Source organism: Amblyomma mixtum, chromosome 10 (assembly GCF_055824585.1).
Source record: "Amblyomma mixtum isolate Tamu chromosome 10, ASM5582458v1, whole genome shotgun sequence".
Lineage (NCBI taxonomy): Eukaryota > Metazoa > Arthropoda > Arachnida > Ixodida > Ixodidae > Amblyomma > Amblyomma mixtum.
Window position 1 is genome coordinate 59,580,275 of NC_143021.1, and position 71,871 is coordinate 59,652,145.

A 71,871-nucleotide genomic window follows, 5' to 3' on the forward strand; every position below is an offset into this window, starting at 1 on the left:
AAAGAACTAGATACAGAAGATTCGGGAATAAAAGTTAATTGAGAGTAGTTTATTAATCTGCAGATTTCTAACATGCATTACTGGCTAAATAAGTATTTCACTGCGCATTTACATGCTCTAAGTAAATAATTCGATTCTGAAGATTCGGGAATGAAAGTTAATTATGAGTAGTTTATTATTCTTCAAATTTATGGACACATTACTTAATAAATAAACCTATGGACAAACCGCAAATCTTGATCGACGACTTAGACGAGATGAGGAAACGGTGGGCCTAAGAATCGCAATTAATATCCCCGTAGCCGTGACAGGAGTCCGGCAGAGACAAACATGGCGCTAACGCTGCCAAAAGCTCTTTTATTGGGCTCACACGCGGCCGCAAAGAACTGAATGACTCGGTGGCGCAAATTGTCATCAGTGTGGCAGTCGAACAAAATACCTGCCGCTTTTGGCCGCGCTCAATTCAAAGCACAGAACCCATCGAGATAAGGCGCCAAAGTAACTACAACAATCTGGAGCTAAGAGGAAGCAATTGTGCATGGCTGCGATCATTCGAGATAAGTCTGGTCGCATCCCGCGTCACAAGCAAATGCTAAATCGGTGTGCCTGCGGCTTTGAGCGTGAGCGAACAAACAGTACACACATTAGTGTCATTACTCCCTCTCAAAGAAGCATCCACTCAGTGCTTTACATAAAAAAAGAAAGAAATGCAAAAAAAATCCTGGCGGTATAAAAATAAACACAGAGTCCATTAGCGTCCATAATAAGGGTTCCGGGGTGTAACATGCACAACTTTTCGGCGTGAACGGCGCCACTAGATGTTACTCCATTGGGGACGACCACGTAGTCAAGGTTTGAGGAGAAATATTGCTCGGGCCGAAGTAGCGGCGCCGAACAGCTTTTCCCTGAGTCCGCGGCGGCGAGTGAACGTCCATATCAACACACGCTCACCGGGCTTCTATTCCGTGTGACGTCGACGTAGATTGTAGCGATGTGCGATGGTGCGCTCCTCGTCCCTGATCCGTAACCGGGCAAGTCGTCGGGCTTCTTCCCGCTGAAGGTAGGCTGCAACATCGATCTTGTCTTCATCAATGACGTTTGGGAGCATGGCGTCGAGTGCGGTGGTTGCCTCCCTGCCGTGGACGAGCCAATACGGTGTCATTTGGGTGGTATGATGTACAGCGGTAAAGACGACGTAAGGCCGGATGGCATCCCAGGTCTTATGTTCGGCGCCCACATACATGGTGAGCACGTCAGTGATAGTTCTGTTCAGACGCTGCGTCAGTCCGTTGGCCTGTGGTTGGTGTATGGCTGTATGGCTGTAGTTCAGAAAGGTTTGAATAAGCCCCCGCCCCCCCCCCCCCCCTCCCCAGTAAATGCTTGCGCTATCTGTGATGAAAACATCTGAGGCGCCGTGGCGCAAAAGTATCTGCGCGGCGAAAAAGCTGTGACCCAATGCCGAGGAAGACGTGCAACGCAGAAGCCAGCAATGAGACTTACAAGTGACTAGTTAAGACCCGGAACTTACCGCTCTAATTGACACAGGAACCGATTATTCGTTGATGAATGGAACATTCGCCGCACAGCTGAGAAAAGTAGCAAATGCATGGGATGGCCCACAAATCCGCACTGCAGGAGGCGCCCTTATTGCGTCATCGGCACGATGCACAGCGCAAATGACAAACAGGCACACCTATACTGCGACATTCGCAGTGGAAGAGTAATGTTGTCGCGATGTGACATAGGGCATGGATTTCTTTACTGAGTTTCAGGCGATCATCGACCTCCAATCCAAGTTCATCAAGTTTTCGACGCACGAAGCCACCTCTGCGATGACAACGCTGGATGTCACCTATTTTTTATGCGTGATTAGATCGTCTCGAGTGCATCAAAAAAAAAATTGCGTGTACACTTAGGCTCCGCCTTGAAACTGATAACGCCAGAGCGTTAACGGGTAGCGGCAGTGGCTCCTCTCTTCCACGCATACACGGACATTGTTTCCATATTAAAGGATAGACCATGCGACATACAAATAACGCCCCGCTTTAACCAAGCTGCCGGAAAGTGCCTGCGGGCAATGATCAGTGCTCACTGGCCCAGTGTCTGGTGCCGCCAGTAGTTTTCGTGTTATGGGTCACAAACTAAAGGAATTACGTGATCCTGCTGACCTTGTGTTTTTATGCGCCGATAAGCCAAGCATCTATGAGGTTATTCTTTTAACAGATGACTTTGGTTCAGCGTTAGCAGCCCGGTGAATCGTTCCAAGAGCCGCCGCGGTGGCTCAGTGGCTATGGTGCTCGGCTGCTGGCCCGAAAGACGCGGGTTCGATCCCGGTCGCGGCGGCTGAATTTCTTTGGAGGAGAAATTCGAGGCTCGTGTACTGTGCGATGTCAGTGCACGTTAAAGAACCCCAGGTGGTCAAAATTTCCGGAGCCCTCCACTACGGCGTCTCTCATAGCCTTAGTCGCTTTGGGACGTTAAACCCCATAAACCAAACCAACCAACCAAACCGAATCGTTCCAAGAGTTGCTGTCACTGGTTTAGTATGTGAGGTCGCCACCCGCTGAGTATACTTGCATGCTATAGACACGTACCCCACCCACGTACCCAGGTGTCCCTTTCAGTGCCAATATCAACTTAGCACATTACTGAAAACTCCGCACACCAACTCTTCAACGCTATGCTCAGACTTTTGCCCTTACACTCTCTCTATTTCGGCTGGGCGACCGTCTGTATGTGCTCCTGGGCACTAAAATTTATTATGTACTGCATAAAATTCATTGCACGGAAGTCTCTATATCTAGCGTTTCCAAAGAGTTTTCACTACTTTTGCGCGGGATTTGCCTTAGGAATATCTCAGGCGTGGTAACCTTTTGTGTCCTGTTAGGGCTAGTGGCCTAGGTTTAATATACATGTATGTCCGACAGATATGTTCCTGTTTGATATTTTTCCGTGATACCACCCTTCAAGTAGTAGGTGCATTCTTTCAAGCCAATTTATTTAGTTGCCACAGTGGAAGCTGTGTGGCTATTGTGCTTGGCTGCTGCCCCGAAAGACGCGAGGTCGATTCCGGCAGCGGCGGTCGCATTTCGATGCAGGCGCAGCGTTAGAGGCCGTATACTATGCGATGTCAGCGCACATTGAAGAGACCCAGATGTAAAAGTAAAAGTCAAAGTCAAATTTATTTTCAACATCAAACATCCGCTAGACAGGTGTGATGTTGAGGGGGGAAGCAAAAAGCCTGAAAAAATGGCGGAACTGATCCGGATCTTTCTACTGCGGAGACTTTTTGGGACGTCAAACCCTCTCAACCAAATCATCAATTTTGTTCATGTTTTACTGAACCGAATTCTGTCGTGTAATTTTTTTGATCGTCTGTGTTTTATGGGGCATAATGCATATCACGTGTTCGGTTGTTCGTTTCCTACTTGACTCTTTTGCCCCTGAGTTCCTCTTTTCAGTGTCGAGGAAAGAGTTGCATAAGGATTTAATTTATATTGCTACGAAGAAGACGAAGCTGGCAGTGGCGCGGGACGGAGCGCTCGCGCTAGGCCAGCGGCCATTAAATCATATCTTATCCTTCGTTCATCACGCCTCATTCTTCGGCTGACCACCACGTAACATTTGGTGTGAGGTGCTGGGGTCCCTTTATCGCCATCCTGGTCACGGGGCTTCGGCGTCCTACGCCTGGCGTGGACGTCTGCCGTGAGTACCTGGTCCGCCCCGCACGGCCGTGACCCAGCCCGTCCGACCTGAACCGACCTCACCGCTCACCCCAGCCCCGTCCCCCGCCCAGACCACGAGACACGACGAACTCACGACGTTGCCGTGACCATAACGGCCCCACCGACCCAAGACCCTGCCCACACATGAGGACACCGCACCCCTGCCCCTGCCGTTCGGTGCGTCCAAGGACCTCTGTCGTAAGCTCCTGGCACCTTACGGCCCGGATGCTTCGTGGACCGGGACTCATCCGCCTATCATCTCATCCACCGTGGCGGTGAGCACTTCATCACCTTGCCACATCTTTTCTGCCCTGGAAGCCATCGCTGAATCACGCATCTCTTCGTCCACGTCTTCCTCAGTTTACGATCGGGACGATCGGTCGGTGGCCCCGGGTAATGTTACGAAGAAGACGAAGCTGGCAGTGGCGCGGCACGGAGCGCTCGCGCAAGGCCAGCGGCCATTAAATCATCTTTTATCCATCGTTCATCACGCCTCATTCTTTGGCTGGCCACCACGTAACAATATGCTCTTCCTTCTGCCCATGTATAGCTCTGTGTATCTTCGTTTATCGGGACATGACGTACCCAACATATCGGTAAAACGCTCCTCTAGCCGTGTGCAAGGACATGTCTCTATAAGCTGCACACCGAGACATAGCTTTAAAACATTGTCACAGAAAAAGGGCATTACTGCTTGTACGCTAAACTGCCGCCTTTGTGATGCTCCAGAAACAATCGATCATTTGTTGAGCATTGCTTCATCAGTTGCAACGATGCAATCTTCTGGGATACCATGCAACCTACATTGAAAACGGCAATTTGACCCGGCATTATCTGCGCTAACTCAATGTACTACTACTTGTGCATGAAAGTTTAGACATGTTATTTGTACAGAGACATCAACCATGCAGCGTGTGAAGAACACGATCGCTGTAGACCCGATCTCGCCAATGCTACTCACCACCCGTTCCCAGGAGATGATCCAAGGCCTGTAATGGGAACACTTGAAGATAACAGTTAATGGAGAATACCTAATTTATTTGCGTTTCGCTGATTACATTGCCTTTCTAAGTCACTCAGGAGATGAGCTGCAAAGCGTGATCAGTGAGTTAGAGAGGCAGAGCAGAACGGTAGGTCTAAAAATTAACATACACAAAACCGAAGCAGTGTTCAACACTCTCCCAAGGGAGCAGCTTTTCATAATTCATAGCGAGGTACTGGAAGTAGTAAGGGAGCACGTTTACTTTGGCAAGTAGTGACTGCTGATCCGGATCATGAGAGGGAAATAACTAGAAGAATAAGAATGGACTGGAGGGCATATGGCAGGTTCACTCGGATCATGAATGGCAGTTTACCAATATCCCTCAAAAAAGTATACAACCGCTGTATCTTACCGGTACTCACCTATGGGGCAGAAACGTCGAGGCTAACAAAGAGGGTTCAGCTTAAGTTAAGGACAGCGCAGCAAGCTATGGACAGAAAAATGGCAGGTGTAACGTTGAGCTCGGAAGCGGCCAGAGTGAAGGACAGAAAAATGGCAGGTGTAACAGGCAGGTGTAATGGCAGGTGTAATGGCAGGTGTAAAATGGCAGGTGGCTTTTACAAGTGCGCGTTAATGACATCCTAGTTCATATCAAGAGGAAGAAATGAGCTTGGGCAGGGAATGTAACGAGGAGGCAGGATAACCACTGGTGCTTAAGGGTAACGGAGTGGTTTCCATGAAAAGGCAAACGTAGGAACGGGCGGACGAGATTATGAAGTTTGCGGGAATACGATGTCCGCAGCTGGCAAAGGTTAATGGGAGACATATGGAAGAGGCGTTTGCCCTGCAGTGGGCTTAGTCAGGCTCATGATGATGAATGCTAATGTAAAGGAAGTGTAAGCGCAGACAAAGTTCGAGCCACAGTGGCACTCCCTCTTAGTCATGTGCTATGCATTGCCTTTTTCTAGTACTTGGTTGCTTAGGTGTGTCCTATTATATGTATGAGTCTTGTTCTGTGCATATCTTTTTTTTTCTGGTGCTTGGTCGCATAGGAATGTCGTTATGCATCGTGTTGATTTGACAGTCTTTTCTTAATCGTTCATGCTCAGCTGATTTACATAATATAGAACATTGTCCCATCGCAATAACTACCATGATTAAATCGAAAAATACACAGCCTGCGTGGCTAAGGATAGCGTGTCCGACTCGGAACATATGAGTCGAAGGTTCGACTGCTGAAAAATAAGCCGAACTTATTATTACTGCGTAATTGATTTACTTTATAACTTACATGTCCAAATGACATTTAAGACATTTTGCGGACTTCTAATCATAATTTTGTCGAAGTTTCAGTCACTTTTCAAATCCGGAGCTTCACGTATCATGTAGCCACCTTTTCAGGTAATTATGATTTTTCGCTCCCAACGGCATCGCTACCCGGTTTACTCGAAAACAAGTCTCTTAAATTACTGGCCTTAAAAAGCGCGGTCACTCAGGTACCCGTCCCTCGTAATTCAGAATGTACTCTCGATGTCCGTGTGGCTGACCTCGGTAATGCAGCTTTGCTTTTAAACTGCACGCGCCCAAGCGCACCATGCCTCAGAAGATTTGCATGCACTCACCTTTTCTAGCCGTGCGCGTGAAACGATAACTTTCGAAGATAATATAATGCTTTTGACAGCCCTGGCATCATTTAGATGAATGCATCAGTGAGTGACATGAGCCAAATTTGTTGACATGCATGAGTGTGGCCCAACGCCGTTTCAATGAGGAATATAATCTCTAGCACATGGGCAGCCTTCATTTAGGTTATAAGGAAATAAAAATTCTCTGCACTAATGAAGAGCAAATGAAGACGCGGAAAACTGAGTAAGCGACAAGACAACAGCGTGAAAGAAAGCGAACTTTGATGAGACCGATCGTAGCTGCATTCGCGCACGGAGCGTACCTGGTGGCGTGTTCGCCAAATGCAGCCGGTACAGCCTGCGATGACAGCGCCGCCCACCGGCAGGTAGCAGCCACATTAAGGCTGGTTATAAATATTCATTCAGAACGACGGCTTGACATCGCTGCTATGGCGCAGTGGATTAGAGGCTCGTGTTGCGTATGGAAGGTCGGCCGTTCGACTCCGCACTCTGTACTGTAGTTTTATTGTTTCTTTAATTTCATTTTTTTCCAAATTTTCCCCTTTTAGGTCGCAAATCGTGATGCTTAGTGGCATATAACGCCGTTTAAGAGGATTTATTATCCCTTTTAGGTAAGCCGTTGTGACAATCTTCAGTCACCGTGATCAATTCACCGTGGTTTCAAGCTTTGTGGCTGTACAGGCTGCAGTTGGCGAATACGCTACCTGGTGAGTCTGACTGAGGTGCGCCGGTGTTGTCTTGTGTGCTAAACTGAGACATTTAATGACCGCCTTTTCCTCCTCTGGCATCGCGCAAACTTCCCCAGCATCTTCCTCATGCGGACTTTTTCCCGAACGGAACCATACGGTCCTACGCCCTGATGACGTACCTCATCGAAGACCTGTGGGAGACTGCGCGGAAGTTCAAAGTCTGGTAAGTTCAATTATCACCACTTTTTTAAAAAACTTGCACTCGCTTAGGTTAAGAGCTGCTTCCGTAGTACGAAAAGAGCTGCCTACGTAGAGGTTCCAGAGAAACCTGAAGAATGTATCAAGAAGGCTTTTTTTTTTCACAAAAGTGAGGAAAAATAACGTACCGAGGTAAGAGAACAAAAACTTACGAGGCCTCTCAGTGATTATTGTGTGATGACAGTGTCGTAAAAAGCGCTGTTCTTGTTTTTAATTGCTTGTCTTATATTATCTGCTTCTTATTTTTTGTTACATAGTTTTTGGCTTGTATTTCTTTGCTTATTAATGCTTCTTTGCTGCACTTTTGCTGAGCCACCTTGCTATGCTCTTTGTTCTGTCATTAATAGTCATTTTTATTACTGCTGAGTCATGTTTAGTCAACTTCATTTTTGCTAAGTCCTCATTCATTTGTATTCCTTACGGCCTCTCCCCTACACGTGGTAAGGGAGATTTTCCTGTCTACACTATGCCATTTGCCAACCATGGCAGATGCCAATTTGTTCTTGCGTGTACAAATCGCGGCAGATGGCAGGCGGTAAGCACACACAACACCACTAAACCGGCCGACGGAAAAAAGATTGTGCACGGTGGGGCTTCAAATGCTAAACAAAACCTAACGAAGCCCGTCGAGAGTTATGTGTATTGATGGGATTAGGAATTTTGGAGGAGTAATCGGTTCGTGGCTGGCGCGACCTTGCAGACGATTGAAAGACGCCGTTGTGCTTTGTAAGTATTTATCACGTCTGGTGATAAAGATGGCAACCACGCCCGTTGGTTGGTCGGACGATCATAGGAATATCACAGTCTGGCCTCCCAAAGAAGAAAAAATATAGGAGTGGATATTGGCTTCCCAAGAAATGAAAAATATGTATAGCGTGGTGACCTGATGCTGCTCGAATCTCCCAAGGGGCAGAGTTGCACCGTGCTTTCCTACATTTTATTCCAGTTCTAGGCAGATGGGATAGATATAGCTTAATTGCTTCAGCTTGCTTTCATCCAGCGGTATTTCCTGTCGCAGCAGTTTGAGCTTAAATACGAAAGCTCTCCCACGTGAAACGAACGAAACTCCATACCATGAATCCAATAGCTGCACCGTGGTGTCGGCTCACAAGTACCGTTTCCTTCTGTGGTCTTTTCGCCTGCGCAGCTTCCTTGAATGGTCTGAAGCAGTCGAATCGGCACACATGTTCTATAGTAGAGCAGAACGCTGGGCCAGCTGGTGTAGCGACATATAACACAAGACGGAAGGGAGAACCTCGTGCACACACACGAGCGCAAAACTTGCAACTGTATTTTTCGGAAACGATATATCGCTTTAATAAGCAGAAAGTGCGCAAGCGTATGATAGCCAGTGCAACATGTGTGGGAGCACATTGGTACAGCAAAAATAGCATCAGTGATAGGCACAAGACAATTCGAACTCAGCGGAAATCCCCAGAAAACAGGAACATGAAAGAGGGTTATCGGTGGCGAAGAAAATCAAGTTCTTTTTTGAGAAGGGCTATCGATGCCTTACTCACGCAGCCTGCCGTACTAGATATCTCGAGGGCCTCCACAATATACCGGGCCACCCTATCGGAAGGTCTCCCGATAACCACCCTAGACGGAGGAGAGGGCGGCACTGCTGTTTCTTCTTCTTATTTCTGTCTATGTTGTTTGCATTTAAGGCAATGCAACGACAGGTTCGAGCCTCCATTTGAGCCCAAGGAATTGGCATGCTCTCTGAGCTTGTCATTGAGACAGCGCCCTGCCTGGCCTATGTACACAGACCCACAGCTGAGTGGAACCTTACACACCATTCCAACAGTGCAGGGCACAAACTGTGTTTTGTGTTTCGTGACACATTTGTTCTTCATTGCTCTCTTCCCCTGGCAGAATTCCGCAGCGTCACGCATAATCGCCCGACCGGTTTGCTTTTCCGAATAGGTGCTGCACACAGCATGAGCATCTTCAGCTAGGCACCGCACCCGTTCTTCTTCATCTGGAGCGTTCTCGGCTATTCTGTGCACCGAAGCAAGGGCGTCTTGTTTCTCAAGTCGGGACTCAACCGCAAACTTCGGCCCACGCTCCAAAACCTTAGCCATTCCAGGAGGAACAGAGGCACATCCAAGAAGCACGATAGGCGTCATACCTTTCTTGTTGTTTGCAGTCTTGGGAAGGCTTTGAAGAAGGCTGCACCACAGAAACTCCGTGCAGGCATGCACAGATCTTTGATACCCCTACAAAAGCTTCAAGACCGAAGAGCCAAACCCTAGGCCGTTGCAGCATAAAAGTCGAAGCCAGTCGTTGAGCAGACGAACTTGGCGCCAGCATTCGGATTTAAGGATCTTGGCAATTCTTTTCCAGTGCACAACGGATGGTCCAATCGCACCAAAGAGGATTGCAATTTCCGGAGGGCACAAGCCCTTCCGCAGTGAAAAGGCATAGAACCCTGCTCTGCAAATAGCGATGATTGCCCTCCGGAAATTGCAGCAAAAATGCCTTTTCAAGACCTCCCATATGTGCACAAGCTATCGCACAATGTCAAAAGGGTGGCCAACAAGTTAGGAGTTGATGCTGTTTTTACAGCTCCCTTGAAATTGTTCCGCCTGTGCGCCATGACCAGTAGGTGTCAGGGGAAGAGAGCAATGAAGAACAAATGTGTCACGAAACACCAAACAGAGTTTGTTCCCTGCACTGTTGGAGTGGTGTATAAGGTTCCACACAGCTGTGAGTCTGCGTACATAGGCCAGACAGGGTGCTGTCTCAATGATAGGCTCAGAGAGCATGCCAATTCCTTGGGCTCAAATGGAGGCTCTAGTTTGTCATTGCATTGCCTTAAATGCAAACACTACATAGACAGGAATAAGAAGAAGAAACAGCAGTGCCGCCCTTTGCTCCGTTCTAAGGTGGTTATAGGGAGAGCTTCCGATAGGGTGGCCCGGGTAATTGTGTAGGACCGCGAGATATCTACTACGGCCGGCTGCGTGAGTAAAGCATCGATAGCCCTCTCCAAAAAAGAACTTGATTTTCTTCCCGACCAATAGCCCGCTTTCATGTTGCTGCTTTCTGGACATTTCCACTGAGTTTGAATTTTCTTGTGCCTATTATTGATGCTATTTTTGCTGTACCAATGTGCTCCCACACGTGTTGCACTGGCTATCATGCGCTTGCGCACTTTCTGCTTATTAAGGCAATGCATCGTTTCCCAAAAATACAGTTGCAAATTTTGCGCTCGTGTGTGTGTGTGTGTGTGTACGTGTTTCTCCCTTCCGTCTTGGGTTATTCTGAGCAAAGTTTTCTTGAGAATGTTCCATGTTCTATGCTTCATCGTTTATGTCTACAATAAAGCTTCCCCTGAAAGGCAGCAAACGAGGGTGCCAAGCGCTGGCTTCACACGGCGTCCCTCAACCTAGTCGGTCGCTGATACATCATGGCAAAAAACAGAAAGTGCCTTGTTGTAGTCTAGACAAAACTCCCCGTCGTGAAGTGTGTAAGAGACAGGAACCAGTGCATAGAACAAGGGATGGTTCCTTGAGCTAGGAGCTGTTCTCCAAAGTTTCAATCGTTGCTGCAAAGAGCAAGATAAAAAAAAACACTTTCGGAGTGGCACTGATAGCTTTTTTTTTTTCTCAGCGTAGCCGAGCGGGGCGTTCTGAAAATTGAAAGGTTCTACATTTACAGATAAAGTAAAAGGTTATGCGACTGTCATGGCAACATTTAATAGACAATAACAGATTATTAAAAACATTTGTTTGCAAACAATAAAATTACACCAGTCTGCTTCAGTTTATCTAGTGGAGCATTATACCACCTATTATACCACCTACCACCATTACACCACTCTACTGCTTTATCTTCAGGAGCGCCTCAAGGCTCCAACTTAGGACCGCTGTTGTTTTTAGCGTTTGTTAATGATTTGCGTCACATGTCAAGAACTCGAGAATTTTGCTCTTCGCAGATGATTACAAATTATTCTGTTATATTGGAGATATTCAGGACTGCCGCCAATTTCAAGCTGATATTAACAACGTCGAGAATCGGTGTTTGATGAATCGCTTAAAACTGAATATTAAGAAGACTTCCGCCCTGTCTCTAACTAGAAAACGCGACAGAGTTATGTTTGATTATAAACTTTAGGCGGGTCAAATTTCTCGTGTGGATCATGTACGAGACCTCGGTGTTGTTGTTGATTCAAGGAATGATTTTAGGTTGCATGTAAATTCAATTGTGTTACGCGCATTGAGGCATATTGTTCTTATCTCTAGACTAACAAAAAATTTCGACGGCACGAATGTCTACGCATTCCATACTGTGCCCTTGTGAGACCTTGTCTTGAGTTCGCGTCAGTAGCCTGGAATAGCGTATCTGTCGACTGTTGCACGAAAATTTAAAATGTCCAGCTTAAGTTAATACACATCTTTTATGATAGATATATTGGTCGCCGTTGTTTCTACGACTATGCTTCTCTCTTGGCAGAGCTCTTGGCGACAGGCGACCCTTCGCGATAGACGACTCATACGTGACATGCAGTTTCTGCAAAAAGTCGTGCGCGGTTTCATTAACTGTGGGACCTTACTGATGTCGCTGAATTTTCGTGCGCCGCATGCGAAAGCCGCAAAATGTTTTGACACATTTTATCCCGATTTGCACGCCATCTGTCCGATGACTCGTTTACAAATCATGTATAACAAAACGTTTATTGACACGGACATATTCGCCTAATTGTTGTTTTCATGCCTGGTTTTAAATGTTTTTAATTGGTCATTCAGATGTATCTGACCTAGTGTGCGCTCGTTTAGGCCACTTGGCTGTTGAGGCACACTCAAATAAACATATATATCTATCTTTAGCAAACTGGATATTTGACTAAATGTAGAATTCATTACGGTATGAACCAGGGCAGAAAGAAATAGAACACAAGAACACGAAGGACGCCTGGACAGAGCACTATCATTCTCTTTTAAAAACGGAAAGTTTATAGTCTAGCACTCTGTCCTCTCGCGCTTTTCGTTCTGTGTGTATGTGCGCTGATTCCTGCTGGCATGGAAATACACTAGCACAAAAAGAAGTGTCGATAATTCATTGTCGCAGAAAAAACAGCTTGAAAAGCAATGCACAAACATGCAACTGATTTACAATTCAATCGGTCCTCGATAGCTTAAACTTGAAGGATGAGGAAGGAAAATTGAATGCATCCGCACTCGCTCATTAATCAGTCTATCTATCCATGCGTCCGTTCACACACGCTGCCGTCACCCCCATTCCATAGCACCAGTCAATCTATCCGTCGAGCCCTGCGGTCACGTATCTCGATCAAAGAGCACCCCGCAATTGCACTCTACTGCTTTATCATAGGAAGCAGAAAGAGAAACCGGAGGAAATGACCGCAGACACCACTTCTAATTGCAGTCCAAGAGTTTCTTTGTTAACAAGAAAGCAAACGCAAATGCAATATAGGCAACCTAGAAGCCAGATATAATAATTTGAATGAAACGACAACCCAAGTTTAGCAACGCTGTTTAGGAACGCGAATCTAAAGAGGGCGTTGTTCCTACTCCAAAGGTGTTAACATGAATTAGACGAAAACCGCAATTTAGCTACGCGGTTTAGGAACGCGAGTCTAGAGAGGGCATTGTTCCTATGATGAAGGTATTAACATGAATGAGACGAAAACCGAAATTTAGCAACGCGGTTTAGGAACGCGAACCTAGAGAGGGCATTGTTCCTACGGCAAAGGTATTAACATGAATGAAACGAAAACCTGATTTTAGGCTCGCGGTTTAGGAACGCGAATCTGGAGATGGCATTGTTCCTACGGCAATGGTATGTCGCTCTCACCTCAGTTGTGCTTTTCATAAGAACGCACAGGATTTTGTCACAGCCACGGCTTATCAGGGAGGCCGTTACTGCAAACGGTAGGTGGTGGTGGTATTGGTTTATTTAAAAATAAAAAAGTGGAGTAAAAGAGTGTTGTCGGCCGCAACAATTGCTATCTTAAGCACCCGAGCTGAAGCCGGCGGAAATGAAAGGGAAAGGGGAGGATAGTGAGGAGAAGTATAGAGGGGAGCGACAGCAAGAAAGGACAGGGAAGAGCTTTGTGCACTATTTACAAAATATAAAAATAATCAAGTTCGCGCCGCTCGCGCGCTAATGTCCAACTGTTTTATCAATCTGTTGATTTTGCTTTGTGTGACACTGTGTGACAAGTTCGCTGAACTTTCTGATGCGCCAATCAGTCTCCAGTAGAGGGTGTAATGCGCGAGGTAGCTATTTTGAGATGTGCACCTGTCCCCGGTCGAAGGGTTACCAAATTCGTGGAACCGCGGAAGCCCCACGGAGGCTCGGTGGCTGCTCTATTGTCGCCGGTGGCATCGCCACCAGATCGCTCGTTCCGTCTCCGTCTTGCCTTCCCACCACAGATATATTTCCAGCACGCCGCATTGTGGAGTGTTCAGTGTTTGAATGCCTGCAGTTGTGTTTGTGGCCAGTGGATGTTTTTTTTAACCATCTCGCTTCCCTGCGTGTCACTCATTCGCTCTGCTCATGTACATAGCTTACTGTGAGGACGCAGGTGTACGGTGGCCTATCGGTACGCGATGAGGCGCCCAAGGATCGTTTGAGCTTTGGGTACTCAGAAGAGGCCCCTAGTTAGGCTGTAATTGCCACTTGGCGCTGGACCCCTCAGCGACAGCCTTCTTTTTTTTTGTAAGGAACCTTGAGTGCGCGAAAAAAGAAACGTATAGGAAGGCAGAGTTTCGGAATGCAGTGAGTTCAGTGCTGTTTGTATGCGTGCTCGGAACCTCTCCTTTCCCAAGTATATATCCTTCCCCCAGTCTTTGATTAGCTGACAGAAGCTTTATTTTCCTCTCCCTACGCATCGATTGGTGTGAAGTGTCACCTGTTTTATTATTGGTTGCTGTCAGCGCCTAATGCCGAGACAGAGGGCTTAAAACTAAACGCTCTCGGTTAGGCGGGGGCTGATTTCGTGCTGCCATCGGTTCAGTCATGTTGTAAATAGTTTTAAAGCGAAAGCTTTACTACTTGCACTTTCAGCCTTTGCCGTGGCGCGCGGTGCCACCATTGACATTTAGTTGACCTCTGTGTGACGTCATGTGTGACATCACGCCGAAGAGAAGGGCGACCGACTCGCGCCGTCGCAAGCCGCAGCGGTGCCACCACCGGCGCCTAACTCCTGCGCTCTCCGCTAGGAGCGCGATTGTGGCGTTACGCTGAAGAGATTAGGCTTGAGTCACGTCGCTAGAAAGCAGTAGCTGTGCCAACCACCAGCGGCTTAACAGTGCTTCGCGATCTCGCGCCGTCCGTGTGCGACGGCGGTGCACATGAACGGCGGCCTGACTGGACTGGATTGTACTTGACTGGATTGGATTTGATTGGATTGGATTGGATTAGATTAGAATAGATTAGATTAGACTAGATTACATTAGATTACATTGGATTGGATCGGATTGGATTGCACTGGATTGGATTGGATTGTATAACAGATGCATCGTCACAAGTCTAACCACAAGCACCACCACCAGCTACACTACCAGCTGAACCATGGCGTAGGTACGGATATTGCTTTCGCAATTACCGGGCTTAACCAAGCTAAGCCACAGCGAATTTTTTTCTTTGCCTGTTTCTTTTCGTTTATATACGTGCAAATAAAGAGTTAACCTTCTGTTTCTGCCGTCGAGTAATGTGAATGTTTGCGAGTCTTAACCATCAATCCATTAAGAAGCCCAATTTCATCATCAACAAGTGTTTCCTCACGTCCCCACGTGAAGAGGATCGAAACTGACACTTTTCCGGTTCCATTTTTTAGCCACTGTTACTCCGGTCTGTTAGGATATCGACATAAAAATCGACGAATGACGTCCTGCCTTTCGAGCTGCTCTCTATACGTATTCTTTTCGGGAGCATATGTATTTTCATAGTAATACTGAAAGAGGGCTTCATGGCTAGCTGGCTTTCAACCTTGAGAGCGAAGGCAGTTACAGGAAGTAATAAGGGGGCAAAATAATCAATCAAGGTCGAGGTGCACTCAACTCGTTGTGTGCTATTCTCCTTGCATTTCCCATAGTAATTTGAACGTGTGGAGTATATAAAACGGATCTTCGTCGTAATGTAAAGTACGGAAGGGGCTTCGAGTCATAAAGGTGTTTCAGCAGTATTGTCCTGTCATGAGCAGGGTAGATCAGAAAACAGCGAAGACGTGTTAACCAGAAACTTCACAAACTGGAACCAAATTGGTATTTTCTTTATTAGTTAGGATCATCGTTGTAACTAAATACTTCAGGTTCCCACTGATAATAGCGAGTGGCAATAGCTTTGAGATTTTTGAATATTTTTTTCTCGCCCGCACGGCAGCGCCAAGAATTGTGGTTCTCTACAGGCGCAGAAACGAAAGCGGGAATCAGCAGCGCATGCAGCCCACTTATGCAAGCAGGCGTCATTCGGCGGAGCATGTGTCACGCGCTCTCTGCTGCCCGCCGGCCTCCTCTGGACCTTGACTGTAGGCGTGTCTAAAGAGGCAACTCGATGAACATATACGCGGGAAGCACCTGTGCGCCTAGCGCCGCGCCGCGACGGGCGTCGCAAAGTGGCATTCATCTCCATGTTCCTGATGCTGGCTGGCTGCCCCTTTCGAGATGGCTGAAAGAATGTCAAGCCGTGGACAAGAGATGGTTGGCGAGCTGAAAGGATTCCAAGCAAGCTTGGGAGAACCTGAAAGGGCTTCAAGGCATGAAGAAAAAATTAATCGAGAGCCCCTCAATCCTCCGATTGTTCTAAACCGGACCACGCTTCCGACGCGCGCGCTAGAGCCCGTGCGCAGGAGCCGGTATCTGACATACACAGATATGTGCGCCATCTCGCGCCTGCTCGCGCATGCGCAGACCGCTCCAGCGTATGCCCGCGCGCGTAGGTGCTCCGCCTGGCGGCGAATTCTGTTCACAGAGATGCAGCACTCAAAAGCATCCCAAAAGTGCTCTCTCAAAAGTAGCTGCGTTCTAGTGGACTAAGAGGAACAGGAGCAATGTGATCCAATGGCAAAACAGGAGCAGTTTGGACACGCCGAGAGTAATCGAGAGGAGTTGGAGGTGATCCAGTGCGAAAGGCGGAGTGAGAAGGAAGTCATTTGAAGCAAACGCGTCATATCACCTTTATTTCGAGGTTTTTTCGTCATTTTGACTTGACTTGAATGCGAGAGCAATGGCGGCTCAGGACTGAAATTTGCGACAATAAGCACGAACGTATCTCCGTTGAAAGGAGACAAGACAAGAAAGACACAGCATCTGATGTTAAGTCTCTTCCGTTGAGTGAGCGCGAAATGGCGGAGGCGAAGCTTGGTAGAATCACAAGATGTAGTCCTAGGAATACCTTCCCATCCTTAGGCTGCTAGTCATTTGATAATGTCAAACATGAGGCTATCCTGGAGGGCCTTATCAGCCTAAACGTCGCAAATAAGGCTTTCGGGTACATCAGGGACTTCCTCTCTAACCGGATCATCATCATCCTGACTACACCCACAGCAGGGCAAAGGCCTTTCCCATGTCTCTCCAATTAACCCTGTCCTTTGTCAGTTGCCGCCACTGTATCCCCGCAAACTTCTTAATCTCATCCACCCACCTAACTTTCTGCCGTCCCCTGCTACGTTTGCTTTGTCTTGGAATCCACTCCGTTACACTTAAGGACCAGCGGTTATCCTGCCTTCGCATTACATGCCCTGCCCAAGCCCATTTCTTCCTCTTGATTTCAACTAAGATGTCATTAACCCGCGTTTGTTCCCTCACCCACTCCGCCCTCTTCCGATCTCTTAACGTTACACCTATCATTTTCCTTTCCATAGCTCGCTGCGTTGCATGAACGTTCTATGAACCTTATATGAACAAACCAAATAATCTTCTAACCGGATAGCTCGAATAAAATTTCAATCTGCGCAATCCCTGACCATAGAACTAGAAAGCAAGGGTACCCCGCAAGGGTTGGTGCTATCACCACTCTTGTTTAACGTAGCCCTGCTGGCGCTCCCGGCAAAATTGGAGAAAGTTGAGGGACTTAACTTCAGCCTATATGCTGACGATATCACGATGTGGATCGTTTGCGGCAGTGACTCAGAAATCGAAGCTAAACTACAAAAGGCAGTTGACATTATAGTCAAATGTGCGGCACAGGGGGTTCTCGCCTGCTCCCCAAATCAGTCTGAAATTTTCGTGCACAATCCGAAAAGGCCGAGATGCAAGACGCAAGCAGATATTCGAGTATCAGTAGAAGGGAAAGAGATCCCGAAAATACAGCAGGCAATGGTCCTCGGCCTGACGCTACAGACTCACGGCTTCAATGAGGAAACTATCAAACAGCTAGACGCCAAGCGCTGCAGACGTTGAATACCATCAAATCAATGAAAAACAAAGGATGAGGGCTGAGAGAAAAGAACCTGATGAGGCTAGTGCAGTCCTTTGCATCCGGTAGGATCGTATACGCGACGCTATATTTGGACCTAAAGATGGCTGAAAGAGCCAATGTAGATGCGCTGATACGTGGATGCGTAAAGCGAGCGCTAGGACTACCTGGGTGCACGTCCACCGAGAGACTCTTGTCGCTTGGTGTGCACAACAATTTTCAGAAATGGCAGAGGCGGTGCGTGTAGCTCCGATGCACAGGCTCGGCGGCACTAAAACTGGCCGGGCGCTTCTCGACAGGGTTGAGGTAGCGCCCAGTGGGGGATCTACCCCAAAGGTTGATTTGGACAGAAACGTCAGGGAGAAGTAGGTAATACCGCCGTTACCGAGGAACATAGTGCAGTTAAAGGAATAAACTTGCTCAAAGGTATTGAAGAAGAAAAGGCAAGAGACGTGAGGACTGGACAGAGCGACTCTTGGGTTTTCTTCTTCAATCACTTTGCGCAAGTTTATTCCTTTACTTGCTGTTATGAACCAACTCGCCCTGACTAAAGTACATATTATAATGCAGTTAGGGGAGAAAAAAGAGCGGAGGCCATGGGCCGACGCTACAACAACATGCAGCACAAACAGTTGGCGTACACAGACGCGGCGTGCGGGCGACACCGTAAGGCGGTCGCCATGGTAGTGGGCGGGCAAGGGGAAGCGGTTACGGTCGCAACGATCAGAACAAGAGAGGCCGAAGATGCGGAAGAAGTTGCAATAGCGCTGGCTTGTGCGAAAAAGAAACCAACATTCATAGTCAGCGATAGCAAAACTGTCATCCTAAATTTTGGTAAGGGCATGATTTAACCCTCTTCGGCAAGAGTTTGATCACAACGGAGCATTGCGTGAGCAATCAGGTTAATCTGAACGCCGGCACATGCCTCAGTCCCTGGCAACGAGGCGATACAAGCGCTAGCCCGAGGTCGGGACCCCTCGAAGAAGGGAGCGGAGAGGGCATGGTAAAATTTGGAAAGAATGCAGAACACTACACACTAGAGCGCACGTTGGCGCCACCGCGAGACGCGGCGTTAGATAATAAACAGGCGATAGCCTGGAGGCACTCCAAACCTATACATACCCGAATAACCCCGCCGCGGTACGGCATCTGGCTGCTGACCGGGTTCGCGCGGGTTCGATCCCGGCCGCAGCGGCTGAGCTTCGATGGAGGCAAAATTCTAGAGGCCCGTGTGCTGTGCGATGTCAGTGCACGTTAAAGAACCCCAGGGGGTCTAAATTTCCGGAGCCCTTCACTACGGCGTCCCTCATAGCCTGAGTTGCTTTGAGACATCAAAAACCCCAGTAAACCAAACTAACATACCCGAATCCATTTCCTGTAAATGCAATAAGCCCTGAATTAAGGTCGGCTCAATGTCAACGCTGCGGTGAGAGTGTGTCCTAAACCACATTGTTTGAAAATGATTTTTCGCTGGGAAGGGCACTGAATATCGATAGCGAAGCAGCCTGGGAAGTCCTGCTGCACAGCTCGGACCCCGAGACCCAGCGGAAATCGTCCGACTGCCTGAGGAGGCCGCCGAGGAACAACACATCCCGGCCAGCATCCAAGGCGGTGTCTCCCACTGACATCCTCGGCCTGCGGCCGAGGTTGTTGGGGCGCGCACCTTCTCGGTTGGACATGAAATGTTTGTTCTCTCTGTGGTCGAATCGCGGAGACAACAGCATTGGGAGTTGCAGTGACAGCGTTCCAACCATGTCGCGAACACGTATGGAAGGCGTGCAGCGTTGTACTCGTGTCGCATTATACTTCGGCACGTACTGGACAAGACGGCAAGAGTCGGTCAGCGAAGTCGGGAGGAAGGGGTGCGCAGGGAAACGTTGACCTTAATAATGCGAAAGTTACGTTGTTTAACGTCTAAAAAGTTACTATTGCACCAATATGCGCGGTTTTGGCTGTTCGTGGCAGGGAACGTCAAACGCGTCTGCTCTGACCGCCGTACCGGAGGCACACTGGAAGCGCGTTCAGCGCACAGGATGTTCGGAAGGTAAACGATCCGTTTAAGTGATACTTCTTCACCCTCGCGCCTACTCTGGGAGAGCACGGAACGCTTCAATGACAGAGCAAGCAGTTGCACTCTCTAGCGGTACTACTGCTCTGCTCCTCACTGCTCGTTGCCTCTTCTCTTGTTCTGCCTATGAAATGCACCACGGAAATTTTTAAAGTGCGTATCTTGGTGCGCTTCTCAGCCCTGAAGCTGCCCTTTTTTTGCACGTTGAGGGCCAGAATTCATCGCGTTGCAGTGCCGACGAGAATCGTCTTTTAGAACATTTAGAACCTGGTGCTGTCTATTGCTAGTCTATTGCCATTGCTAGTGACGAACATTAAATCTCTAATTATAGTAAGGCACTTGAGAGTGATAATGAAATATTAACGTGTAAGCTGTATTTTACAAGCTTGCCATTTAAAGTGCTTAACTTTTCCACATACCCACCATGTGTAACACTACCATGGGGACGGAAACGTCTATCACAAAGGGAACATTTTGGTGTTGTTGGCTACATTCGGTGGAACATGTCATATATAATCGCTTCGACTGAGCAAACAAAGGAGTGCTTGCGGTGCAACCTTTGTCACGCAGCCCCAAAACAACCATTGCGCCAGTGAACGTGTGGGGGCGCCTGTTGCCCAACGGTACCTGGACCGGCCTCCTCGGAGAGATTCAAAGAGACGTGAGTTTAACTACCTTTCTGCAGGGCACGGAATTCTAATTCAAGCGAGACCACATAAGCTGGCTATATAGCGGAGCATTAGCTTGTTAACAGGGCTTGAAATAAACTGAAAGGTTTATCGAGTTTCCAAGCGCTGTTTCATCGGAAGTGTACGGGAATATTTTTTTGAAACGAGCAGTGGCGGATTCTAAGGTATTCGATCTCTAGAAGAGTAATCTTAGTGGTCAAGTATTAGTCATTGTTGATTAGCAGTACTATATATGGTTCACGCCGGACTTTATTCCTAAGGAAGCGCGTTCGTTGGAGCCTCATGCTCGAATTCTCTGCCAATGGGACGCGGAAGACGAGGCTCAAGATGCCTTGTATCGATAAGTACGGCGTTCTAATCACCAACTGGTGAAATGTACATGAAAGCTAGCTTTTGTAACGAATAAAAGGTAAATGCGTATAATATACGTGTATCTTCTCACCACCACCACTCTTATTCCCAAGCAAAGTGCGGTACGTTAAGACAGGTTTTGCACTGCGTATCTCTCAGGCTAACTAGACCAGCGCTCACTTCAAACAGTGATCACGAAGTTGTTCACAGTGTTGACGTCACGAGTTTATACCGAGTGGTGCGAAGGTTCCAAGAACCATTTTTTTGTTAATAAATGCGTCTTTCCCTGTCGGACAACCGTAAGATAGCGAAATAGGGCCTCAGAACTGATTTTTGCCGAGAAAAAAAAAACGTTGCATGAAGTTCTCCTGACTGCACTTTTAAACATTTGCTTAAATTATTGAGACGAAATTGGTAAACCTCGCCTAAGCCGATCTAAAGTGCTACACCACGGAGCAGTGCGTTATTTGGGAGTGTGCTCGTGCGCGCAGGTGGCGCCCGTGAAACGGCAGTATTTCGAGAACGCCCAATGAGATGAGACACACAAATATTCGTGGTCGATGTCCACAACGTCGATTCCGTGCAAGTGCATTAAAGCCTTGCGGGTGTCCGCTCCTTGTGACGCAATGTGCCGGTTGCAGGAGTCCGACGTGGCGTTCTCTCTGTACGTGCCGACGGCCGAAAGGATGCAGGTGGCCGAGGATACCGGTCCCTTGGGTTACGAACACGCGGTCATCGTGGGTGGATTCAGCAGGGTCTCGGCGCTGCAGAGCAGCATTGCTGGCTCACTCACAGTGTTCCGAGCAGAGGCAAGTGGAGCGCGGCGCGTCCGACCGAGTTGTGAAATTATGCGTCAGTGTTCCCTCGAGTTGCAAAGTAGCCCAGGGAAAAGGGCAAGGCGGGAAGCGATGGCGCAACAGGTAATGACTGTGTGACCGTCCAGGGTGAACTGGGGCAGGATTCACAGTTGCGACGCTGCTAGGAACCTGCCTTGTGGGTAGCGGGGGGCAAAAAAGTCGCTTAACACTCCTCGCAGAAAGAGAAACAAAGCAAAGCATAAGTCAAAGCTGGAGAGAACTGCACGCAAAGAGCGTCTGCATGTAGAGGTCAGGATAGCCAGGGGAAAGTTTCTGCAGCGGAAATCCGTAAAGCAAGCTACATGAACTATCACCCGCTCTGGAGAAACTCGAGAGAGCGTGGTTGATAGGAGAGTAAAATGCCTAGCCGAGAGAAGAATGTATGATAGAAGGTTCTTGGAGGAGCGAGATGGCGACATAAATGGTATTGAACTGTAGAAGAAAAGCGCAACGCACAGGACAAAGAGCGGCAGAAATCATATCAGACAGTGTCACGGATCCACTGAGAACACTCGGGCCGAAAAAATGGACTAGGCGACAGGTGTACCAGCATAGACGCACATTTATTACACCCTACATGTATTACACGGGACACATTTATTATACGGGACATAAACACTAGCACACAAAACTAACGAACAAAATTAACACACAACACAGACTACCAATACATACGACCCGGCAACACCCAATCTACTAGCGTTCCGCTTTCGTGCTCACAGTTCGGCGCTGATGAAGCGTTGTATGGGTCCAGTAAGTGGCATCCAGGTAGCCGACGTCGAGGAGGTGGTCGAAGTGCTCAGGCTGGCGCCGCTGGCGGCGTCGTTGTAGGCGTCGTACGAGCTCCCGGTCCAAGTGCCTGTAGATGCGATGCTGGAGATGTTGGCGTTCTGGGCACCACATGGATGGGTGGCAACAGCACTGGAGGCACCCCTGGCCGTAGCAGGTGGTTGCGTTAGCCGTTGACTCCCCGGAACTGGCTCAGGAACGGCAAGAAGTCTACGGTGCAACGACGTAAAACTCGAGCCACGTTTATCTCTTTTAAAGACTATTTTTATATTCAAAGACAAGGCATTTGCATTGGATCCTGTGTCGCCCCGATCCTCTGCGAAATATTTTTAGCTGCTATTGACCGTTCCTTGAATGTAGAGCTTACTAACCACGGTATTCTTAAGTGTTTTAGATATGTTGACGATTTTTTAATTGTTTTTTCGAAACAAAAAACGCTGACCTACACTGATTCAGTTAGCAGTGTTTTAACTCTTTTTGGACAATATGGCAAAGGCTTGGTTTTCACGCACGAACTCCCAACCAACGGTTCATTGCAGCTTTTAGACATTAAAATGCAGGTTGGCTCGCATCATGTCTGTTGGAAATATGCTCCTCCAGCACAGAAAGCACTACTTCCATTTGATTCTGCACATTCAAAGATTGTGAAAAGAGCAATTGCAAACTCGTGCCTAGAATCAGCCTTAACCAAATCATGCGAGCATGAAATGCATTCCAGCTTCCATAATCAGATCACCAGGCTGGTTTCAGCCGGATTCCCCTGCTCGCTCATCACAGCGGTAGCCGAGAACCTTCTCCAGAAGACAAAGAAAGGCAAGCGTAGCTGTGACCTTGAGCGCTTGAGGAGTGCAGAGCCGACGGTGCTTCCTTGCATGCACAAAGTCGCCCACAATTTAAAAAAAAGTGGCAAACAGGCATGGTGTTCCGGTGGTTTTTTCGGCTCCAAAAAAGCTTGCTGGGTTATGCCCCATGATCACCGAGGAAGGAGCACCACGGAGCGCATGTACAACAAAACATGCGGAACAATACGTCAAATGTGCCACGGGCATGGTGTATCAAATCCCGCTCAAGTGTGGACGCGTGTATGTCGGCCAAACTGGACGCTGCATCAATGAGAGCGCAAGGGAGCATGCTCTTTCTGTAAGAAAAAGAGACGGGGCGAACTTGCGTGCCCATTGCATTTCATGCTGTGGTTGTGAGCCGATGCCCAAATACATCAAGATTCTGGGCAAGAGCAAAAGCAAAATAGCCCGCGAACTTTTACAAGCTTTTCACATTAGAGAAAAAGGCGGAAATTGTATTAGCGATACCTCGGTCACCTTATATGATATGGAAAGGAATTTTATCCGTAGCTTTCGCTGACCTATGCAGGCTTGACTTGCTATCCCCTTCCCCCATTCCTTTTTTTCCCTCTCCCTATTCGGTTTTGCACGTGTGTATGCTGCATATATATTCTGTTGCGAAAGCAATAAATCTAGTTGATAGTTTGCGCTCTTTCTGTCTTCTGCCTCTTCCTGTGTTTGTTTGTTTTTGTGCGCAACGCCATCCCAAGAAACCTCTACGTTTGTGCGCTGACAACACAGGCTGACACGGGAGTTTAAAGCTACTTTTGCGACTCGACAACTTAGATGAGGGGAATTTTGTGGAAAATAAATTTTGTGCTACATTTGAACAGCTTCATCGAGATTTTGTACTGGTTAGCTTTTTTTATAATCTACTTGCTTGCATTCCATATAGTTATCGCGACGTACGTGTAATGACATTAAATCTGGATATGTTGCAGGACCTCTGAAAAAAATGGCATTAGCTAACAAATGGCATTAAGCCTACATTGAAATTGCCCTTGCGCATGTGGCATAGGTATAACTCTGTCACTTGATACTAAAGCATAAGTAACAGAACGAGAGAACAGAGAGGTGTTTTTACTGAAGCACGCCTTTAGCATAAATTAACTGAGAGCTCGGTTAGTGACAAGAAACTCGGCACAACAGCGCAAAAACACAGTTCAAAAGAGCGTTTTACGTGTTTCCATTTCCTAAACCTCATTCATTACACTGGCGCTGTTTCCGAAAGTACGGAAGTTGCAGCTAAAATTCCGACGCTGCATATGATTACCAAATGTGTGTTCGCGGGAAAAGGTGCTCGTTGAGTTTTTTTCTCCGCTCTCGGCATGACAGCCGAATGTGCTAAGTTGCTGTGATATTTTAATGTATGCAGATGACACTGCGATCATAGTTACAGCTGACAACCATGAGTACTCAGAAGCAAAAACAAACGCTGAATTGAAAAAAAATTCTGTTGTGTCCCCGTATTGCTTTTGTGTGTGTGCGCCCCCTCCTAACGACCACTCGCATTCCCCTCCTAACGACCACTCAATCCTCCTCCTAACGACCACGACAGTTGCCCCTCGTCGCACGCTGTCACCAGATGCCCCCCCACGGTGCGCCCCCGCACCCCCTCCTCCTGTTCTGGGAAGCCACTCCCTCCCGTGGACGCTTCTCAGCTCCCTCCTTTCTTCGGGCGGCCAGTTCGGCTCCTGCCTCGGTCGACGCTGGTCGCACCCTCATCGGCTTTAAATAAACGAAGTCTAAAAGTACCGTGTGCGTCTTTCGCTGCATTCAACACAGCGACCGGACACGACAGTGGCGACGAGAAAGTGGATTCGACCCGCGCTACGCAACGCTATTGACAAGCCATGGCTACGCGAGGGTTTCCCAATCAGATACCAGAATTCAACGGCTCATCGTGGTCATCGTGGGTTGGACGCCTTCAGTTCTACTTTGAAGCTAACAACATCACAGACCCAGCCTTGAAGAGGGCCAACCTGCTGACGCTGTGCGGGGAGCAGACCTACGATACTGTCTGCGCCCTTATTCAGCCAAGCACACCAGCGGCAGTGTCTTACGACGACATCGTAAAAGCGCTGCAAAAGCACTACGACCCAAGGCCATCCGAGGTCTACAGCCGGGCTCGCTTCCAACGACGAGATCAACTGGGAGGAGAAACTGTGAGCGCCTACGTAGCCGCGCTCAAGAAGCTCGCTGCCGACTGCAATTTTGGAACGCTGTCGACAACAGCTACCGGGCAGGAGGGAGACGCAGCTTCTTCTGCTAACACCACCATGCTTCCCTTGGACGTGATGTTACGCGACAGATTTGTGTGCGGACTGAGTGACGAGTCACTGCAGCAGCGCCTGTTCGCTGAGAAGGACCTCACATTCAGCAAAGCTTACGACATCGCCGTTCGAGCGGAGAGCGCCGGTCACCAGCAGAGAGGGATTCGCCGGAACACCGAGCCGGTACACCAGACAAGCAACCAGGTGCGCAAGCCTTCTGTTGTTGTAAAATCGGTCAAAAAGGCACAACGCTGCTGGCGGTGTGACGACCAACACAACCCCCAGGGATGTCGATTCCAGTCAGCCACGTGTAATTTTTGCCACAAGCGAGGGCATATCGAAAGAGCATGCATTACGAAACGGAGACTTGCCAAGATAAAGTCACCTTCCCAGCCTAATCACAGCGTCAACGCCTCAGAGAATACGCCGCTATCTGATCTCCATGGAACAACATCAGCAACACCATCTGTGTTGTACGACCTGAACACCATGAATCTCGGCACGCGACCGAAGATTTTTACAGAAGTAAGCGTACATCACCAGCTGATTAAGTTCGAGGTGGACTCCGGCGCAGCCTGTACTCTGATCAGTGAGGACACGTTCCGAACTTCATGGCCATCTGACGCACCCGCCCTGCAACGAGACGACACGCACCTGCGAACGTGGTCAGGACAGAATCTGCCACTATTGGGCTCTGCCAACGTGCAGGTTAACTACAACGGCCAGACCCATACGCTACCTCTGCTTGTTGTGAAGGGCACAGAATCAAGCCTTCTAGGGAGAAACTGGTTTTCTCCACTAGGCGTGATGATATGCGGCATACACCAGACGCCGAGCCAGAACATGGTTGAGCAACTGCCAGAGAAATACGAAAGAGTATTCTCGGAAGAGATTCCAGGAAACGAAGGGCCCCCGGTCACACTGGAGTTGTTGGACAACGCGCAACCCAAATTTCTGAAGGCCAGGCCGGTGCCGTTTGCTCTCCGAGATTCAGTTGAAAAAGAGTTGGACAAACTGGAGCAGCAAGGTGTCATCGAGCCGACGCAGCATTCCATCAAACTCTCAGCGTACGACTACGCTCTGGTCTACCGCAATGGGAGTAAACATCAAAACGCCGATGCGCTAAGCCGTCTGCCACTAGACGCAACTGTTGACGAACCATTTCCACCAGGAGACGTTCTGATGTTCGAAGCACTGCCAGAACCTCCGCTTACAGCAGGCACAGTTGCAGCATCTACGCAGAAGTGCGCAGCTCTCCGGCTAGTTTACACAGCTGTTCAACAAGGCAACGTGCATAAACTCAAAGGGGACAACTTCGACGCTTACCGCAGGCGAGCTACAGAGTTGAGCACCCATCGCGGCTGCATCATATTTGGGTCCCGAGTTGTGATGCCGAGAGAACTACGCGCACAAGCTATGTCTCTCATCCACGCCGGACATCGGGGCATCGTTGCAATGAAAAAGTGTGCCAGAAGCTACATGTGGTGGCCTGGCATTGACAACGACATCGAAACAGTGGTGCGAGAATGCAAGCCTTGCCAGAGCAGCCGGAGCGCCCCGCCGAAAGCTCCTGTCCCAGAATGGGAAAAGCCAGACACACCATGGCACACACTGCACATTGATTTTGCAGGACCAATTGAGGGCTGCACTTTCCTTGTGGTCGTAGATGCCTACACAAAGTGGCTTGAGATAAGGCAAATGGGACAGACGACTTCGGCAGCAGTCATTGACAACCTCCGATCACTATTTGCAACGTTCGGCCTGCCGCGCAAGGTAGTGTCGGACAACGGAACACCGTTTGTGTCTGCGGAGATCCTCAAGTTTTATCGCGACAACGGGATCTCATCAGTTACATCCGCCCCCTACCACCCAGCGACAAACGGACAAGCCGAGCGCTACGTAGCCGAGCTAAAACGCGCCCTTGAAAGAGATCAGACAGGCTCGCTGCAGCGCCGCCTTGCGCGCTTTCTCTTCAAGCAGCACACGACGGTTCAGAGCACAACAGGCGAGACCCCCTCGAAAATGATGTTCGAGCGTGAAATGCGAACCCAGCTCACAGCCATCCTCCCCGAGCCAAAGGCAGAGACGTTCCGGGAAGAAAAAGCAATTCCGCGCTGCGGCACGCTTAATGAGGGGCAGCGCGTCCTCGCCCGACAGTTTCTGAAAAAGCCACGCTGGGAGGAAGCTACAATTGTCAGACGCATAGGCCTGCGCTCTTGGCTCGTCAACATACATGGCACAGTAGCACGCCGACATCTCAACCAGCTGCGTAGATTTACGACGCCGTCTGAGAGCTGTCCGCCAGCGGAGAGAACACGTGCACCATTTTCCCACATAGCCTGGCACCTCTTCCCGGAAGAAGAGACTTCGCCCAGGACAGACCTAGGAGACACAGCGAACAACAGCCAGCCTACAAGTGTTTCTCCCCCGAGCGCACAAAGCCAGCGCGCCTCCACGCGTGAGCGCCGACCCCCTGCACGATACCAGGCAACTTTCTAAGGGGGAAGGAAGTGTTGTGTCCCCGTATTGCTTTTGTGTGTGTGCGCCCCCTCCTAACGACCACTCGCATTCCCCTCCTAACGACCACTCAATCCTCCTCCTAACGACCACGACAGTTGCCCCTCGTCGCACGCTGTCACCAGATGCCCCCCCACGGTGCGCCCCCGCACCCTCCTCCTGTTCTGGGAAGCCACTCCCTCCCGTGGACGCTTCTCAGCTCCCTCCTTTCTTCGGGCGGCCAGTTCGGCTCCTGCCTCGGTCGACGCTGGTCGCACCCTCATCGGCTTTAAATAAACGAAGTCTAAAAGTACCGTGTGCGTCTTTCGCTGCATTCAACACAGCGACCGGACACGACAAATTCAATCTGGTTTCTTACTAAGAAGCTAACGATTAATTGAATCAAAATCAAATATATAGTGTTAGCTCCCGAGCAAAAGTCATTGACAGCAACCAAATTAACATTTTCATAACCGACCACTCACTTGAATGAACACACTCATTTAAGTATCTTGGTGTCATTCTAGACGAGTATCTTCACTGGAGAAATCAGATTACCGCCGTCTGTTCAAAGTTGTATTATGGCTCTGATGCGTTATTACAGGTCCGCGATTGTTTTAACACACATGCACTGCGTACCCTTTATTTCCCCTTTATTAAGAGGCATTTAAAATATTGTGTGGAGTCATGGTGTTTGATGTCAACACTTACGTTGATCCTATTCGGCGATTACAAAAACGTGCTATCCGAATTATAAACGTGCTATCCGAATTATAACAAAAACTAAGCATACCGAACCAAGTAAACCACTTTTTCAGTTATTAAAAAAAAATCCCTGCCTCTCCCGTAACCGAGAGTAGAGTAAGCATGAAATGTTTACGGGCTAGTTGTAGATGGTACTAATGAAAATCTTGAAATGGGTCTAGTGTTCAACACACCACACCACACATACTGTGCACTGGTCCATGTGGACGCAATCGTTTCCTGTGAGTGTCAGGGGAATCTCTTCCGCTCTGCCTCGTCAGCTGTATCCGGTTTCTGTTTGCCTTTCATCTTTGTAATCGTTGTTTTCATTCCTCGGTTATTTGTACCACTTTGCCTATGTGACACTGGTGACGTCACCACTGGATTACGTCGCACATAATTGATGACGAAGTAATGACAAAGTAGCAATTAGTGACTAATTACCGATTAATGGCTAAATACTAATTACCTGCTAATTAATGACGCTTAAGCTTCGCCTTTAGGAGAGGAACGCGACTGTGTGTTGTAGCGCTACCAGGCAGTCCACGGAACGCCACCACCCGTTCGGCGCGATGCCTTGCCCTTTGAACGCGACGCTTTTTGATAAACGAAATTACACAGTAATTCTCTGTCATCTCGGTGGACACCCGAACCGCACCGTACAGGAAGGGAGGAACGCCAACACCCGTTCGGCGCGATGCCTTGCCCTTTGAACGCGACGCTTTTTGATAAACGAAATTACGCAGTAATTCTCTGTCATCTCGGTGGACACCCGAACCGCACCGTACAGGAAGGGAGAAACGCCACCACCCGTTCGGCGCGATGCCTTGCCCTTTGAACGCGACGCTTTTTGATAAACGAAATTACGCAGTAATTCTCTGTCATCTCGGTGGACACCCGAACTGCACCGTACAGGAAGGGAGGAACGCCACCACCCGTTCGGCGCGATGGCTTGCCCTTTGAACGCGACGCTTTTTGATAAACGAAATTACGCAGTAATTCTCTGTCATCTCGGTGGACACCCGAACCGCACCGTACAGGAAGGGAGGAACGCCAACACCCGTTCGGCGCGATGCCTTGCCCTTTGAACGCAACGCTTTTTTGAGGGAAGGAAATAAGCAGTAATTCTCTGTCATCTCGCTGGACACCCGAACCGCACCGTACAGGAAGGGAGGAACGCCACCACCCGTTCGGCGCGAAGCTACCGGCGCTTGTATGCCGGTCCTGTAGGAGGGCTTAGAGAGTCTCACTAAATCTCGTTAAATCTCGTACGGTGCCCGGATGCTCTCGTTTCAGCTCCCGGATGTGTGGAATTCAGTGCCCGGATGAGTGGAATTCAATGCCCGGATGTTGGCTCTCGGTCTCGGCGTGACGTCACCACGCTGCCGACAACGGGAGCTAAAAGCATTTCATGCTTAATATCCTTCCTTTTAACCTTTTGCAGACTTTAAAGATAGCGCTGTGTGTAAACAACATAGTAAAGCATAATCATCCTTTTAAAGCCTTCCTGTTTCGCTCGTCTTCTCGATTCACAAGAAAGCTCACACATAGTCACTTTAATCTGCCACCGCCTAATAACATCTACAGTGAAAGATTGGTGCAGTTTTCAGGAACCAAGATTTAGAATGCTTTACCCTCAGAAATAAAACAGTCCTATGTGTGCCTTATTTGACCTATGTGACAGTCGTTTTCGGTTTGTGTTTGTTGTACCGTGTTGTTCATGACAAATTCTGAGTCATTCTGCTGTAAAACGGAGATTATTTTATTTTCTCCTCATTACATAATCTATTTTGGTCTCGCGCCTTGATTTGTGCTTTTCATTTTACACAAATGCAGTGTCATTGCCATCATGTATTTTGTTTCTGAACCCCACAGTAACCCCCGGCTATGGGTTCAGTCAGTGTTTTGATAATTTGTAACGCAAGAGTAGGAATAAAATGTAATGAATTAATTAATTAATAAAAGAGTGTTAGCCACAGCTGCTACTGAAGGCACGCATGAAATTAGGTGGCTTGACGCTGTCGGAGGACGAGAGAAGCAGGGGTTTCAGCTAATCCGGTAAAGGGAACCATTGTCCACGTCCTACGGGGACGCAGGCGCGTCGCTCCCTACATTTTTGTTCCAAGTCTGAGGATCGGCTCCTAGAGGCGATGTGTTTCTTTGGCTCTGCTATTTGGCGCCTGAAGGCGCGGTCAACGAGTCATGTACTTCGCTAGCTGCAGACATGAAAAATGACTATTCGTCACGACGAGTGAATCTCAACGGACATGCACAGGAAGTGGACACACAGATGTGCTTTGTACGAGGGGCTGTGTCCATCCGTCTACTGTCCATGGGAGACAGTCCCCGAGTATTCGGGAGTAACGCCACCTTACTTTATCAACCTTGTAGATAGCCATTAGTTGGAACTGTGTTTACTAGGTTAGGTCTGTGAGTCAGTGAACATGCTGCGCCCGTGGGAAACTCAGGGTATTCGGCAAGCTCGCAGGAGGAAAGCAAATCCGCTAAGATTCAGAAAGTGGAGAGTGTACATACTTGTATGGTATTGCTTGAGAAGACTTCTCTTGTTTTACCAATCTTTGATTGACTCTTTTTTCCATTCCACAATATGAAATGAAATCTTTATTTGCCATCAAATACAGATGGGGGGATTGTAGAAAAAAAGCTGTCCTTGGACAGCTTGACGGGTCCACAATCCCTTATTTTGGCAGAGTGGCGGCATCACGTGACATATTCTTGATATGCAAACATATACATACATTTTTAATATGATACAGACTTAGTACTCGTAAACGAAAACAACAGAAAACAACAAAAAGAATAGAAAACAACAGCGGAACTCACTTCTACAAATCCAAACGAAAACAACAGCAAGGCTAGACAACATTACACAGAAACCAAATACATCTGCCGGAGGTACTTGTAAGTTGCCGTGAAAAGGTCAAAATGGACAGAATTATAATAATTCAAGAGCGTTGGTATTGTGTACTTAAGGCACTGTTTCCCGTAACTTGAACGTGACATTGGTACTGACCAATCCTCGAAGTGTCTTGTAATGTAACTTGGAGTTCTGTCCTGTAATTGGGATAGGTTACGTATATTGTTGATATTCCTGTGGATTTCTTGTTTATACACATGGCTTAAGCGATATCTATATAGATTGTGAGCTATGTGATTGGGTGGCTGCTTTTTAAATTACCTAGGTGGTTACTGTTGCCACCGAGGGTGGGAACAGGGTCTAAGACAATCTGTATGAAGGAGCCGAGGGCTAGTTTCGAGAGGTCACTCTACAATAACTCTTTCTCCTACCTTGTACCATTTTTTTTTCATAATTGTAGACCAACAGTTGCTATTTCCGCAAAGTGTCTCCAGCAATGTGACTGAGCAATTCAGGACCTGCAAGACGGCAAGCATCCTACAAAATTCACGATCAACATCGTGAGGGAAATAAAGTTGCCATGTGTATTCATGCGCTATGCTTTCACGTACTCGTTTCAATCAGATCAGTTGCAGAATATGGAGGGGCGAATGCTTTATTTTATTGTTCTCTAGACGTAAATTCTTAATTTTAGCTTTCGCGTCAGGCATATAATGACGTTTTGAAACAGTTTAGGAAATTTTTCAACGTTCTTTCCTTGCCGTTCCTCTTGGGTGCAGGTTTGGACGGCAATCATTGTGTCTCTCATGGTGCTGTCGGTGGTTATGTCTCTTGCCTCGGACTCGCAACAGACGCTGGTGTCCAGATTCTACAATAGCCTGACAGCGCTCTTGGCCTACATGTTCCTCGAAGGCAAGTTCGCTCGTGCGCTTTAAGTTGTAGTACTGACTGGCCAAAAAGCGCGGTTGCTGCTTCCTTCGTGTTGTCCGCGGCCTTTTTCAGTTAATGCCCAAACCTCTTCATACAAGCACGCTTTTCATACTTGTAAAATTATTTGTCTTCGTTCGAAGGGAACACTAAACAAATATCAGTTGATTTCGGCAATTAGGCAAAATGCGGATATGTCCGTTAGCATGATGACAATTCTCGCTTGGAGCTACGATTACCACCCAACGATTTCCGTTTAGCTACTGCGAAAGCGTAATTTCAGTCATGTTCTCCTCCTTAACGCTGCTGTACATTCCACTCTGCGCGGTGCGCTTAGGAGCATTGTCGCCTGCTCAGCGCCCCAGGTTATCACCTGGTTAACACAGCTTGACAAGCAAGTCCCCTGATGGGCAGGTGATCAGTGGCGCAGTAGTAAAAGGGAGGTGCCATGGCAGGTTTTGAAATCGGTGCTACTTAGGTTGCTCAGGTGGGTTGCTTGGTCTTCCCGAGCAGCCGCTCATGATTAAATAGGTTACCGCCTTACATAGTGTGCAGTTTACCCACCACCCGGTGGCCAGGTTAGCAGCCTACCACAAAACGGGATTCAGCAAGAGAGGCAGAGAAACACACAACGTCTAAATGTAAGGAATGGCCACTATAAGTGCTGATGCACTAAAAACAAAACGACGTGTACAGTACCTTCCCCCCGACCAAAAAACAGCTGGGTATGTGACGGGAGGACCGCTTCAAGCACGAAGTAGAAAACAATACTTTGCTTAAATTCGCCACAACGCAGTAGGCAAGACTAGAATAGCACCTACCTTCCAGTGAGAGAGTAAATCCTCTGCAATGGCCACACGCGCTACTCTCCTGGCGTTGAGGTGTGTATCGAGGACCAGTGCGGCCATTCTTATTTCTGCTTTAACGCGGTGTTCGAATGCACTCAGTGTGGAGAATTCTACACCACATGTGTCTACGGTAGCGACGGAGAAGCACGCTTCTTTGGTCCGCAGATCAAGCAGAGCCAGCGAAACCTGCGTTGCTGCGAATTTAACGCCGTTGATCCAAGGACAGAGCAATGACCCAGCGCAGGCCATCCTTGAGCGGCGTCACATCACTAATGGAGCAGCGTGCTGAAGAATGAAAAACGAAAAAAGCGAGACTACATTTTCGCTGCGCATTTCGCCATAAAAATCAGTGCCAGCGAAATTATTAATAGTTAGTAAGTATCTTAGGCAGCCGCATTAGGCTGCACGGTTTCTTAAAAAAAAACTGGTTGCAGAGATTGACTGAGTGCACGAAAATTTCATACGCAATAGTACACTAGTGGTACATGATAAATGTGTAACCTGATTAAATAAGCTACCTCCTCATACGGTGGGCAGGTTGCTAGGTGCGTGTGTGTGTGTCTTTGTGTGTCTTTGTGTATTCTAGCAAAAAGACAGATCTTGGCATGGTCAGTAGTAGTATAAACGTAGCCCAAGATTTCAAACGATTATTGAAGTTTCGGCCGTGGAACGGCCTTCGTCAGATGGTCTGAATCGAAAGGGAGGGCACAGTATGTGTAGATAAGAGCTAGACAGTGTACAGGGTAATAAATAAAAAAATTCAATTATAGCGTGAGGCACATCACTTCAAGAAAATAAATGAATCACAATAGCATACCCAACAGGTTCTCGGCGAAATTTAGTCTATCTTCTGTCCTAACTACATAACGTTGAGTAGCTAGATAAACAAGCATGCGCATGATTATTCACTTTGCTTACAATCAGTCCTCAGCTGAAAAGTCACATATCTTGAACAGCGAGAACGAAGTTAGAAGAGAACGAGTTATAAGAGATCGAAACATATGGAAGCAATGAACAGCGTAATCAGTAGCAATCATATCTAACTCTCGAAAAGAAGCTGATGGGTAACAAGAGTACACTAACCTCTAAGCGAAAAAAGTGGGCATTAAGAGGGCATAGAACTCAATATTCCTGCGCTTTCATTTAAACCTGAAGACACCGTATTGAACCTATAGAAAAGGTAAGACTCTCTAATTTCTGGTACGGCTTCAGCCGGGCAACATGAGTGTTTACAGTTCGTGCTGAACGATAGCCGCTTGCCGTAAGACGCGCTATGCGGTAATTAAGCTCGCTGATTTACTCAATAATTACATAGGGTCCACCGTAGTGACACAGCAGCTTCTGAGCCAATCCTCGCTTTCTGATAGGCCACCAGAACAAGACCAAATCACCAGGCCTGTAGCTGATGTGACGGCGGTGGCCATCGTAGAGAGCTTTAGATCGATCTTGGGAGGCGAAACACGACGACAGACAAGGCGACGGGCTTATTCGGCGAGACAGAGTGTCTCGGCGATAGAGGCATCTTCATGAAGCTCGGCAGAAAATGGTAGTATGGTGTCCAGGGTGCAGCGTGGGGGGCAAGCACAGATTAAAAAGAAGGGGATTAAACCGGTAGTCTGATGGCGCGCGGTATTGAACGCGTAAGTGATGAACGGCAGGACGCTGTGCCAGTTCTTGAGCTTGAAATTCTTCTTCTTGTGCTTGACGTTCTTTGAAAGCGTGTTGGTGATCGGTCGGTTTGTGCGCTCAGTTAGCCCATTCGTCTGGGGATGGTAAGGCGAGGAATGGCGAAAATGCGAAGGGCAGGAACGGAGAAGATGCTCCATTACGTCAGCGGTGAACTGCCGACCACGGTCACTGATAATAACTTTTGGAGATCCATGGCACAGAATTGTGAATCGTAACAGAAAAGGGGACACATAATACGCTGTAGCCGAAGCCAGGACTGCCGTCTCGAAATACCGAGTAAGGTAATCGGCGCAAACCACTATCCAGTGGTTCCCATGATAAGATTTCGGCAACAGGCTAAGGAGATCTATGCCCACTTGCTCAAACGGTGCTGCAGGCGGTGTCACACGGTGAAGCTGACCAGATGCAACGCTAGTGGATTGCTTGTATCGTTGACAGTGAGTGCAGCTGGCGACGTAGCGCTCAGTCGTGGCCCGAATTTCGGCCAATAGAAGCGTGCCTGGTTACGGTGGAGCGTCTGTGCCGAACAAAGATGTCCAGACGTAGGGCTGCCGTGCATGGCCTGGAAGACAGAGATGCGCAGGCTCTTCGGAACTACCAGGAGGAAGCGGTTGGCCGTAGAAGAATAGTATTTCTTCTACAGAAGTCCATCTCGCACACAAAAGTGGCTTACATTGGAAGGATCTTGAGCATCCGCTAGGAGAGACTGTAGGGTTAAATCTTTGTGCTGTTCCGCTTTGAAAGTTGCGAAATCAGGAAAAACCGCTGACACTGACGCGACGCAGTGATCGAAAGTATTTGATGTTAGACTCCGATTCAGGAAGTGGTAGCCTCGAAAGACAGTCCGCGTCAGCGTGACGGCGACCAGTCTTGTAGACGACTGTGCAGTATTTTTGTGCTCGGAGAGCCCACCCTGCAAGGCACCCGCACGGGTCACGAAGGTTAACGACAAAGCAGAGGACATGTCGGTAGGTGACGATTCTGAACGGGCGTCTTCACAGACATGAACGGAAACGCTGCGTGGCGAAGACGACGGCCGAGCACTCTCGCTTGGTGGCTGTATTATTGCGCTCCGGGCTGCTGAGCGAGCGGCTCGCATACGCAACAAGGTGCTCTTTGTTTTCGCAGCGCTGGACGAGCACAGCGCCGAGGCAAACCCCACTGACGTCGGTATGAATCTCTGTGGGAGAGGAGGGATCAAAGCGGCGAAGTACAGGGTGGGACGTGAGAAAGAATTTTAGTTGGCTAAAGGCGGAATCGCACTCAGGGGTCCACTCGAAAGCCACATCTTTCTGTAGTAGGCCTGTCAGGGGGTATGCGACGTACGCAAAGCGATGAAGAAAGCGGCAAAAGTACTAGTTCAACAGACTCCGGAGCTCCTTGACAGACTTTGGTGGCTGGAACAACTCGAGAGCTGCAGTCTAGGCTGGATCAGGTCGGACGAATCTTCGTCAACGAGGTCTCCAAGCACTCACGTTTGACGCACAACTAAATGACACTTTTTAGAGTTGAGCAGAAGGCCAGCTTTGCGCATACAGTCTAGGACAAGAAATAAACGTTCGTTGTACTCATTGAACGTCTTTCCGAAAATGACAACATCGTCGAGGTAGCATTGGCATATTTCCCATTTCAAACCACGCAGTATAGTGTCCATAAATCTCTCGAAGCTGGCGGGCGCATTGCAAACGTCGAAAGGCATCACAATAAATTCTTAAAGGCCATCAGGTGTAATAAATTCTTTCTTTTCTTCGTCCGTGGGATGCATAGGGATTTGCCAATACCCCGACCAAAGATCAATAGACGAGAAGTAGGAGGCTGAGAAAGGGCAGTCGATGGCACTGTTGATTCGAGGTAGGGGGTGTAAGTCTTTTCTTCTGACGGTTTTCAGACGACGGTAATCCACACAAAAACGCCATGATCCATCCTTCTCCCGAGCAAGAATTGCTGGAGCAGCCCATGGGCTCGACGACTCTTGTATAGCACCTTTGGTTAATATCTCCTTCACTTGTTTCCCAGTGCAGGGTAGCCAACCGGAAACGTTTCTCGTTAAAATTTCCCCCTCTCTGTATTTAGCTATCCTTTACTTGTTCATTGATAAGCTTACGTTCAGACGGAGACACTCGGTAGGGCTTTTGCCGGATCGGATGTGAAGCGCAAGTATAAACCCTGTGAAGGGTCTGAGAGGAGGGGGTCCCGCACGCGACCGAAACTGAGCGCCCGAGGAGCGCCGGAGGTATGACATACGAAAAGCGTCCGCCGGTGTCGGGTCGTAATGAATGCAGCGGCCAATTCGAAAAGCGTGTGCTAACTTTCCTCGCTAGAGAACGTCGGCACTCAGCTTAGACAGCGGCCGGTTTTGTCGACTGCTTCGTCGCGCGGAGTAAGAAAAGTTATAGTCATCGTCATTTACGGCAACGTCGATTTTAAGAGCTCTGATGGGTGCATCTGAAGGCGTTTTTTTTCGGTGCGTGTGTTTTCCACTTCAGGTATGGCTCCCCGATGGGCTCGCTTTTGTTCGTCATCATGAGTTCATTAGCTCACTAGGTTGATAATCTGTTTTTTATAATCGCTGGTCATCAGGAACGACGTCCGAAAAAGAAAAGTTCTGTAAGCTTGTCAAGAACTCAAGCGGTAGAGACTGCGTGGTATCCGGTAGTTGTTCTTACGGTTGTGGCAGCGTTTGTTAGCTTCATTTTCTGAATAGAGCACAGTCGTTTTCATTCCACGTGCTTGTCTTAGAGGTGCGCTTGTGAGAAGGCCAATGCAGTGCCAGTGTTCCAAATCACTTGTATGTGTGAAAGTGCCGCCTAGGAAACAGGTCGAAATGGCAGAGGACGCGGATTGTTTCCTTCAAACTCTACAAGCCAATGCAATTGATGGCCATGACCACTGGTGACCATGGAACGCCAACTCGCCCAATCTACCGTTTGCTACACTGGTGAGCGCCTTTAGACATCGCAGTTTCAGCGATACGCTGCAAAACTGATACCAGAGCCTGCTGTTTCGTAATGCCCGAAGCCACAATCCGAAATATAACTACGAAGCCAGCACAAGGCTGCTGCTCTAGGCTACGGTCATTTTTCGGGCATAGAGAAAAAGGCGACGAAGAAGATTGCGCTCCAGGTCGCTAATACAGCGCAGTCTACCAAGGTGCTGTTCTTTATCGTAAAACAAGCAGTTCCTGTTCCATTGAAAGGCAAACTGGCTGAACGCTTATTGTTGATTGGCCGCATATACATCGTGGACGCCTCGGAAACTAAGGAAATAGTAGAAAGATTTGGAGATGTATTCCTGGGGCTGGGAGAAATCAAAGACGTTGCGTACCTCATGGAGCTGAAACCTGAAGCTCGAGACGTCGTCAAGTAAGCGCGACGAATCGCCATCGCCCTTCAAGAGCACGTTCGAGCTTAACTAGCAGCTAGTTCCTGTGATAACGGAGCCATTCAAACTCCTTGTGATTGACATTGTCGGGCCTTTACCGCTAACTAATCAGGGAAATGAGTCAGCTACTAAGTTCCCTGAGGCAGTGCCGCTTAAAGAGCTAACCTCCACGGCTGTAGTCTATGGTTTACTGTCTGTGTTCGCACGTGTAGGCTTCCCATCAGAGGTGCAGAACGATCAGGGTTCCTTCTTTACCAGCGCATTGACAACCACATTCTTGGAGCGGTGCGGCATCAAGGTAATTCATAGCTTGGTGTACCTCCCTCAATCCAATATTGTCGACCGGAGCCACTCCCCTATAATATGAGTCCTTTGGGTCCTTTGCTCTCAAAATAATATTTGGCCACCTGCATCCCCGCTACACTGTTTGCACTTCGGACAGTGCCGCATGAATCGGCAGGGTTCGCTCCGGTCGAGCTTCATTACGGCAGAAACATCAGGTCACCTATGATCATTCTCCGAGAAATATGGGAAGGACGAGGCGAGGACTGAACCGTGGTTGAGTACGTTGTGACCCTTGAAGAGAGTATGGAAAATGCTCGGAAGCTAGCGGAAAAAGAAATGGAGGCTAGCAGAGCCAGTGCGAAAGCATATTATGGCCGAAATGCAAGATAGCGCACATTCAGTCCGGGCGACAAGGTTATGTTCCTCAGCCCTTCGAAGGCATGCAAGCTAGAAATCCAATGGGAAGGTCCAGCACTTATTTTGGAAAAACTATGCCCTGCTTATAACGCAGTCAGAATGGCAGGCAAACGAAAGATTTACAAGATCTACAACGATTTACAACGCGATTTACAACGCGAGGCAAGATTTACAAGATTTACAACGCGAGGCAATCGTGAATACGACTGTGAACCTGCCAGAGGAGGTTACACAGGACATTCCTGAACTATAGAGCATCACTCGCTCAGTCGAGGAGATTGAGAAGCTGACCGTAAATCTGCGTATACTTGTTACGCATCAGCTTCATGGCACCCGAGATGTCATCAGAGAATTCAAAGATATATTTTCAAAACGACCAGGGTGGACCAACCTTGTGACGCAGGATATTAAGTTAAACGACGATGCATCCCACGTTAGTTCAAAACCGTACCTGATGTCGCCTAAACAGCGGACCATTCTTGAGAGCGAGGTTTGCAAGGTGCTGGAGCTAGAGTTGATAAGAGGCAGAAAGTGTCTATAGCTCGCCCATGATTATTGTTGAGGCCCCGGGAAAAGATCCGTGACCATGCATCGACTACAGAAAGCTTAATGCACTCAGAAAAGACCAAATCTTTCCTATTCCCAACATTGAAGAAGGGTTTGAACAGATTAGGGCCGCAAAATTTATATCAAGTTTGGTCCTCGTACGAGTATATTGGAAAGTTCCATTTTCAGAGAGTGCTCAGAGGTACGCAACCTTCGTCACGCCATTCGGAACGTTCTCTCAGACGGTGCTCCGTTTCGGCCTTAAGAACGCTTTGTTCAGTTTTTCGAGTCTAATGAGCAAGGTGTTGCGGGGTATGGAGGCCTATGCTGTGCCGTATCTAGATTACGTGGCCGTCTTTTCTGATTGGGACGAGGACTTGGTTCACTTGAGAAATGTGCTCTCTAAACTACAAAGCGCCGGTCGCACGGTAAAACCCGAGAAGTGTCAACTTGGTCGACCGCAAGTCAGCTACCTGGGCCATGTTGTCGGAAACGGGATTAGTAAGCCCTCCGAGGAAAAGCTGTTCGCCATTTCAATGGACCGCCCGCCCAAAACAAAGTTGTCAGAGCCTTTCTCGGTTTTGTAGGGTACTAGCCGCATTACATACTGCGGTACTCGCGCATCGCTAGCGCCCTCACGGACGCTTTGCGCAAAACCAAACCAGAGCGCGTCGCCTCGAGCCCCGCGAAATAAAAGCCCTTTCTCACTCTAAAGGAAGCCCTAATGAAGAATCCCGTGTTAAAGTCCCCGGAGTATACAAAGCAGTTCATAACCCAGTGTGACGCGAGCAACAGCGGAATGGGTGCTATGCTTTGCCAGACAGATGATCGAGGGAACGAACACCCAATCCTTTATGTAAGTAGGAAGCTCACAGCCAGGAAGAAGCATACAGCGCTTCTGAAAAGGAATGCGCGTGCTGGTGTGGAAGGTAAAAAAACTTGCCTGCTACCTTTCTGGTACGAAGTTCATCGTACAAACGGACCAGTGTCTTGTAACCTGGCTAGAGCGCATGTCGGACAAAAATGGTCGCCCCCTACTCTGGAGCTTCGCTCTGCAACAACTCAGCTTCGAGGTTCATTACAAAAAGGAAAGGCAAATGCCAACGCAGATTGCTTAAGCCGGTGCTTATAAAAAAAAAAAGAGGAGGAAAAAGAGAAGGGATTTGGACGGTATGTTATTGTTTAGTTGTTTTGTAATCTTCTGTTTCTTTTATTTTTCTACTCGCGAAGAAAATGGTCTGTGATGCGACGGGGCAGTCGCGATTGAACCTGTCGCCGGTCAGCAAACTTGTTGGTAAGATAGAAGCCTGGAATATCTCTGGGGAGAGGGAAGGGCATTTGCTGGCTGTTGCAGTGTCCGCTCCAGACCACCACCCTTCCAGGCCTGAAGAAAGCAGTTCGCGAGCCATTGACGGCAGGCGGACAAAGACTTTCAAGCCCAGACTTCGGCACTGCGAGAAGGGGCTTCGTGCACGATTTTCCAGGCGCGGGCGAGCTGTTCTGAACTTACTTGCAACACGTGCCTCGGTGCATTATCATCATCATCAGCCTGACTACTCCCACTGCAGGGCAAAGGCCTCTCCCATGTCTCTCCAATTAACCCTTTCCTTTGCCAGTTGCGGCCACCGTATCCTCGCAAACTTCTTAATCTCATCCGCCCACCTAACTTTCTCTAGCCCCCTGCTACGTTTGCCTTCTCTTGGAATCCACTCCGTTACCCTTAAGGACCACCAGTTATCTTGCCTTCGCAATACATGCCCTGCCCAAGCCCTTTTTTCCTCCTGATTTCGACTACGATATCGTTAACGCGCGTTTGTTCCCTCTCCCACTCCGCCCGCTTCCGATCTCTTAACGTTACACCTATAATTTTTTTTCCAAAGCTCGCTGCGTTGTCCTTAACTTAAGCTGAACCCTCTTTTTTAGCCTCCACGTTTCTGCCCCATAGGGGAGTACCGGTACGATACAGCTGTTGTAGACTTTTCTCCTGAGGGATATTGGCAAACTGCCATTCATGATCTGAGAGAACCTGCGAAATGCGCCCCACTCCATTCTTATTCTTCTAGTTATTTCCCTCTCATGATCCGGATCAGCGGTCACTACCTGCCCAAGTAGACATATTATCTTACTACTTCAGCACCTCGCTACCAATTGCGAACTGCTGTTCCCTTGCTAGACTGTCGAACATTCCTTTGGTTTTCTGCAGGTTCATTTTCAACCCCACTCTTCTGCTCTGCCTCTTTAACTAATTAATCATGCTTTGCAGTTCATGTCCTGAGTGAATTAGCAAGGCAATGTCATCAACGAGTCGCAAATTACTTGGGTATTGTCCATTAACTCTTATCCGCAACTGTTCCCATTTCAGGCCCCGGAATACCCCCTGTAACTAACCTCTTGTAATTAAGCGATGTAGCCTGACAAAGAGTGGGTACGCCAGTCTGGAAGTAAACCAGCCTTTCTTCCCCATCTGTGGCCTGCGTCTCTCCGAGCCTGCGCGTTATCTTCGTGGAACGTGTTACAAGTTTGAGCCAGTCAGCTACTGGGACACTTCCAAAGATAGCGTCCAAAAACACAGTCCTTTCTGATTGGACGAAAAGGGTGGGAATCTATGCTCACGACTGTATTTAAGAGCTGCCGCCTCCTTTGCTGGCGACGTTCCCCATTTTGATATCGCTTGGCAAGTAGCGTGTATTTCGCTGCTTCACGATATAAATATGTGCTTATACATTCTTGCTGTTTTTCCTTTAAACTCTCCGTCTTCTCGTTATTGCTCCTGCCGGTCGGCGACTGCGGACCCGCCTCATAACAATCACTTCGGACCCGCGGCCCAACAAGCAATGCGGTCCCGCGTCCCAACAACTACTGTGGACCCACATCCCAACACGCTCTATCGCTTCGAAAGGTAGCACCTCAGCCAATTTTGAACGTAGGTTCTGGCGCTGCAATTACAGTTCTTTTTTCTTGTCCCTTCATTTGCGCATTTATTCACCCGGTAGCAGATAGCAATTACCATAAATTACTGGACTGCCCGGAGAACACCGGTAGGGCGGCTGTCCTGGGCTCCTAATACGTGGCATGTCGTTCTTGTATTCTTTCCGTACATGGCTGCATATGATCGGTATTCTCTTTTGCTTCAAAGGTGCAAGACATCCGTGTCAAAGTACGGCTGTGATTTATGAAACTTTGATTTTTAAACTCTGGTTATCATGTTCGACGGACAGAAAGGTGTGGCTGCAATGAATTGTAATGCAACGTTATTAGCCGAGCTTATTCCTCTCACCATCATCAACTCAACAGCTTTCAGATGGCCCGGGGATGGTTTCTGTAATGCAGTTTTACAACGCCCACGAGAAAAAATAAGTAAGGAGTAGAGACGAGCTCCAACCTTCAATATTTCAACACTAAGGTGGAAGTGGAACAGTAACATCTCTAAAAGCACAATGATAAAAAGTATTTCAAAGAACCAGCATTTGCGGAGATAAGATCATTAAAATTAATTGAAGTAGTGCTTAAAATACTCGGTTGATAAGTGCTGAACGCGTTTTTCAAATAAGAAAATACAGATAGTAGTATCGGCCGATACCCATACCTATACCGGCCGATAAAATGCCGATAGTAGTATCGGCACAGTCGCGCGTCTTTCATGGTGCAGGGTATGGAATGCGTAAACACGGACGCTTTCTTTAGGAATAGGCAAATCGTCCAAAATGTCCATGTAGGCAAAGCGAGCCTCGGTGCCCTTTTACCCAAAATTGGTTTCTGTCTATGACAATTTGCGCATCGGGGATGTGTTTGATACCGGAGTTACTCTTTCTTTTTCGCACTTGCTTTGCTGGTTGCTCCTGTGCTGCTTTTTGGGAACGCATTTGCTGTCGGGAGCAACAGTGGGCCTATTTGCTTTTCCAGTCCTGGACTACTTGCTGACAGATCTCGGCTTCCGCTCGGACAAGAAACAGCGACATGGTCACATGACCTACTTGTCATAGGCCATGGCCTTCTTTCCTCCATGCCATAGGCTGATTGTGAACTCGCCGCCAGAGCCGGGCTCCCTCTCGGTCACCGTACAAGAACGCTGTCATCTGCTAGCAGACGACGCAAACCACGGCCACCACGACGCCGAAGTAACGCCGTGCGCTCGATCGTGATACTGAATCGATTTGAAGACCGCACAGCCAGCTTAGCGTAGGTGCATTACAGAACTCAGCTTCGGAGGTATGCTCTCCGATGCTGCTTGCGGCGAAGTTCGCACAAAGTAGCGCAACTCGTTGCGGATAGGCAGATAGACGAAAGCCTTCGCAAAAATGTTGACAACAAGCGCTGTAGCTCCTCCAGTATGCGAGTGGTTCACCTGTGATGCTTTCAGGTAAGCGTACAGACAACATGTCGCAAAATAAGTGAACAAGAACCTCTTGACGACACGAGCAAACAATATGCGTTCTCAGCTTTCAACGCGCGTCCGTGTGCGGTGGATTTCAAGAAAATAAACGAAGATGCAGGAACAAAAAGTCTTACAATTGCTCAGAGAGCAGCTACGGAGCTCATGTGAAGGTTTACCACATGATATCGCCCTCCAGGAACACGAAAAGTACGCTAAATGCACACGTAGTCTAACTCAATATGGCTGGCAGCGCGGCGCGCAGCTGTCGTCTGCTGACTATCCAGCAGCCCCATGTAGCCCACGGATAGCCGTAGGCGAAAAACGAACGCGTTGCTATGGCGATGCAGGCAGGAAGGCGGAGCTTTCGGGCTGCCCGAGAAAAACAAATACCGGACTCGAGTCCGCAAGTAGTCCCGGACAGTCCGGAACTGAAAAACAAATGCCCCCAGTGGTGGATCCTACACGTGATTGCATGGCTGGCTGCCCTGGCGACACCTATCGGTGTTTTCGCTAAGCAGGAGCGCCGAGGATCGCTGTGCACACAATGATATGAGTCAAGATATTAAGACCGCTCTGTAGCCTGTCTTGAAAACAGGCGCGCCCGGTAAGTCGCGGGGCAATTCACATGGAGTAAATTTGTTTGACTTCCTACCGTAGAACTAAGCGCTGGCACGCTGCCATGCTTGTTGTTTCAGTACAGACCCCCAGGAATGAAAGCGAAGTTATTTATCAAGGCGGAAACATGGGTTAGTTGGAAAGCATTTCAAATCATAATTCTAGCGCTTAGGGAACACACGAGACAAAGAACACTCGTGTGTTTACTAAGCGCTAGCAAAATGATATCCAACGAAGGCATTTGTCGCACCCAAAAAGTATGAGGCCGGCACGGTGAAGGAAATGATTGATTTTGCTGGCCAGAGGGCTAGAATGTAAGATGGCGTGCAGCCGAAAGGCTCGTGACGCCGGCACTAGAAGGGAGCTCAATTGGGAGGCACTTCGACGTCATCGCCTTCGACGGCTGGTGTTTCTCCTGCTGCGTAAGGCCGCTGCTGCTGCTACAGTAGCCCCCCCCCCCCTGCCCCTCTAGCGAAGTAGCCCGCTGAAGCTGGAAGCCGGAACGATACTTTCCCCTGCTGAGGACTGGCATGTAAAGATGGCGGAGGAGGGCAGTCTTCTGTGAAGGCTGGCTTCAGGAGGTGGATTTAAACTGTGTCAGTGCGCCCATAAATGTCCACGATGAAGAACTTCGGTGTTCGTTCAAGTACACGAAATGGGTCTTCGTAGGGGCGCTGAAGCGGCTTGCGGACAGACTCGGCGAACAAATACGCGTGTGCAAATCGTTAGTTCGGAGGGAACGTAGGGAAGATGGCCGAGACTGGCGCTCGGACATGACGGCAAAAGTGGCGGGGCTGAGTCACGTAATCGGTAGGGTCGGGACTTGTGGATGAATCGCTGGATTCGAAGCCAAGTTCTACCGGAGTGCAACGAAGATTTTGTTTCAGTGTAGCACGGAGGCTGAGCAAAACAGTTGGTAGTGTCGAGATGGGTTCTGAGGGATGTCTTTAGCGAACGATGGAAACGCTCGATCATGCCGTTGGCGATGGGATGGTAAGCAGTAGTTCTAATTCGGGAAGTTCGAAGTAAAGTCATAAGGTTATTAAAAAGGGAAGATTCAAACTGGGCGCTATTAGGATCGGGGTAGCGTGGTCGGGCCGGAGAAGGGACGAGGAAGGCGAAAGACGGGGTTACGAAGAGAAATCAAGGAAGGAGAACTTTATACAGGAATATTTACATTATTTACAAAAAGGGTAACTGAGAATGACTCTCTGTGTAAGGGAGCTTCTTCGCCAACAGGAGTGCACTGGAGTCTCAAAACAACACCCCTTTAAATAGTCATCGTATTCCCCAGATCCCTGACTAGGGAATATACTTCGAAGAATGACGTCCAATCAGACGGACAGTCGTGATTACTGTTGATACCACCCACGGCAGGGGCGGTGCTGGCTGTCCCGCTTTCTCGCAGCTTGGTCGATGGGTAAGGGTAGAGCAGTCTACCAGCAGGTGAATGACCTTCCTCGTGCACATGTTTCACGCTTCCTCGCCGGAAGTCCAAAACACGAGACGTCGAGGACAGAGCCGTCTTTCAATTCGCACATCACCACTCTGTCCGTCGACTCGAGGGTCGACTTGGCCACCTGACGCCGCCACGTCCCTACCACGTCGCCGCTGTTTCTGCCGCTGCTGCCGTCTTTGCCAGCCCCCGCCGCATATTCGGCCTTCGCCGGTCAGGGTCCGCTGCCTTAATCCACTTAGGCAGGAGGGGAGCGCGAGCTGCCTTAATCCACCCAGGCAGGAGGGGGGGGGGGGTAATCCCAAACACAACAGCGCCAGAGTCAGTGGTGATGGTCGAGGGAGCCCCGTACCAGGAGACTCAGCCGGCGACGAATGTTCTGGCGATGGTGTCACTGGTGGCGTCAGGTAGAGGGAACGCTTCGGGCCAGCGAGTAGACCGATCGATGCAAGTAAGAAGATATGAATGCGCAGCGGAAGGTGGCCAGGGACCCAAGATACCGATGTAGACATTGTCAAAACGGGCTGACGGCGGAGGGAACGAACCGAATGTAGAGGTCGTGTGTTGCTGAGTTTTAGACTGCTGGCAAACCAGGCAGGCATGGGCCCATGCGCACACGTCCTTGATGCCGGGCCAGACGTAACGTTTTGTGAGAAGATGCTGCGTGGCGCGAATTCCGGGATGAGACAGGCCATGGAGGGCGTCGAAGACAAGACGACGAAAGGAAGAGGGGACCAAAGGGCGCGGAATGCCGGCCGAAGTGTCGCAGATGATGGGGACGGGGCACGAAGGGAGAAGAACTTCACGGAGAATAAGTGAGCCAGAGTCTTTGCGAAAGTCTATAACTTCCTAGTCATGTTCCTGCGCATTTACGAGGTCGATGTTCGGTGATGGAGCAGCAGAGGCGAGGGATGCAGTAACACGCGACAGAGCGTCCGTCGGGGCATTGTCTGATGTTGCGCATTTGTCTGATGTCGGTCGTCAATTCAGCCACATACGAAAGATGACGAATTTCAGGAGGCGTGAATCTACCGTGCCCCGATTTGATGGCAAAAACGAGTGGCTTGTGGTCAGTGACGATGTGGAACTGCCGACCTTCTAACAGGTGCTTCAAATGCCGCACGGACATGCACGTGGCAAGACGTTCACGGCCGAAAATACTGAAGCGGCTATCAGCGACGGAAAACATGCGGGTGAAAACAAATAGAGGGCTCTAATCACCAACTACGAGCTGGTGTAGCCCGGCTCCAACGCCGGAGTCGAAGGCGTTGGTCATGAGGCGTAGGGGTGCATCAGGGTGCGGATGGCCAAGCAGGGTGAAGTCAGAGAGTTTCGCTCTGGCGGCCTGGAAGGAATCCAGAGCAGCTGAAGACCATGTCAGTTGTTCGGAGTTCATTTTCTTGCCTTGAAGAATGTCTGTCAATGGTTTGAGGAGTGCACCACAGTGGGGGATGAAACGGCGATAAAAATTGATAAGGCCGAGAAATTCAGGGAGCTTGCGGATTGAGGCAGGCTGCGGAAAGTCTTGAATCGCCTGGACTTTTGATGGGAGAGGCCGGATGCTGGAGCGGTTGAGACGGTGACGAAGGAAGAGAAGCTCCGACCTGCCGTATTCACATTTTGCTCTGTAGATGATCAGGCCGTAATCAGAGAGCCGTTGAAAAAGCTGCCGGAGGTGTCGCAAGTGCTGCCCTGTGTCGCTGCTGAATACGAGGAGGTCACCGATGTGGGCCATGCAGAAAGGTAGACCCTGTGTAACTGTGTCAGCGAAGCGTTGAAACGTCTGGCAAGAGTTACGGAGGCAAAATGGCATGCAGAGATATTCAATGAGGCCAAATGGTGTAATGATTTAAGTTTTGGGTACATCGGATGGTTCTACAGAGATTTGGTGGTGGGCCTTGACAAGATCGATTTTAGAGAATATTGTGGCGCTATGCAGCGCAGCAGTGAAATCCACGATGTGAGGTAGGGGATAACGGTCCAGAACAGTAGCGTTGTTGAGGATGCGGTAATTGCCACAGGGCCGCCAGTCCCCTGGGGATTTCTTTGATACCATGTGTAGAGGCGACGCCCATGGGCTAGATGAAGGTCCACGAGGGAGGGAAGAGATGTTAACGGGGTGGGAGGCTGCGAGACTGCGCCGAGAGAAATTGCGGAGTAGGAGACGTCCATGACGGAGTTCACCAGCTCAGCAAGCTTCACCAAAGACAACCCTTGGGCGGGCGCGAGCACCATGCGGACCGACGACGGCAAGCGCTGAAGGAAAAACTCACGCAGGAAGGCTCACTCACGCCCAGAAGCTGCTGGAGCTGCCGCACGAAGTGTGTAGGTTTGCGCTAACCCATTTCTTCGGAGAAGACGAGCTGCTGCAGGCGGCGATGTTCTGAGACGGCTGTTCGCTTGGTGAGCTCAGCAGCCAAAGTGTCAAATGCGGCCGAGGCGGATGGAGTTATGAGGAGGTCGCGGACTTCGGCGGTAATCTCAGTTGATAGCGACGCAGCGACGTAATGAAACTTCTGCGCCTGGCTGGTGATGCGCCCAATAGTGAACTAGCTGTTGACCTGAGCGAGCCAGAGCTGAGGATCGGCTGCTGAGAACTGGGGAAGGCGAAGGGACAGCGCAGAGACTCCGCTGGAGGATCCGTCAACGGGCATGGCGGAGGTCGTTGTCGTCGGCCATGGTGGGAGCGGGTGTTCCAGCGGACGTGCAAGTCACCAGTTTGTCACGCCTAAAAAGTATAAGGCCGGCACGATAAAGAAAATGGTTGATTTTACTGGCAGGTGTGCTAGAATGTAAGATGGCGTACAGCGGAAAGGCGCGGGACGCCGGCACGAGAAGTGGGCTCAGTTCGGAAGCACTTCGGCGTCATCGTCTTCGACGGCTGGTGCTGCTCCTGCTGCGTAAGGCCGCTGCTGCTGCTGCATATTGAAACCCCTGAGGGCAAGGTCACCTAGAGACTGTAGACGGTCCCCATTTCAGTTATTTCTAAAACTACGAGCCAGCCTTCATGCCCCCTACTGCCGCCTCTTCTAAGCGAAGTGTCTTAGTCTAAAGTATAGCACGTGTGTGTTTTAGCGCTATCCATTGTACATGCAAGTCTCGCGCCTTCCTAAAGAGCACAGACACGAAAGTTCGAACGCTAGCAGACAATGTGATTAGTTTCAAGGACGTAAGGAGCTGCCTTCTTCTTGCACGTTTCACCCCCAGGCGCTGAGCGGAACAAAAAAAAATACAAGTGGTTCAGCTCTGCTGGACCGAGTTTTCACGTAGCGAAAGCAGAGCGCACAGCTCCAGTTTATATACCCTATACCCTGACGTCACACCTGTAAATTGAATCACGTTACACCGCGCGATTACCACGTGGCTTCGTCATGCCCTATACCGACAACTTGAAAGGTCAAAACGCAAACATCAGAGGTCAAGGCCAAACGTCAAGAGGGCAGCACCAGGGTTGGTGCAAACCAAGAAAAGGAAATCATAGTTGCGGAGAGTGGAAAGTAAGATTACATGATCAACTTGAAAAATCGGCCTGGAGAACGCTGCCGCGACTCACGCAAGGTAGCAGGGCAGATCAGGCTCACTGTAAGAAGGTTTTGATTTGCACTTACTTGTGATCACCTCATCATAGCCATCATGGACGAAGGAATTTGCCATTTTCCCATCAGTTTTACATGACATACAGGAGTGTCATGACACATAATTTTTTTGCGGTTGAGTGAGGAAATTAAAGTGCTGAAAAAAGACTAATAAAATACGGTCACCATTCTTTATTTTATTAAAACTCTTCAGTTTACTCGCAATACTTGCGGCGGCAACTAGACGCCAATTCCTCTCGCCTATTTCGTAGTGAAAACGGGAGCTGGTTACCTCTGGAAGAGAAGCGATGACTATAATGGCGCACACTTCGTACCACGCAGGTAACTCAGCGAGACCTCGTGGATCGTCTTCGCGCATCATCATCGCCGTGTGGTGCTTGGCCATGCTTGTTCTTACCAACTTCTTTACCGGCAAGATGAAGGCGGCCCTCACCGTGCGCCAGTATAGCGGCCATCGCATCGATTCGCTGGAACATTTGGCGGCACGCGACGACGTGGACGTGTATCTCATGCGAGGCACCAGCTACCCCCAGCTCATGGCGGTGAGTCGGTACATCGGACCTTTCTCTGCCCGATGCAGTTAGAACTCTCCGAAAGAAACTGCAGTGGAGGGTAGGGTACCCAGGTTCAATATTGTAGTGTAAATGCGAGGTTCCTCCGAATCTTGTAGAAGAGCATTTTTTTTTAAATATGGGTTAAACTAAACCTGTCCGTGAAAGAGCGCCTGCAAGAAAGTGCAGATCACTTGAATTACGTACACTTGTAAAGACGAAGGGGGTTACTTGTGCGTATGACCTGCATACATAAGTACTTAATTTATTTCTCTTCTCTTATTATTGATTTCTTTTTCTTTGTTTTCCGATTGAATGATTTAATATTCAATTTGACGTTTCAAAGTTTTGTTCATTCTTTAATTCTAGCGAACATCTTGTACCTGTTCTTGTTCTTATTACCTTTTAGAAGCAAGAGACCGATGGAGCGATACTGATAGGTAGTGATAAAAGGCACCGTAACGCAAGCTTTCAACTCCAGGCTCCAGTGATTTCATTTAGCCATATTGTCGGTCTTTCCAGGCTATTTAAGGTGTGGGGCACAAAACATAATGCAAAATACCCGTGCATAACAATTAAAAACATTTCATGGAACTGAAGCATGTTAAGCGTTTAAAAGGGTAGCCGAGATGTTCACTTAAAGGGGCTGTGAATCGCCTTCGGAGGAGAGTACATAACATCGCTAAGTCACTACATTCTATCGTCATGAGTATCTGAGCTAAATAATAAGCTTCTACAGGCAGCCGAGAACCCAGTGTCGCGCGAGCAAAATTGACGAATGCTTTCCAGTGACGTTTTTACGATGGCGCCCTTCATTTTCTCACGCTCCTGCGTATGCCCGTTAAGGGTTCGCTACTGGCCAGATTCTTCAAGACGTCACGCACCTAGCATGGCCGCGGCCAGTAGGGTGCCGTCGCTCCGGCGTGTGAGCAAGCTCTGGTCCTGCGAAATACTTGCGCATGTCGGTGGTGAGGGTGGAAAGGAGGATAGCCGGCCTGGAAAAATTGACTCGAGGAGCGGGAAAAACGCGGCGATGAACTTCTACGTTTGACTGCAGATAGTTCAGCCTCAGCAATGCAGTTAGAAGAAATTCTAACTGGAGGATAATTGTAAGGCGGTGTCCGTTAACACAACCGGCATAAAACACATCAACCTACAGCCCTTACTAACGCACCTATTGATTCGAATCTAGCACCTAGTGACAACAAGCGAGGATCTTCCAAGGAACACCAGTGGTCTCACAGTCATTCATGCCGGTAGAGCCCATGTGGCTACTGATGAGTTAAGTGAAGCAGTTTATAGCTAAAATAGAACCCTTGAAATGGAAGATAAAGCGCTTTTACATGTAATATTATACCTTACTGCTGTGTTGTTTTCTTTCACCCACAAGTCAACAAATACTGCTCTATATTGGAATAACAAAATAACCAATATGCCATAGTGTAAAAGGCTCAGTGAGTCAGTTGGAAAGAGAGAAAAAAGTGCCAGCACAATCCCAATCCATAAATGTGGTTTCATTCTAATATACTCTGACACTGCTAAACTGTCTTCATATGCTGTTCACCCAGCTGAAGCTAGAAAACAAAATATACAGCTTATATGCGAGATGGGAAAAAGCTTTCACTGCACTAATACTTCCACACTTGCATTTGTAAAGCAACGGCTCCAACTATATTTCGAAATTGTGTTCTCAGTGAACAGGAAATGCCCAATATAGGAACCATGAGGCTTCTATGAGAAGCCTCATCTTCAGTACGTGACATTGTTTTGGAGAAGGAAATGCAAGGCGAAGAAATATATGTTCTCTTTTGTGAGTATTGGAAACATCAGCTGTGAGTTCACTTCCAATTTTTCATAGCTCCTTCATACCACTGACCAAACTCCTGCTCTAGAACGCAGTCTGCGAAATGGCTTCACAATGTAAGCGGTTACTTTCTTGAGCTAGTCGGTACATGTTCGGCACGAAACGGCACAGCATGACTGCGACAGGATTAAAGGACTAAAGAGACACGGCGCTGACTCACGACTGCTCGCACACAATAAACAGGTGAAAAATGAACACAACAAACAAATTTTTGCGATTGTTTGCGTGCTGGCAAACATGTGGCTCTGCATCAAAGATTGAGTGCGAAGGGTAAAAACATTGGTGAATAAAAACCCAAAAAATTTTCAGAAATGTTGAAAAAACATTACTCTGCCGTCTAAGCTGCTGAGGGAGCCTATTCTTTACCTGTGAGTGGCACAGAAGGTTTGCTGATGCCCTTGTCTTGCTCGCGATGGACCAAAAGCATCAACAACAATCTCACACGTGCGATGCTCCTTGTATATGTTGTGGGGTTTAATTAGGGAGATAAACACGTTCTCTCCGCTTAACCGCGGCTGCCACAGTTCAAAACCGCACGAACCCCACCCCGTGGCCGCGAGCGCTACCGAATGCACGCCGACCACGGCGGGCTTTGCTCTGCGGGAACAAAGGAACGACACACTGGCTAACACAAACAGGGCATTTATTGCGAAACAACAATAACGTCAGCTAAAAACAAAATAGACTGAGGAATCGAAGACGTCCGAATCACCAGTACGGTTAGGAGCGAATGTTCGCCCACACTAGGGCAAGGGAAAACTCCGAGGCCGGACGGGACAGGGTAGCGGGAGCATGTTCCGACCAGAAGGCGCCCGTCGAGAAGAGCGGAGCCGCGCTCGACACGACCGGGCGCTTTCCCGATCCCAAGCAAAAAAGAACCATCTCTCCCCCGCGCGCGAGCACCAAACGCGCCATCCGTGGCGCTGATGCCACTGCGACGCGAGCGCCCTCCCCTGTTAGTTAAAGTAACACAACTAAGAAGAGTGCGTTGCGGGGGAGCTAACCACAGTTGGGGGTGCATTGCGGGAAAGCGAACCACAGGGGACGAGGGCGTCCCCACATCGTACAGTATGGCTGTTCGGCTTAAAGCAGAGGTGCAGTTGTCGCTTCACGGTTGACGCTCTTGCACACACGTTGCTATTTGCTTGGAGCAGAGAATACTACTCGTACACTAGCTCTGTATTATTTTCAAATTGTGAGGCACGTGTGAGAGAGGTTCTGTCTCTCAACTTGAAAAGAATAGTAGCTAGGGCCGGTGTGGGAGTAGTGTTCTGTGCTCCAAGCCAACTGCAATGTCTCTGCAAGTGTGTCATCCGTGAAAGGTCGCTACCTGCATTATGTGAAAAAAAAACAAGAATTCTCTTATTACTAGCGCCCCAAAAATGTGGTGCGCAGAAGTGAGCTACCCCTTGGAACATGCTGTAGCAGCCAAACAAGAGATGCCTGAATGGCCATCCTACGAACACGAGAGCTCCTTGAAACCACCTACCGAAAGCAATCTGGTGATGTATTGGCTCTTTTGCGAAAACTGCGCATCTGGCTTCAGCCGAACAACTAAACTGTACATGCATAAGGACCAGCGCACGCGGGAGATTGTTGTTAATCCGGTTGATCCATCGTGAGCAAGACAAGTGCGCGAGCAAATATTCTGTTACGCTCACACGAAAACAACTATACTCGGGTACAGCTCCCTGTGGCTATGCAGTAGAAGGTACGAGGGCGAGGCGCGAGGCTTTCGCTAGTGCACTCCTATCACGCGCTGACGAGGGACCGATATAGGCGTTTAAGCTGGCGGTGCGCGCTCATACAGGGCTAATCACACTTAGAGGGAACACGGCTCCGCGTAGCTGCGCACACGCGACGCACCATTGCGACGAAACCTTGCAAACCCGTGCAAATCGGCCGTTGACACGAAGCACCACGTCGAGGTCCTTCTTCTCGTTCGCCACTCTGCATTGATTCATGAACGAGTTAGATGCAGTGGCACTCCGCAGGTAATATGTGGCCACGCGGAGCCGTGTTCCCTCTAAGTGTGGTTGACCCACTGCATAGCCACAGAAAGCGTTCTCCTAGTATAGCTACGTCAGCAGCTTAGACGGCAGAGCGGTAATTTTTTCTACATTTCTGATTTGTTTGTTTTGTTTTTATTCGCCAATGTGTTCTTAGTGGCTCAGAAAATGTTAAGAACTAGGCAAGAAAAGAACCATACTTAAAGGGAAGGGCGGGTTCACAATTAAAAGATAACTGTATTACCTTAAGTTTACCAAGTGTCACATGATCTTAAAGGAATTGGAAAATTGGCAGGAATTGACGTTATTTTCTATACTCGTTCCCCTCTTCTAGACTGCAGGAGGACCAATATATCTGGGAAAAAAATTCCATAATGCACAACTAAGCATCGGGATCCGTTCGTAGCGTGCTCATCGCGCGTCGTTTATTCCATCCCTTTACCTTGCAAGACGCAGTATATAGGCCAAACTGGCCTATGTATAAACAAAACGTTACTAGAGAATACAGCTAATGCTGGTGATAAAAAGTCCGGTAATTTGGGCATCCACTGCCGATACTTAAGTGTGTTCCGACGCCTTTCTCCGAGCTTCAAGGGCACAAATTCTGGCAAAAAGCGAAAACCAAGCCACCCGAGAAATCATAGAAGTCGCTCTAATTAACAAGTTAAATATGCATGAGTCAGCCCACCGTCAATTGCTTTGTTAGAAAAAGAGTGTTCATTCTTTTCCGCCTCGATATGACTATATGCATCCTTTTCATTTCAGCCTGTGATGGTTTTTTTTTCACACGTACTTTTCATTATTTACATCTCTTAATTTCAACACATCTCTGTTATTTCATCACAGGTTTTTTCGCCATCATGTTGTATGTCTTCATTGCTCCTCTTTAGGTCCTATTGTCTGGTTAATGTCCCGCACGTGGCCACATTCGCTTCTTATTACATTCTCATCAGATTTATCCGGGTTTTTGACTTAATCCATTTTAGTGGTTTTAATCCCCTCATCTTTCAGCCTATTTCCTTAATTCAGAAGAAAGCAGACGCCAAGTACTTGAAGAATTACAGCCCTATTAGCTTACTGTCGGTGGCCTACAAGGTATATACTAAGGTTCGCGCTATGAGAGGCAGGACAACCCTAGACTTCAATCAACCAAATGATCAGGCAGGCTTTTGTAAAGGATACTCGAATATAGGCCATATTCACGCTTTCAATCCGGTGATAGAGAAATGCGCAGAACATAACAAACCCCTATATATAGCCTTCATTGATTATGAGAAAGCATTTCAGTCAGTGGAAAATTAAGCTGTCATGCAGGCATTGCGGAATCAGGGTGTAGAAGAGTGCTATGTGAAAATATGGGAAGATATCTAAAACCATTGCATAGCTACCATACTCCTCCGTAAAGCCAAAAACAAAATTCCAATAAGGAAAAGTGTCAGGCAGGGAGAAACAATCTCGCCAATGATACTCACCGCCTGTTTACAGGAGGTATTCCGGGGCCTAAAATGGGAACAGTTGGAGATAAGAGTTAATGGAGAATACCTGAGTAATTTGCGATTCGCTGATGACATTGCCTTGCTAAGCCACTTAGGACAAGAACTGCAAAGCATGATCAACCAGTTAGATAGGCAGAGCAGAACGGTGGGGCTAAGAATTAACATGCAGAAAACCAAAGTAATGTTCAATAGCCTTGCAATGGAACAGCAGTTCGCAATTGGTAGCGAGGTGCTAGAAGTAGTAAGAGAATATGTCTACTTAGGGCAGGTAGTGTGATCGCAGATCCGGATCATGAGAGGAAAATAACTAGAAGAATAAGAATGAGGTGGAGCACATTAGGCTGGTTCTCTCAGATCATGAATGGCAGTTTGCTAATATCCCTCAAGTGAAAAGTCTACAACATGTGTATCGTACCGGTACTCACCTATAGGACAGAAACGTGGAGGCTAACGAAGAGAATTCAGCTTAAGTTATGGACAACGCAGCGAGCCATGGAAACAAAAATGATAGGGTTAACGCTAAAAGATCGGAAGCGCGCGGAATGAGTGAGGGAACAAACGCGAGTGAATGACATCCTAATCGAAATAAAGAGGAAGAAATGGGCTTTGGCAGGGCATGTAATGCGAAGGCAAGATAACCGATGATCTTTAAGGGTCCAGTCGTTGTGGCGTGAACACTCCTTCTCTTGTCCCTTGTTTTATGTGACTGTTTTTTATCGTTTTACAATGTACCAACTGGCCCGCATTTCAACCCTTCGGTCCTTAAGGGTAACGGAGTGCATTCCAAGAAAGGGCGAATGTAGCAGGGGGTGGCAGAAAGTTAGGTGGGCAGATGAGATTAAGAAGCTTGCACTGCTACGGTGGCCGCAACTGCACAAAGGACAGGTTTAATTGGAGAGACACTGGAGAGGCATTTTCCCTGCAGTGGGAGTAGTCACACTGGTGATGATAGTTTGCGCGTTGCGTTGCACGGTAATGTAAATATGGCTTATCTGCTGGCTCTTTCGGTGTTAAATACTAGCCGATATTTTGTCGCTGCCTTGCACTACTGCGGTTTTCAATCTGTAAGAAAGGCGCGAATCGACTTATTCAGAAGAAAATATGTTAGCGCAGCTTGTGTGTCCGTGTTCTCGTCCGTTGTCTGCCAGCGCAGTGTTTTTCAGAATGTTCTTTAACAAACTTACCCAGCAGCACACTTTGCTTTTCTTTACAAAGCCGCCAGTTTATCCTCTATTTTAGAGTTTAGCTCAAGCGAAATAAGCTGTTACGTTAAAACTCTGGTAACAATGAAATGTAAAGCACGTAACGAGTGCCCTCTTAGTAGGAAAGTGGAAAAAATATGTCGAAAAATGAGAGCCATTTTCACATAAAATATTTACCTTCCTTAACCAATTTTGACACTAGCTCTTTATAACAGAGCTATGACGTTAATCGTGGCTTCTTCTGCTGAGAGAAACAGAACGAACATGAAATTTATCCTGGCTAGAATTATCACGTTTACCAAGATTGAACGCTCAAGACTTCAATGTTAGGCAAATTCTGTTGGCGCAAGCTACAAACCGACATTTTGAACTGTGCGCAGTGGTCGCCACGGCAGCAAGACAGAGAAGTTCACCGCAGGCTGAAACCTTCATCGTTCGTGAGCTACCGCCAGCTGTATTCGCCGCAGGTGCTTGGGGAGGTTGCAGAAGGGAAGGCCGTGATTATCAGCGACATGATCTCTGCCATATACCAGGTCACCAAGGCTTGTCACCGCTACCCGGATAATGAATTCTATTTCGGCCGGGAGCTATTTCTCTCTCACATGCAGGTAGTCTACTACAACCGCCGCAGGCTGACGTCCGTTATGAAAGCATGGGAAAAAAGGTAAGCGCCACAAAATCACCGGTTTGGGTTGAATGTGCGTCTGAAGGGAATTGTTTTTTTCTCCAATTGCTAGCCTACGTTGTGCGCGAGGGCTGCTTAAGTGTCTGTAGCCGCAACATAGTTCTTGTCAGCGCTTAATTTGATATTGATATTTTGCACTTGCTTACATGCTCTATCATTTATTAACACCTTAGAGCCACGATATCGGGTTTTACTTCAGGAATAATAAGTATGAAGCCAGCGTTACGCGACATAAAACAGCATGGACATGTAGTCTGCAAAAAGGGGCCAACTGTTTTCGGACAAGAGCGAGAATCGTGTGCAGATAATACTTGTTGACAGCGCAAGGGCACTGAGGAGTACTGGGATAATATTTCTACGTATTCATTTTCCATTCATTTTATCATTACTGTGACGATGACAGCTCTCAAACGGCCTTCTAGTTCATTTAAGCAGCACGCATCTCACATTATGCCATAAACCACAATTGAGCGCCGTGTTTGTCTACTCCTCTTCTCGTCCTGTCGTTTGGCGCTGTTTATATGTACAAATGAGAGTTGTCCTGACTCCCTGTGACAAACGTAGGACCAGACGCCCACGGAGTGGTCGACTACGAGCGCCCCTTTAAAGAGAGGAACCAACAAGGACGGCTGTGAATAAGGCGCGTGACGCTCAGAAAAAATTTTTGCCATCTCTAGATTGCAGCTCGTATCTACTAAATTTATGAAGAGCCTTTACGAAGAGCATGCCCATGCTTGCCAAAATGTCATGCCATTGAGTACGCCTCCTTACTGCCGGCTGTATTTTGTGCGCGTTGAAATATGCGTGCTAGCGTGACATATAAGGAGAAAAGTCGCACTCCCATACTGACCCTATAGCTAGCGCCGCTGGCTAGAGATAGTCGTCCATACAAACAGGCTGAACCCTGATTTTGGTGTTGATTCCTGCTCTAGAAACCATTTGTGAGGCAGCTTACAGCACTGAAACATTCTCCAGTGCTTGATGATACATTTTTTTTCTTTTGCAAAATCACCGAGCTTTCCGGGTTTCCCCGCAGGGTGATTTGGCTGACAGCGACAGGCCTCCTTCCCAGGTGGTACGGTGAGCTGCAGTCGCTGGAAGGAGAATTCTCGCGTTGCCCAAAGGTTGACTTTGGTGAAGCGGACACTCTGGACTTCGACCACCATCGGTCCATTTTCCTCCTGTTTCTCGCCGGCAACATTCTGGCCAGCATCGCGTTTTTGGGGGAAATTCTGGTCGCTATAGGCAAAGGCGGCATTGCCTCCTTGCACAAGATCCCCTTATCGTCAGCTCAGCTGCGACGGATTGACATTACGTCTGGACCTTAACGAAGCGCTGAGGCCCACTTTCTAATTGTTTAGTTTGTTCTCTACAGTTTCCTCTTCCTTAAATATCGAACTGCAATGTCGTGGTGAAACTTCAAGAAAGCTTGTAGATATGCTTCGAATCAAGAAGAGGGGCATTCTAATAGCTGCACAGCGGCTGTCTTGCGCGGGGCGAGATGTTTGTTATAGGTTTGGTTCGGTGTCAACGCTACTACAGCAATCTCTAATTTCAGGATACACATGCAATACGGAAAACATTTTTGCTGAGTAAAGCTTTGCCGAAACGAGCGCGCCTCCTGTTTCCTATCTACGCCCGAGTCTTTGTAGGACGCTGCTGTTCCATTTTAATGAAACGTTAAACATCAGCAACATCTGCCGGACAACGCCCACTGCAGAAAAAAGGCCTCTTCCATATATTTTCAATTAACCCTGCCCTTGGGCAGCTGCGGTGACCTTATCCCCGCCAACTTCTGAATCTGATCCGACCACCTAACTTTGTGGACTGCCAGTATCGCTATATAGCTGGTTACGCTATTGTTGTCTGGCCATTGGACAGACCACAGGAGTATCAAAGGAAGCGAAACGCAATAAATGTGGTTCTTCTCAAGCAATTCACTGTGTCAGCGTCTTGTACCTCGAAGCATGGCGCTGGAAGTCAATCGACTGAACTAGGCGTAGCTACTCAATCAAACTGCAACGACGCTTTAATGCTGCATTGTTGCCTGACGCCAGGGACACTTGTCGGAGTATAACGTTGGTTGTTTGAGATATAGACTGTGGAGATTTAGAAATATGTTATTCTGTATCTGCTGTTAAGGGTGTAATTTTTTATGAGGTGGGGGAAGTGTCTCCTTTGGAGGCACTCAAACTCGAGGTGTTCGTTATACCTCGAAGGTAGAGGGGTAAAAGCGGCCACGGTTTGTGGCCCCGTTTGGTTGATGATGGCTCGAGCTAGAGCATGTGCCCTCTGGTTTCCCTCTAGCCACTTGTGGCCTGGTGTCCAGGCCCCACATCTCCATGAAATGGGGAGATGTGGGGCGATACCAAACACTACACACACGGAAAACACGTGTTTTGAGCGGTGGGAGGCGCTGCTCACCAGCGATAAACCGGAGGACCACGGACCCTCATACAGCAGCTCCGCTTGGCAGCTCAAGCCAGTGCAGGCCTGGAATAAGGACCCCAGCCATAAGCTCACACAATTTCCCTGTAATTTAATATTACCTTACCAAATATTTAGAGGAATCCCCCAAGGTGGAGTAGATTTGTAATAAGGGAGTAATTACTCACTGACGTCCATCCAAGCGCAGCCATAAGGAAAGCTTTCCTTTGTGGCCGTATGGCTGCGCTCGGGTGGATGTCAATGAGTAATTACTCCCTTATTACAAATCTACTCCACCTTGGGGGATTCCCCTAAAACATTTGACCAACACAGTTTCCACTTCGAGTTATTGATCAATTAGCTCTCGCCCTACCATAAATAAGCTTGCCGTCCCGGTTAGCTCAATTGGTAGAGCGACTGCTCCGGTGTAGGGGTGGTCCCGGGTTCGAACCCCGGACAAGGACGAATTTTTCTTTAACTACGAAGTTTCTGTGAAAGCTGTTAGCTTTCCTTTGTGGTCGTATGGCTGCGCTCGGGTGGACGTCAATGAGTAATTACTCCCTTATTAATATTACCTCCTCCTCGTCCTATGTCATTGGAGCAACTCTGGAGCAACGTACGACGAAACCCCTTCCGCCTCCTCGCCCGTGCATGCTCTCGGACAAAGCAGCTGAAAATTGAAAGAAATTCCATCAGGGCATCCACTTCTACCCCGCCGCGGTGGCTCAGTGGTTACGGCGCTCGGCTGCTGACCCGAAAGACGCGGGTTCGATCCCGGCTGCGGCGGCTGAATTCCGATGAAGGCAAAACTGTAGAGGCCCGTGTGCTGTGCGATGTCAGTGCACGTTAAAAAACCCCAGGCGTGCCTCATAGCCTGAGTTGCTTCGGGACGTTAAACCCCAATAAACCAAACTAAACCAAGCATCCACTTATACCGACTGTTGCGTGAATCAGACAAAATGGAAAAAAAGGCACAAAGTTGAACTTTGGTCGTCAGTTTTGTTTTATATTACGTGTGGGGTCAAAACTAATTGGAAATATTCATCTTGGTCAAATATTTAGGGGAATCCACCAAGGTGGAGTAGATTTGTAATAAGGGAGTAATTACTCATTGAGATCCACCCGACCGCCGCCATACGGCTACAAAAGCTGTGTAGCTTTATAGAGCTGTATAGAGAAAGCTGTATAGCTTTCCTTTGTAGCTGTATGGCTGCGCACGGGTGGATGTCAATGAGTAATTACTCCCTTATTATAAATCTTCATCTTCCGTGGCGACGGCAAATCAAAATTGCCAGCTTTCGCAGTAATGATGCCAGTAGCTCCATCATGCGCCTTCCACATGAACGAGCGCTCTGCCATGTAGTGAGGCTGGGGAGAAACTCATGGGACAAACGCAAGGGGCCGGGAGGGATGCAGTGGCCTGCAACAATATTTTCTGAGCCCGCTCTTGATAAAATAGCCAAGAGAGCACTTTAAAACCAGCCGCGGAGCCGCATTCACGCCTCTTGCGTTGCGCCGCAGCCTGATGGTAGAGCGCTCGTTCCTCCGGCGGGCACAGACGGCGCTACAGGCACAACTGCTGCGGAAGCCTTCCATTTCAGTCCGCTGTCACCGCAGAGGATGTACCGTGTTCTGCAACTTTATCGGCACAGGTTTGAAAAATTCTCCCGCCACAACCGTTGGCTCGTTTGTGGTGAAACTGCGCACAAAGCTTCCTTATTGTTGTCCGTTTTAAGGCATAGTAAGTATAAAAGTGGTACTTACTAGGTTTGGTCACGCGAGATGCGAAACAAGAAGCACCCGTGTTGAGATCGAGCCGCCGTCATCGAATTTCTTTCGAAAGATACTTGTGGCGCCATCCGGCATCGCTGAAGGAAAGCGCCGCGACGGAAGCGCCGAGGCGAGCGCTGCAACAAGCGCGGCGGCTTGCTCTGAATGCGTCGTTGGGGCCATGTCGTCTGCTTAAGCGCGTGAAATATTTTTCGGCCAACGCATTTTGAAAACTATCGTAAAGAAATTAAATGACTTGACGGTGATTTACCAATAAAAGATATGTTCTCCATTGTCTCGTCGTATTTATGCTGTCTGCTTTCACGGCGCTTTCCTTCAGCGATGCCAGATGACGCCACAAGTATCTTTCGGCAGAAATTCGATGACGGCGGCTTGATCTCAACACGGGTGCTTCTTGTTTCGCATCTCGCGTGACCAAACCTAGTAAGTACCACTTTTATACTTACTATGCCTTAAAACGGACAACAATAAGGAAGCTTTGTGCGCGGTTTCACCACAAACGAGCCAACAGTTGTGGCGGGAGAATTTTTCAAACCTGTGCCGATAAACTTGCAGAACAGATTTCTGATTATTAAGGCGGAAGCCTTTAATGTCTCATCGTTGTAAGCAGCAGTTGTCGACAGAAAATGTCACGCTTTTCAATTGGTGAAAACGGTCGTGGCGTCACAGTGCGCGAATTTCAAACGGGGCAAATTGTACTTTGGCTAGTAACCATGCAACCAATTGAAGGGATCGTATAGTGATGCTCCAAGCAAGTGGGACTGAGCTTAGTTAATTGCTTAATTACCCAATTAGCCTTATTAGCTTTAATAGTCAGGCCATATAAATAAATAAAACCGATTAAGAAATGGGTCGACCTCAGGAATCGAACCCCGGTCTTCGGCGTGAGAGACGAGCAAGCTATCCACTCCGCCATGCCAGCTCGATGGTTTGGAAAGAAAAAAGGCGCGTCTAGTGAATACGGTGTCTTCACTCACTCTCATCCTCCTCCATTCCCTTCCGGCGAGGTTTAGGTGTCGACCGACAAACGAGAGACAGATACATTTCCTTTCCTCAAAAACCAATTTACCGACGAGCGAGGCGTAGAACCGAATGGGTGATGGCGTTTTATGGACTCCTCGGCAGCGTTGCAAGATGTTGTCGCGTTCCACTCTTAGGGGCGAAGCTTAACATCTTAACCACACATCAGTGACCACACTTTAGGTCAAAAAAGTGCCCCCCTGAATTTTGTGAGACAGTCACTGCAATTTCCTTTCCTCAAATACAATTTTCATTCTCTTCATTACGGCTCCTCTTTATCTATCTTCTTTCACTCCCACTTCCTCCCTTCCTCTACGGTGCGGTTCAGGTGTCCACCGAGATGACAGAGAATTACTGCGCCATTTCCTTTCCTCAAAAAGCGTTGCGTTCAAAGGGCGAGGCATCGCGCCGAACGGGTGGTGGCGTTCCGTGGACTCCCTGGCAGCGCTAAAACGCGCTGTCGCGTTCCACTCCTAAAGGCGAAGCTTAAGCGTCATTAGTTAGCAGTTAATTAGTATTCAGGCATTAATCAGTAATCAACCATTAAATAGTGATTTGTCATCACTTAGTAATTAGTACTCAATTATATGTGACGCCACCAGTGCCACAGAAACAGCGAAGGTGGTGCGGAAAACGCTTCCGCCTCTACCCACTTTAGACAGTCAAAGTGCCCCCTGAATTTTTTCCGACCGAATCAATCAAGTACCCCACCCAAGCGAAGTTTTAAACAAAGCTGACCGCCAAATGGCACTTTTGTGCGAAGCTGGAGCCCGAATAAGCAAGTAGTTAGGCCGACATTTTGTCTGATCGACGTAACAAGGCACTTCAAGGCAACAGGCAAGGAACGCACAAGTGCCGAGGCTGCCATATTTCTGCCCGTAGCCGGACAAGAGGCCGTTGACATGTTCAACACCTTTCGCGTGACGGCTTCAGAAGGATTACGCAGTGATCGTTCAGAAATTTGAGGATTACTGGACACCGCAGCAGAGCGAGACCTTTGCAAGGTACGTTTTAGTTTCTAGGCGTGGCCATTGCCCGCATTTGTACGTTGTGTGTTTGTGTCTGTCTCTGTGTTTCTCTGACGCCGGTTTTGTGGCACACTGCTAACCTGTCCACCTCGTCAGGCGGCAGTCTATCATGAGAGGCTGCTCTGGAAGAGCCTCCTGTGTCGCAACCATACTCAAGCAGTCCTAGTCCCAACAGAATAGCGCGAGGCTCCTTCACGAGGCCCTCTCGAATGCTCCTCGGTGTCGTCAGTGGCTGTTACCGCCTGTGCTGAGTGCGACGGCGGAGACGGCTTCCTACTACTTACCAACGTGGATGATGAAGTGCTTCGGGATACGGTCCAGAATCAACTCCGGTCTGCCACGTGGCGCAAGTGCGCGTTACTTGTAGCGCGTAAATCCTTGAATACGGTAATCACCTCTGTAAACTTGTGTCGAGGTTGTACTACTGGAACAGCGGAGAGCAACACTTGCAGTCGTTGGAGGAATGAGGGCGACTCCAAAGCAGTAGGATGCGACGGACTCGGCCAGTAGTCAGCGGTGTCGCCGGAAATATGGAGGCCTTGGGCAGCACGATCGTGGCCCATTTATTCAGTTGCAGGGACGTGAGGTCCACAGATCAGCGGCGAGAGACAGCGTCCTGCTGAAGCAAATTCTTGTTGTTGTTGCCTTGGTAGGGTGTAGTAGTAGTAGTAGCCTACGACAGAATGGCTGTCCGAGCGTGTTGGGTCGCTCGTGCAGACGCCACCTCGTTTTTTTTAGCGCTGGCTGCGCTGGTCGTAACAAATGCTTTGGCTTGGTCATACGAGAAGCAGAGGCAAGAATGTTCCGGAATAATGCTTTAAATACGCGCCAAAGGGACACAGGGCAAGGAAACAGGATATGGAGGATACTGGCAAGGGTAAATTTTCAAACGAAGAACCTGTCTGTGCACACAGCTCAGATCGGGAAGTATTGGAGAACGCAGACCCCACATAGACAAATGAGATAAGCTCAAGGAGGAAGAAGATCGCTGCCGCCAATCAGAAGTCAGGGCATGGTAGGAGGTTTAGCATTTGGCCCAATAAAGACACCGTATTGGAGGGCTCCGGGTTGATTTAAAAAACCGGAGATGTACAGTGGGTTTCCGGGCGAGCAACTTCCTGTTTTCAGGTTTTCAGAAAGATTTGCCTTGTTACCACTTACGCTCACTTCAGTTTCTTAACTTGAACTGTCCGGCCTAAAAAACCGTTCATTACTATATTGCCCAAATTTTAGTGGCCCTATACATTTCTGTTGCAAATTTTAGAAGAAACTTGTGAGAGATCATGCTCAAGGCGGGTAGGTCTCGACGTCGATTGCGTGATGAGATGGGTCTGCAAGCGAAGAAGACGAAGAACAACGCCAGAAGACGATGGAGAATGTGGCAAAAAAGGAAGGCCCTCCCGCTAAGCGCCAGCGGGAGAGCAGTCGGTGCAGTATCGACCAGTGGATCGTCATGATCGACTTCTTGTGCGTGCACAAGAGTTTGAGCCGGGCCACCTCCGACTTGAGCCCCGAGACGAGGCAGCGGCTCTGGTCCGAGCTGACCAGCCTGCTGAACGCCATGGGCCCCACATCGAAGACAAGCGAGGAGTGGCGCCGCTACTGGCAGAGCCGAGTGGCCGCAGCCAGGCACCGGGCAGAGGAGCTGGCAGCGGCAGAGAGCAAGTACGCTGTAATAGCGTTTGTAGTATACCTGGTATTCTTTCTACACAATAATCGGCTGGGCGTACAGATTACAGTGAATTTCTCATATCTTTATTAGATGTAATCTCCGCAATTTTTACGAATAAGACTAATAGGCTGTACACAAAAATCTGCATGGTTCGCGCAGTCTGATTTATATCATGCAATATCTAAACTTCACGCTGTCGCTGGTGTCAGTCTCAATCCCTCACAAAACGCAGTGTGACGTTTTATTGCTCTTAAGGAATCATTGAAGGGCTTATTGGCACGTTGTTATAGGGCTCATGAAAGACCATTTTATTTGGAATTAACTGTTTCTAAATGCAAATAGGCACTCTCACAGGTAATTACGGTACTCCTTTCATTGCGCTGGAATGTGAATATGTTTTTTTAGACTCTTCTTAGGCAACTGACGAAAGATAGCTCCCTCGAGTCGATTGGGAATTTACACTTGGAAATTCATCCCAAAATACTGAGATGATTTAATTATTCTTGGATTCTTCACAATACGCCTTTGTTTCTATTAAGTTCATTGTCATATATCTCCTTCTCGTAACATTCTATTGCCCAAGTTCAATCTCTAAGCATGCTACAAATCCTTCACGCCTGATTCGCTACCATATTCCGCTCATTAAAAAATGTTCACCCTCTTACAGGCGTAATTGTTTGGTCCCCGCATAATGGTCGTGCTCCCAGGGTATCAGGCATTAATATAGCTAATCGTAGCTTGATTTTGCACCCTTTATATGAGCTTGTCATAACAGTCCCGTCTTCACTGTCAAGGTGAATTTCTCTCCGTGCTTGTCTTCACCCGGGCTGATGAAGATGGTGAAATAACTTTATTTGCACCCGTCAAAGAATCAGAAGGCGAAAAATACGAGTCTTGACCGCCGTCATCTTCCTCCCCTTTCAGCAGGCTGGGATCCCTTGGGATTCAGCGGTGTCCAGGGCCAGACGGATGACTTCTTTTTGTTCTTCTTCTTTCTGGCTGGCCATTAAAGCCTCCCAGGACTCTATATTCCTGTCTGGTTCGTTGTGGCTAGGGCATGTCCACACCATGTGGATCATGTCTGCTATTTCATTACACTGTTCACACCTCGGGTCTTGGATCGCCGGATGCCATCTGCTTACTGCGAGTGGGTTCGGAAAAACTCCCGCCTGTAACTTTCTCCATATGACCTCTTCCTTTTTGCTGAGGCCCTTGCATCCTCCAGGTAGTGTCTGTCTTCCTAATCTGTAATGGCGAAGAATATCTTGGTACGTGTTGAGCTCCTCGTCCTTCTGAAGGGGCTCTCTGCTCGACGAGACCGCACTAAGGTCCCGGTGTGTGAGTCCTCGGGCCAATGCGTGCGCTGTCTCGTTTCCCCGGAGGCCCTCGTGGGCCGAAGTCCAAACAAGGTTAATTAGTTCTGCCTGTGTCGGGCCGGCAGTCAGAATTTTGACTGTTTCGACAGATACCCTGCCTGCGTTGTAGTTGCGGATAGCCGATTTTGAATCTGTTATAATCACCCTGACATCTCTCTGTTGGGTGCTGCAGCACGAGAATCGGTCTCCACCCTCCCTGGTCGCTAGGGCTACGAAACCCGTTCTGCCTTCATATTCCGCCGCGTCCGTGTAAACCACGTCCTGTCTATTGGCTAATTTTTTCTGCGGAGCTTTCGGTCTGTCCTTTCGCCTACCCTCATGGTGTACCGGATGCATATTCCTTGGGAGTGGTGGGATTCTGATTTTGTTCCTTTTGTCTGTTGGGATATTCTCCGTGCGTTTGAGCCGCGCTCGAGGTTCGAAGCCTAGCTTTTCTAGTATTTTTAGCCCCGAATGGCTGCGTAGGAGTCGTTGTTGTTGCGCTACTCTGGTAGCCTCAATGAGCTCGTCTAGTGTGTTCGAAATCCCCATGTTCAGAATTTTCTGGGTGGATGTGTACGGGGGGAGGCCCAGAGCGGTTTTGACGCCTTTCCTAATTAGGATTTCAATCTTGTTTTTTTCTGCTTTGGCTAGCCGTAGGTATGGTGCCACGTATGTGCTTCTGCTGATTACAAATGATTGAACTAGTCTTAAGAGGTTCGTCTCCTTCATTCCCGCGTGTTTATTTGCTATTCTTTTGAGTAGCCTACACGTCTGGCTTACACTCGATTCGAGTTTTCGTATCGTTTCGGTGTTCTTACCGTTTGTCTCTATCCTAAGACCCAGTACTCTAATCATCTCCACTGAGGGTATTTTGTCCCCGTTTACCGTTAGCGTTATCCCATGTTCATGGGGCTTTCTTTGTCTCTTTTGTGGGCCGAGGAAGAGCGCTTCCGATTTCTCGGCAGAACATTTGAGTCCTATTTGTTTTAGGTACGACTCAATTTCCTCGATCGCTCTTTGGAGGGTACCTTCGATGTGCGCGTCACTGCCTCTGGTAACCCAGAGGGTGAGGTCGTCCGCGTATATTGTGTGGTTGAGCCCTTCTATACACGCCAATTTCTGTGGTAAGCCAATCATTGCAATGTTGAAGAGTGTTGGTGATAGGACCGAGCCTTGGGGAGTACCTTTGTTGCCCAGCCTTATGCCTTTCTCTTTCTTCCCTCCTAGGCTGATAGTAACTGTTCTGTTTGAAAGAAAGTCCTTCACGTAGTTGTATACCTTTCCCCCTACATTTATAGTTTCCAAGCGTTCTAGTATGGCTGCGTGGTCAACGTTGTCAAAAGCTTTGGCCACGTCTAGGCCGACTATTACTCTGTTATCAGCTGTTTCGTTGTCTAGCACTTGCTCTTTAAGTTGAAGCATAACGTCGCATGCAGAAAGATGTGTCCTGAACCCCATCATCGTGTCGGGGTAAAGTTTTTGTTCTTCTTGGAATCTCTTTAGCCTCGTTTGAATAACGTGCTCCATTAGCTTACCTACACATGAGGTAAGCGAAATGGGCCTCAGGTTTTCGAGACTTAGTTTCTTACCTGGTTTTGGAATAAGGACTACGTCGGCCTCTTTCCACGCAGGTGGGATTCGACCCTTGTCCCAACATTCTTGCACGTACGCTGTTAGGTTTCTAATTGATGCATCATCCAAATTCCTTAGCATGCGATTGCTGATTTTGTCTGGACCTGCGGCCGGTTTAGTTCTGAGTATGTTCAAGTCCGCCCTAACCTCTCCGATGGAGATGGGCCCATCTAGAAGAGGATTGTCTGCGCCCTTGTACTCGGGGAGTGGTGTGGGTGGTGTGCACCTCAAGTACCTGTCCCTCACTTTAGGGATTAGTTGATCGCTAGTGCCTTCGTATTTATATACGAGTTTCTGTAGTTGTTGTCGTGCCTCATACTTTGTCTTGTCCGGGTCTAAGAGATGTGTGAGCATTTTCCACGTGTTGGTTTTGCTGATTCTACGGTCCATCTGCTCGCAGATACTACCCCAGTTTTGTCTGGTTAAGTTCAGCGCGTGCTCCTCGATATCTCTATTAAGTTTGGCTAGGAGCTTACGTGTGTTTCTGTTCCCCTTGTTTTGAGCAAGTTTTTCTTCTAGCTCCCTTTTCTTGCGCCACAGGCCTATCATACGCCTGTCCACCTCTTCTTGCGTTTCGTCTGCTTCCACCTCTTCGGTGGCTTCTTTAACTGCCGCGAGAATGTCTGTGCCCCAAGATTCTATGTCCCTGATTGCGTCTCGGGTATGAAGGTTCGCCCTGAATAGATCCCAATTTACCGCTGCGACCTTTTTGGGTTTCGGTGTGGGCGGTCCGTCCTCTACCACCATCTCAATAATTTTGTGGTCGCTTCCTAGGTCCTCCCCCGTGTTACACCACCTTGCCGTGATTTGGCCTCCGGTGAGTGTTTAATCAGATGTAGTGTCCCTACTCACGCTATTGCCCTGTCTTGTTGGCTTGATGGGGTCAGTGATCAAGATGAGCTCATTGTGGAGAATGCTGTCCCAGAGTTCTCTGCCCTTGATTTGCGTATATTTGTATCCCCATGCGGGATGATGAGCGTTAAAGTCCCCGACAATGACGATAGGGTTTTTGCCCGCTATCTGTTTCGTTTTTGCGAATAGCCTGTCGAAGCCGCAATCCTTTCTCTGTTTAGGAGAGCTGTATACGTTTAAGACGAATAGGCTTTTCTCTCTCCGCTTAAGCGGTATCATTTCGATTAGAGTGTGATCTAATTGGACGTGTCCTGTCTTGTGCTGCAGCGCGGTAACGTTGCGTTTGATAAGGGTGGCAACCTGCGTATTGTCCCCTCGGCCCGTGTACGATTTGTAACCGGGCAGCTGTAAACGCCGTTAAAGGGAGAATGAAGCACTTTTTTTGAAAATCGGGCTGGCAGCGGCATCCTATAGTTTTTCATGCTGTATACTGGAATATCGCATTCAAATAAGGCAAAAACAAGCGCGAGTTGCCTTTTTTTAGCCGAAATATGCGGCCTGTGCCGGGGGGCACGCTGCGCGGCGCGCCGCCGCCCGTGATTGATCAAGAGAGGTCGTGACCTCACTGTGAGGACTGGAGAAGCTGCTGAGGCGGATCCGGCGCTGCGTTGCGTGCAGATCGCAGCTTTCCGTGTCGTTGTAAAAGCGAATACGGCGAGTATTTTTTTTTACTGACCTCCGAAGGAAAGGATACTACAGTTTGCTCATTCCACGTATCGCCTGAAACCAAAAAAGACACAAGCAAAAAATTCTACGCCTAGCACAAGCATACGCCAGCGTCAAAGACGCGATGCAGACCATGCGTAAAAGGTGCCAGCACAACCTCGGCTCCTATTCTCAGAAAGGAGGGGGTGCGAACAATACTCAAGTCAATTACCACCACCGGACGCCTCCTGGCTCGCCCGGAAGAGCATCATCCTAAAGAAAAGGCCCAAAGCACTGTGTACAAAAAATCCTGTTCTCAGTACCCGGCGTTGCAGGTTGTGGCAAGAAAGTATTTCAAGGAAACGATGAAGGAGCACAAAGTTGGTGTCAAAATTAGCGAAGCGCAGTGGCCAAGCACTGCGAGACATGTGACCACAAGATAGTGACGCAATCATTGTGCGCTGTAAACCAAGCCAAATACGCGCACAAGGCTGCTGCTTCACTCGTGGCGCGTTCAGCAGATGCCAGAAAATATTAATCGCTGCTTCGGAAACGTTCGCCCTTCCTAGATTTTCAGTTTAGGTTCAGTGAAGTAGTTGCCAACTATATGTGTGTTTGAAAGCCAAGCTAGCTGCAACTCAGCCGCTGCCACAACTTGATGAAGTAATCGTGTAAGGTTGCGGAGTTTTTTTTCCAAAAACTCCTTTGGCATTCATTTCTCGCATAAATTTGCATCCGAAATAAACGTCGAACGATTTCATTTCATTTGCTTAGCTAGGATTAAACTAGATGCCGCATATGAAGAGCTTCGATGCTTGCTTGCTTTGCTTTATTGTGCTTTGCTCTGCTTGCTTGCTTGGACACGTCGAACCGAGTATAAAATCACTAACCGAGCCTTGCTGAGCACGTCTCAGGTGGTCTGGCCGCACCTAAGCTGAGGAGAGCGACACATGCTTAAGCCTCTATAAGGTTTCTTCAGGGGCTAAGTGAGCATGTTTCTACTTTTAAAAGAGGCGCTTCTTGGGAATGGTGACACGCCTCTCATGCGCTAGAAAATCGAAGAACTGTGTCATGATTCAGCCGCGCCTTATCGACAGAAATCTCCAGAGGTCACATTAGGGACAAGATCTGCATGCAGCCGTTCTTACGAAAGTGCTTCGAGCAGAGTAGGCTTGCTTTGGTCAGCTTGAATTCTTCGTCACAGCAGCGAGCGCTTGAGCTGCGAGCTTTTGATCTTGCTAAAAACAGTGGCAGACGACACAGTCTCGGCCGTATTTGTTCATGGACACGAACGCAGAGTAGTACCTCGTGTTGAATCTGATTCTCAAGGTCGGCTGACACGCTTTGTACATCACAACGCACGCAGCACGAGAAACAACGCGCGCTGACAGCTCTCTCGGGTGCGCCGAAGTATCCCCGGCTCCTCAACGTGACGTCACGTTGGCCGACATGGACGAGGTTTCCCTCTCCGCTGTTGTCCTCTCCTACGCTCGCGCAGGGCGCGGGAGATTTGAACATCGCGTTTTTAATTGGTGATTGCGCCACTGTTCTAGCCAAAATCGAAAAAATAATTTGACAGACGTGATCAGCAATGACACTACTTCAAAACCCTAAAAAATTAGCTGATTCGAAAACCGCCTCAGTATCTCTTTAACAAGCCGTCATTTCTGAGAGTACTAAAACCTTCACTAGATAGAGGGTACTGTTATCTGGTTATCTCATTTCTTTTTCTTCGTCATTATTATTGCGTGTAGTAAAACATCCAGCATAC

General features: G+C 48.5%; 2 protein-coding genes across 2 annotated transcripts in view; both read left to right on the forward strand.

Moving 5' to 3' along the window:
- Positions 1-998: 998 nt before the first annotated feature.
- Positions 999-58,943, forward strand: LOC149325899 (ionotropic receptor coreceptor Ir8a-like). Its single transcript, XM_089564407.1, has 8 exons — positions 999-1,031; positions 7,159-7,265; positions 20,325-20,415; positions 21,436-21,603; positions 32,453-32,585; positions 50,130-50,350; positions 57,311-57,594; positions 58,652-58,943. Exons 1-8 carry the CDS (start codon positions 999-1,001, stop codon positions 58,941-58,943), a joined length of 1,329 nt encoding a protein of 442 aa, XP_089420533.1.
- A 6,307-nt stretch (positions 58,944-65,250) lies between these two features.
- The window catches only part of LOC149325900 (uncharacterized), an 18,570-nt gene continuing 11,949 nt past the window's right edge, over positions 65,251-71,871 (forward strand). Inside the window, exon 1 of the mRNA XM_089562658.1 lies at positions 65,251-65,546. Coding sequence (XP_089418784.1) covers positions 65,251-65,546 — 296 coding nt within the window. The remainder of the gene's footprint in view (positions 65,547-71,871) is intronic.

Coding starts and splice junctions, on each gene's coding strand:
- LOC149325899 (XM_089564407.1), top strand. CDS start 999: ATGGTGCGCTCCTCGTCCCTGATCCGTAACCGG. Junction 1,032..7,158: donor CGTCCCTGATCCGTAACCGG/GCAAGTCGTCGG, acceptor AAACTTCCCCAG/CATCTTCCTCATGCGGACTT. Junction 7,266..20,324: donor GCGCGGAAGTTCAAAGTCTG/GTAAGTTCAATT, acceptor TTTGTCACGCAG/CCCCAAAACAACCATTGCGC.